The following is a 72,089-nucleotide window of genomic DNA, read 5'->3' on the forward strand; positions in this document are numbered from 1 at the left end:
CTGTTGATGCAAGTGGATTGTTGGGAATTGTGGAAAATATCAAGGAGATTGTCATGTTTTGCTGTGTAATTTCAGCACTTTTCACCTCTTGGACTAACCTGTAGCCGTGTGGAGGATTTATGTGGTTTTAAAGGGAATTTTGGGAAAACTTGACAATGCTTGAATTTGTCATTTCCAACCACACTCTGTTATTAACTATAAAAGGATTAAGAGAATGCAGCAATATTAGTAGAACACATCAGTGAAAGTTTGAGGAAAATTGGACAATCGATACAAAAGTTATGAATTTTTAAAACTTTTGTGTTGGAATCGCTGGATGAGGAGACTACTAAGGCTCGTGATGTCATATGAGTACAACAGTATAAAGAAAATGTGAAGAAAATTCAACATATTTTCACTTTTTTCGCATAATAAAAGAGCACTTGACTTGCATCTTTCTAAAGGCAATGGAAATAATATTACCCATAACATATGTCAGTATCGAGTCAAGGGAATGTGTACTTTTTTCAAAAGATGAAATTTTGTGAAATTCTCTTTATATTTTCCTTATATTGTTGTACGCATGTGACATCATACACTGCAGTAGTCTTCTCATCCATTGGTGACTGCACAAAAACTTCAAAAATTCATAACTTTTGAACGGATTGTCCGATTTTCCTCAAACTTTCAATGATGTGTTCTACTAATATTGCTATATTCTCTCAATCCTTAAATGTTAATGAAGGTGAACTTGTCCTTTAATATGATTTACACCTCCACGTACAATGTACTAGGAAATTCAGAGGGAGGATATTTTTTTTTTCTTCTTTTTCTTCTTCTGACTATCAGTTTCCTTTTACTGGCTACGCCCCTTTTTGATTACTTGTACATGGGCAATTCCACGGTAAATGGGTAGTTTTATGCACTCAAGACATGGAGCAATTTCATTTGAAAATATTTGTTTGAATCATCTTTTTTTCTTTATTTCTTGAATACATGTGGTAAGGTGAAATAAAATATTCAACCTCGTTGAGTCCTGTTGTTATTTTTTTGAGATGTGCTGGTTTGTTTGTTTTTATTTAATATTATTGATAATGTGCAAATTTGAAATAAAAATTGACATAAATTGCAACTTGTATAAAATAAATTTTCTTAGAAGACACGCATCCTGGGTGGATTATAATTCAAAATTTATCACCAACGCACCGAGAAATCATTTTCTTGTTCGCCCTGAACGATTACAAGAGTTTTGAGAGAGTGGAAAGCAAGCTGGACCGAAAAGATTGGCGTTCTGTCCTACTTCAGTTACGTACGTTCGGCCTCAATTTCGTTTGGTTTCCAGGCGTCAGAGTGCAGTTATTTTGTGTTAAATACACTTTGCTGACGACAGTTTCAAGTTAGGTTTCACTAATTCAACAGAAAATTAAATCAAATATTTAATATCCGTATTCAAAGTTACCAAATTCAATTTTCTGTCCACGCCGCGAACGTACGTAACTGCTAGTTGAGACACTCCAGTGTCGTTCGATTTAACACAGAAACGCGGACACTACCCTGAAGTTAGACATCTGCATTCGGTTTCGCGCCACAAGCATAGCTGTCTTTTCAGAACATTTAGTTATCTAGCTTCAGCTTCCTTTTCTAATTCTGTCCAGTATGTTACGTGCGTTCAGTGGGTACGCTCCGCTTGGTGGGACGCACGAACGGTGGACAGAATCGCCAATCGGTCTTCGTTACGTGTGTTCTGAACGCGCGTAACTCAGACAGATTGTTCCCATGTCTTGTTTACCTCGTTGTTTCGCGCCGTTCTGTCCGAGGTTGCGTATCGTTCGCATGAAATTTCCCGTGTTATGTCTGCATTGCGTATGTGCAACCCATCGACTGCTCAGATCTGAATATGACGGATGTGATTACGACTCTCGCTGACAAAAGGTAAATTTTGCATTCTAGAGTAGAATCTTCCGTAGTTTTAGGATTAATGGCCCTGCTGGCATTATTAGAAATTCTTTTGAGATTCTGTGTATGCTAGCTTTCACTACTCGTTTTCGAGTTTACACGGACGATAACTGAGCCTAGTCCCACATGTGTTATTTTTTGTCAGTAAATTCTTCGTTGCTTCCAGCTTCAAATAATCTTTCTTTTCATCTTTTCGTAATATTTTTTCCTCAAAATAAAACCAAACTGACAGTGACAGAATAGCAATGAACGAAAACTAAGCCAAGATTGGTACTTTAAATGACTGAATACAAGTTTAACTCCCACTGTCCATCGTGAGCATGGTGAGCTGACGCACTGTAAGAGTGTAGAACTGTAGTCTGTAGCATCTAACTGTAACGTTTTACTTTTGATATAGAATTTAGAAAGCCAGGCTAGCGCTACGCTAGTGACACGAGTCCCAAGTGTAACCACACGATATCGTTAGTGTATGTAGACACCCATGATCAAACAAGTTAGAAAAGAAAATTTACTAGGTTTACATCGGGATTTGACTTGATTTATTTCTGCCTAACAATGTACATTGATGTAAGCAACCAAAGTGCAAACTCGACTTCCAACGTTGTTGATGTTGTCCTTCAGCCACATGAGCTCAGTCTACTCATTGCAGTTCTCTCATGATTTCCATGATGTGATTTATTTATTTAGATTCTATTTCTATGTTTTGATGTAGACTAGACAACTAGCAACTTATGTGAGAAGCTGTGCTGGCCTGTTCTGAACCTTTTAGTGCAATAGTGGTGATTCAATCTGTGTCGTGAGTGACCAGAGCGTCCCTTCGATCATCATGCCGGTGCCCAGCCTGTCTGCTTTCCAGTGTTACGGTGAGGTGTGTATACATATTTTTATGATTTTGCGGGAGGGCTCATTGGAGCTAAGCGACCCTGACTCAATGTACAATCTGTTCATAACACCCTGTCTTGTGTGGCCTGGACATTTGTCTGTGCAGAGCCTCATTCCAACTGTTGCACCATCCACCATGTTTGCTCTTTGCTGGCCTGTGTTGTGTCCTAAAAACGATCCCTGTGATGAAATCAGCCCCAAATCTTTCTGCTCTAATAAATATATGACATGACCGAAGTTCCGCAACTTCACTTCGCAGAAATTCTGCGATGCCGATGTTATGTTTATGTACAGAGCTATTTTGTATTTATTTAATGAAGATTGTAAATTTGTATTGCATACATGATTTAATGACCACTAAGCAAATTGTGTAGGAGAAATGAAATCTCTTTCTACAGTGGAAAACAGACATTACAAGTAACAGTAATACCTTTCAAAGAAGCCATGGCCTCCATATTTTTAATGCCATGCTATTATGTATTGTAAATATTTTATTTGTAGATGTCATAGAACTGGTACATAACTAGTCTTCATTTTGTTGTCTTCCATGATATTTTGGTCCATTGTCATGTAGCCACATCTGTGCTTATTTGGGGTTTTCTTCTGATACGATTATCATTTTATTTATATAGAAGCTGCATGGCCCTGTTCTACAGCTTGTGGTGGAGATTTTCTGAGTGCCCAGAGCATCCCTTCATCATGCCTAGCCTGTCTGCTTTGTAGTGATAAGGTGTGAATGCATATTTTCGGTTTATTATGTAATTTTTTTTTCTTTTGGCCAAAAAGGCTGCTACATTGGCACTCTCGAATATGTTAAGGTTGCATATATATATATATATGTGTTCATATATATATATATTTTTTTTTAGACCATGACGAAAAAGGTTCCTTTTATTTACAGGACTATTTCTTGTTCATTTTTAAAGCACATAAATTTATAGTGCATACATGAATAAATGATTGCAGAGCAATTTGTGTAGGATGTTTGTTGGAGATATTGAATTGCTTTCTACAGTGTAAAACAAACATTAATTGTTACCCCTCAAAGATAGAAGCCATGGCCTCCATTTTTATTTTATGTTTTTACACTATGGCATATTCTTTTTTATTATGAAGATTTTATCATAGATATCTTTTGTAATTTTTTTAATATTTTCACGACGTTGCAATCCTCTGTATCGCCAGTGTGCAAAAAAACTTCTGTGCATGCTGAAGAGCTCTGTCACAGATACACTGTGGGATTCTTTTGTGCCCTTGTTCACTTCTGGTTGTCTCACGCCAAGTAGAGGTCGCAGTTTCCAAATGAATCAAGGGAGTTAATCGTCTGCTTTTCCATTGCCATCCCTTTTTTTCTTGGTTAAAATTCAGCTGAAAAGAGTTGAAAGTTTCTAAGTTTTACTGATTTGCGGTCACTAGAGTCGTGGTTCACTACTGCAAGGCTTCAATGTGCTGGTCACATGATGGAAAGCGAAGAAATCTTCAACAAAAAATATCTCTGGATAAAGATAAAGCATGATCTGAGTGCATGTGCAGCCAAAACCAGGTCAAGTTTGTCCCGTAAGCTATCTCATAATGCATCTAAAACACTGCTCTCCGCACGGCACCTAGGTATTGGCGATACCAAGAATTACACCTATCCTTTTTTTTAAACTTTGGCCAGGAAAGGTTGCTAGGTGGGTTGATAGATTTTTTTTTTTTTTTAGAGTCTACTGTATTTGTAGTTTGTGTATTTTATTGCTTGGTTTACGGAATAACTATGCAGCAAAATGTTCAACTATATTTCAATTGCAGGTGACATGTACATGCCTTTTGAACAATCTTTTTATCTGCGCTCAGTATATAGGAATATTCCAAACTTTCAAAAATTTTGATAAAATGAACTCAATATGTGTATTTGTTGATTATGTATATAATTTTTTTTTTTTTTTTTTTTTTTTTGACAGGCAAAAGACATCCTGGATGATGACTTAATGGGGAAAAAAGAGGCATGGACTTTTCATGTGGTCGATCAAAGACGACATCTCCGGAGAACCTACAAACAACATCCTGTGCAGAATGCCTGATCCCATTCTCGTGGAGGAGCAAAGCACCACAAGACAGCAGTTGTTTTTTTTTTTTCCTTCAAGTTGTAAAGTATATCAGATGGTATGACTTTAGCTTTTAACTTTTTGCAAGATCTAATACAATGTACTAAGAAACCACTTATGACATTTTTATGAGCATACAATTCTTCAAGGATTTCAAAGTTTCGCTTATGAAACATGGTCTTCAAATGGCTGAGGTATGAAGCCACAAAGTAAACCAATGTTATTGAAATAGAAGATCTGGGTTTCAACTTTTATTAGGATCACTTTGTTTAACTTTCTTTTTGGATATCTCAGCCTTTCCAAAACCGATTTTCACTTAAGTAAACTTTCAATGCCTTTAAGAGAACCTGTATGCTATTTCAAAAAGTTAAAAGCTGAGTCATCACCTATAACCAATACTTACCATCCCTTTTGTTTTAAAGCAAGATATAAACAGGGATACAACTGAATAAAAAAAGTTGTTACATTAGCTGCTTTGTTTCTTACTGTGGCTGATGAACATTAAGGCGATAAAAGAACGAACAATGTCAATTGTTATTGTGTTCAGAGCCTGTATGTTGATCGAGTTTTGGAATATGATGACTGAAATTCCAGAATGGGCCCTATACACCATTTGAATACATTGTACGTATGTATCGAATGGGCAGGCACATAAAAGGGTGGGGTTTTTTTGTGTGTGGGTTTTTTTTTTTTTTGTGTGTGTGTGTGTGTCTAATTTACAAATCAACTCATAGGTTGTACAGTTAAGAGTTCTCTGACAGTACCTGAACATTTTGGAAAGTGTTATTCTTTGAAAACAGTTGATGGCACATTAACTTCTTTATGTTTCTTACTGTGGCTGATTTACATTAAAGGTCCAGTTTACCTTTGGGAGCAGTGATTTAAAATATGTTCAAGATATCACATTCGATGCATATGTGTCAGTCTGTTGTATCACAATATCCTTCCATTTAAAATGTTCGCAATAAAGCCGAAAGTATAAGGAGATATCAGTATTATTCTTGATAAAGCATATGTTTCTAACTATGGCTGATGGACATTAAGGCGATAGAAGAGTGAACAATGCAAGTTTTAATTCTTGTTTATGGAGCCTGTATGTTGATGTAGTTTCAGATGTGATAACTGAAATTCAAGTTTAGGCCCTATACACCATATAAAAATGTACACTGTATTGAATTGGCAGGCAAAGAAAAGGGTGCTTTCAAATTCATGGAATTTTTCTGTCAAGATGTTTTCACTGCTGTCAGGCAGAAGCTCGGTGGTCTAGTGGAGATGACGCCTGTCCGGAGATCAGGGGGTCGTAGGTTCAAATCCTGCTCGAGCATGTACGTACATGATTTATTAACATTTTTTTTTTCTGCTGTCAGGCAGAAGCTCGATGGTCTAGTGGAGATGACGCCTGTCCGGAGATCAGGGGGTCGTAGGTTCAAATCCTGCTCGAGTATGTACGCCCATGATTTTTTATATCATGGCTACTATAGAAACACTGATCAATTCTGTGCTTATTTACGTTGATGTAGGGCAAATTGTCAATCAGTTGCAAAGGATGCTGTGTTCTCTAATTTACAAATCACCTCATGGGTTGTAAAGTTAAGAGTTGTCGTACAGTACCTGAACAATTCTGAAAGTGTCATTCTTTGTGTATTGATTCCCTATAAGGATTATTTCCCTAATGAATGTTACAACTATTCATTTTCGAATGAATGTAAATTGAAATGAACAGATTTACCTGTTGCACTATCAAATAACAGTTTCTTTTCACATTGAAATCAGTTATTGGTACATTAACTGCTTTATGTTTCTAACTGTGGCTGATGGACATTAAATGCAATAGAAAAATGAACAATGCAAGTTTTAATTCTTGTTTCCAGAGCCTGTGTGTTGATTGAGTTTGGGATGTGATGACTGAAATTCTAGTTTAGTCCCTATAAACTGTATCAATACACATGTATTTTTGTATCAGTAAAAAAAAAGTTTTAAATTTGGACAGGCAAATACAATCCACTTGATTTACATACGTGTATCTAGGAATATCAAGGTGTAATGGACACGAAATGATAACTGCTGACCCAATGACAACAGCAAAATGCTCCTTTGTATACAGTATTTTGATATTTCAGCCTTTGTATATACTGCACATTGTGGTTTAAAATGAACTACACAATATACTGGAGAACGGGAGTGTATTGTTAACCTTGGAAATTAAAAAACTCTGTAAAGTTCAAGTTTCTGTCCTACTCTTGTGTTACATGCGTTCACCACTAATGCAGTGATACATGTCATATCATGTACTTTGGAATTTCAAGAAACTCTATTGCAATGAAGCTTTGGCTTTTCCTCACACACACACATGCACCCACACAGATATGAATATGACAACACTTCGCCCGATTATGGAGGAACTTGGTACAAACACGATCTCGCCTTTCGGATATGATGCACAAATTTTCTGGCATTAATCATGAATGCACACTTCAAAATGACACAAATAATGAATGTTTTCAAAAATATGGACAACCTAAATTGTTCTTATCATAATGTATCAGTACAATAAATAGTGTCAGATGATTTCAAATCAGTATTTGTATTCTTTGTATGAGGAATCCATCATTCCAATATTTCTGTCCTACTCTATGTGTTACACGCGTTCGCCCCATACCTATTACACATGTCTTACTTACATACCCACTCAAGCTCTATTTGAATACAAAGTTATCTTTTCCTACTTAAAAATATTTAATATAGGTATTAGGCAACCAAACTCTGAAATATGGATACTCTGAAGACAATTTTAATTTTTCATGTTTTTCCAACCTAAAACTACCCATTTACTGTGGAAATGCCCACATGTACACACATTATGTATTTCAGGAAAATCAGACAAAACCATACAAAACAAAATAATGTCAACAACAATAACAAAAAGAAAGCAACCTAATCACTTTAGTTTAAAGGTGGGGAAAGATGGATGATCAAGATAATCATCCATAGAATGAGAAGAAGAATGATGGAGAAAAATGATAACATTTGGTGCAGGGGAAAAAAACATGTTTTCTTCTCTTTGTAGCGTTACTATGGTGACGTGACATAGTGATCGGATCGCACATATAATACTCATACAGCAAGTGTAAGTACATGTACTTTGATACATTTACTCATGGTGGATAGCACAGCTAGGAAGTGTGCCTTGTAACATATATATGGAGGAAATGTAAAACTTTTCATTTCCGCCAAATTTTCTCCAGATGGTACAACTGTTGGCATACTTGTGTTAAACATACACACACACACCAAAAAAAAAAAAAAATCCACTAAAACACTGTACACACACACACACACACACCAAAAAAAAAAAAAATGCAATCTCTGTTTTTATGAGGACGATATCTGGGTGAAGATATGAAAGTTTTCCTACCCTGGAAATGAAATTAGACAGAGTACAGTTACAATACAGTGTATGTAGAATACATCAAAACACGGCTTTATGCACAGTTTATTGTAATTCAGTGGTGATGGTCCCTGAAAGTTCCTATATTTCGGTATTGTGAAGTCAGATCATTTCTTTGCACCCTTATACCGTATTACAAACAACTTGTCACTTGTGCTCTGTGTGTTTACACATTAAGGTCTGCTCGATGTGCGCTGGGACTGATGTCTGTGCTTTCTAGGTCTATGCATCCTTTTTTCCTTCTTTTTCTATGAATGATATCGAGATTTCAATGTCGATCATTTACAGTGTTCAGTACCTGATCGCGCGCACGCATTGCATGTCATTATCGTTCAAGATGTAGTATGTATTTGGAAAATATGTTGATAGCATGAACGTTCGATTGAAAGGATCAGGTGATCAACTGGTTTCTTTCAAGTCATTTTTGTGTTTACTACATTATACTCTTTAAAATTTACATACTAATCCCCAATGAATAAAAATCAGAGTGACAAAAAAATAATAATACTTTGCAGAGGGCATTGTCTCAAGTAAGTCTAGTTTACAAAAAGCAAACATACAATAAGACTCACGGTACTGGTACACTGTAAAGCATTCGATATCGAAGCTTTTTCAAGTTTTAGATCTTTCCTTTTGCATATTATGCTGTGAATGGGACTATTGTGCAATACAATGTATGTTCACATAATGGCCCGAATTCACGAAGGTGGTACAAATGAAACCATGGTTTAAACCATGGACAAAAACCATGGAGCACCAAGTGTCGCACGGAATATTTCATTACGAAATTGGTCATTTCGTCGACAAAATGACCGTTTCGTTAACGAAATTATCATTTCGTGGACGAAATGCTCATTTAGCTACAAAATGTTATCATTTCGTTACAAAATAATCATTTCATCGACGAAATGACTGATTTTATAACGGAATATTCCATGCGACACTTGGCGCTCCATGGTTTTTATGCCTCCGCCACGAAGTGGTGCCGGAGGCATTATGTTTTCGGGTTGTCCGTCCGTCCGTCCTTCCGTCCGTCCGTAATGAATTTTGTGGACAAGGTAACTATTGAAACCTGTTGAGGTATCCTAATGAAACTTGGCATGTATGTGTATTAGGGGGTGAAGTTGTGCCTATTAACTTTTGGGTGCACATGCTCTAGGTCAAAGGTCAAAAGGTCAAGGTCAAATACATAAAATTTCACTATTTCCACCATATCTATTGAATGCCTGAAGATATTTTCTTGAAACCTAGTGTATACATGTTTTACCCAATTAAGATTCTCTGGTGAAAGTTTGGGTCATGAGGTCAAAGGTCAAAGGTCAAAAGGTCAGGGTCAAATACATAAAATTTCACTATTTCTACCATATCTATTGAATGCCTGAAGAGATTTTCTTGAAACTTAGTGTATACATGTATTACCCAATTAAGATTCTCTGGTGTGAAAGTTTGGGTCATGAGGTCAAAGGTCAAAGGTCAAAAGGTCAAGTAAAAATATTAAAACTTCTTTTTTTTCTCCGTACCTTGGAAAATTGTTCAAGGTATCTTCATAGAACATAGTATATACATGTACTGACTGGAAGTGATTATCTAGAGAATGTAGGGTTCATGGGGTCAAAGGTCAAGTGCAAGACTTCAAAATTTTACTATTACCCTCATATTTATGCAATGCCAGCAGGGTTATTTTTTTACACTTGGTGTATGCGTGTGTAACCTAATAGAAATTCTCTGGAAAGTTTTTTTTTTTCTCTTTTTGCCTCAAAGGTCAAAAGGTCAAAGATCAAGTGAAAGTGCTGAACTAACTTTTTCCTCCATATCTCGGAAGTGGCTCAAGTTACCTTGAAACTTAGTACATATTATGCATGTTCTACCTGAAAGTAATTATCTTATGAATTTTAGGGTCAAGGGCCAGTATGAAAATGGTAACAATTTACTATTCAATTCAGAAATTGCACTTTTTCTCCACACCTGTACCTTGAAAATTACTCAATGCCTAAATGTATGAATGGGTCAAAGTCAAGTTAAAGTCCTTAAATCCCTAGATACATGCTCTCCTATTCATCCAATTAAACCTACGTCAAGGAAGGTGAACATTCAACACATTTGTGACAAACTTGTCATTCCAATATTTTGCCAATTTTGTGAAAATGTAATCACACAGTGTCCACATGTACTATCTAGACCTATTGGGAAAATCATGCATTATGGCGGAGGCATACCAGTCGCCAAAGCGACATTTCTAGTTGTCCATGGTTTAAACCATGGTTTCATTTGTACCACCTTCGTGAATTCGGGCCAATGTGAGTAATGTGCTGAGAGATACTGTACATCTGTGCTCAGTTACACTGTGTAGTGTTCTCCCAAACAGTTGGCAAAGGTTACAGACAGCATTACTCACGGGCCTTGCAAGTCCAACAGAGCAGCAGAGCACAAAATGAGTCACGCTGCACTGTAATTTGCCGTGCACACAAATGACAACCCCTCTCATTGGAAATATCGGTTCATACAGTGTAGACCTGTGAGTGCATGTTGGGGTTGAGAGGAGGGTGGTTAAATCAATCTGTCCTTTTAAAGCACCAGATTCCATCAGGCTAGTGTACAGTGTAGTTAAAAAACACACACAGCACACAAGTTTACAATACCAATCATACAGTATGAAACATCACTTTCACATCTTTGCAAGATGGTATTAAAAATGGTCTTGTGTAATGATATGCATGCAGCTGTACGTGTATAATTTCCAATTTCCATTCCAGACTATGAGTTATAACAATGTACAGTGTGTATAGTAATAGTAGGCTACCTTTGAGTTCTGTATTTTGCCAAAAAGCTGTGAAAGTGGGATAACATACAGTGTACAATGTCTGATGGGATGCTGCTGCCCCTCTAAAAACAAAGAAACAAACATAAATCGGGTGTCAGAAGTGGCGATGGACGTGTGTATTTTGTGATACAATATCTTGAATCATAGATCTGTTAAATCACTTGCTATGCAAAGTTTGCAGGCCCTAATGCTTGATGTACAATAATACACTACATGTAGGCCCTAGGGCAGTGCACATTGTACAGTCTACAATACATGACAGAAAACCAAAGCTGTGTATAGTGTGTCTGAAGGGTATCCCAATTGATCACTTTATACAAACTTTGAAGTTATTTGCTTTCTTTTCCCCCTCTTTTTACAACTAGACTAATTTTCCAATTAAACAAAGAAAAATCCTGTGAAAGACTTGCCTGCCATAGCAACAACTATGTATGGAGTTAATTCTAAAAGCATAGAAATTACATTGTGTACATTGTGTACACACTGAGTAGTACAGGTAGCCTTAGTTTGTACACAATTGCCCGAATTCACGAAGGTGGTACAGATGAAACCATGGTTTAAACAATGGACAAAAACCATGGAGCGCCAAGTGTCGCATGGAATATTTTGTTACGAAATCAGTCATTTCGTCAATGAAATGATTATTTTGTAACTACATTGTAAATGAACATTTGGTCTACGAAATGATAATTTCTAAACCCAATGGTCAGTTTGTCGACGAATTGACCAATTTCGTAACGAAGAATTCCGTGCGACACTTGGCGCTCCATGGTTTTTGTCCATGGTTTAAGCCATGGTTTCATTTGTACCACCTTCGTGAATTCGGGCCATAGAGAATGTACATTGAATATCTGTAGAATTATTAGGGCCTAATGTGTGAGCATGGACCTACACGTTGTACAATGAAATCAGGTTGTGTACCAATGTACATTAATTATTATTATTATTATTATAGTTATTACATCTATTTAATGAACAAGTGTATAATGTGAATTAGCTGGCCAAATGCTGGGTTGCATTGTGCATTCACACAAACCATAACATGTGTGTGTTTGTGTGTGTTATTTAAAATGAATAGACAGCTTGCTGAATCAAATTATATTTATATACATGTATAATTGCTAATAATAGATCTGTTTTTAAATAAAAGAGTTAAACTGCACTTGCACAATATGAATAGCCACCCATGTGTATCGTGTCTTGATTTCAGTTTCTGTGGCATTGTCCTGACTATTGATTCCTGGTAAAGCATTGATATAATTATACTTTACAGTCGTACTCCATACCTTCCATTGTATCCTCATCAATATGAGCCTTTCCCAAGGACAGTGTACAGTCTGCTTCAGTGGTACTGAGGTTGCATGTAGTACACGTATGTAATTACTGGCAGGGCTCGACACTTAACGGTGGCCAGGGGCCACCAAAAATGAAAGTCGGGCCACCAAATTTCAAAAAGGGAAAATTTGGTAACCCGCCTTGGGCCACAAATTTTTTTTTTTTTAAAGTATGTCAATAAATTCGTAACTTTTTGTGCCTGAAATGCATAAATGCATGCAGTGAGATAATGTTTTTTATTGTTTTGTTTTTGTTTTTGTTTTTTTTTTTGGGGGGGGGGCACCAACAATTTGAAATTGATGATTTTGGTGGCCCCATCGGGCCACCAAAAAAAAAGTCAGTGTGGAGCCCTGTTACTGGTATTCCATATGTGCACACTGGCACAGTGTAGTGGTCATTTGGAACATTCAACTGGTGTGTGATGTGCAATTTATATTGATTGTATATTTGTCTTGTAGTCATTGGTGGGTTTATCTGGGTACACCTACAACATCTATACTGGCAGACCTTTGACCCATTGGTCATCATGTTGTTATCACCAAGCTCTGTGAGGACAGACTGCAACATTTTTGAAAGGATGTAGGAAAATAGAAAATAGATTTGAAATAATAATGAGGAAGTAATAAGAATTTAATTACTTTTGGTATAGAAAAGGTTAAAAATATAGAATGCTGAAACTCCAATTACTGTTGGGGGAAAAGAGGAAATAGTAGTGAGAACTAGAAAAGCAGACTGAGAGCGCAGACCTCTGCCAAGCAGCTACTTTCCACCGATGATCTTGCTCTTCCACAGAGATCAGTGATTTCCAACCATACGTATGCATGCTGAAAAATCGCCCGATTTTCCAATATAGAAGCCTTTGTTACGTCATAAACGCTCAGCTGCGCCCTAGCAGAAACTAGAGGACGCACTTCAATAGTTCACGCATGAAAACCTCAGAAATGCGCAGCTTGAACTCCCAAGTTCATTGACCCTACTTGCCAAAATATCAAAAATCCTTCATGAAATCCATAAAAATTTCCAGATCACTACCAAAACTTTATAATCATCTGTTCCTTGTATCATTCTCAACCTTCCCCGCAAGTTTCACCCACATCCGTGCACAACTTTTTGAGTTATTTTGCACACAGACAAACTAACAAACAAACCAACGGTAATGAAAACATAACCTCCTCCTTTGGCGAAGGTAATAAATGTTTGAATTAGGTCTGCCAGTCTCGAGCTTGCGTTTGACACGAGACACTGTTACTAGTACTACACTTTGTACATACGTGTACACTGTCTATACATTTTACAGTATGTGAAGGTAGGTCAAGAAATGGAACCTTGTTGTATCCGATCAGATTGCATTTGTTTTTCTTTATCATGATGCGCCGAAAATGTCCTTGTTATAACCGGAATCTCGTTGGAAATCGATCCGTTCTGCCAAAGGTTTACACGCAACGGAAAACGGGACCGATGCGATCACCTCGTTAAAAGCGGTTCCTCGTTGTAACCGAACTCGTTATAATGGGTTTCACTGTACTTTCTCTTTGTTGGATTTAAGTGTGATACTTTTTTTAAAGCATATATGTCATATATTCTTCTTCTTTTTTTCAAAGTTTCTGCAAGCATTACTTTATATGATGTGTGTTTCCTCTTCAGATGGACCTGAATAGTGATGGGAGGCTCTCAAAAGAAGAACTGGGCTCACTTTTTGAGCAAGTAGGGGAAAAAGTGCCCGGCTACAGGCTGAGAGAGATCATGAGCGAGGTCGACAAGGACAAAAACGGCTTCATCGCCTTCGAGGAGTTTCTGGCTGTGAGTTTAAAGACTAATATTCCTTGCTTCCATGAAATTGGAGAGTGCGCTTTTCACAAGATTTGACCATTTTACATCAGGTACAAGTAGTACATAATATCCATAGTGCGTGGTACATCTAAATTTGTGGAATTACAGTTGTGGTTGTGGTCATTGAGCAGAACAACTGATAAACTGAAAAATGCAAAATGTGATATGCTGAACTAGGGTGAAGTTATCCATTGGAGTCTGTTTTTTTTTTCCATTATTTCACTTGCAGGGAAGATTAATTGGTTCTACGGTTCTTTTAATTTGTTTTTAATTCCCCCTTTTCTTTTCTCAACAATTTTGATGCCCCGTTGGACCCGTGTTTGTCATCACCAGGTCTACAATGATATGCAGAAAGGGAAAGTGTCGTCCATGTTCAAGACTCTCGTGACGAAGCGGGAAGGCATCAAGAGTGTGACCGGATCATCGGAGGTCAGCTCAACGGGAACGACACACTCCTACTCAGAGGAGGAGAAGGTTGCCTTCACAGGTGAAAAAAGAATAAAGAGAGAGAGAGAAAAAAAAAGAACAGTCTTCAAGATATGAAGAGTTTCATCGCAAAGCACGCTAAATCCGTTCTTATTTATTTAAAGTTGAGATATTTGTGATTAGAGTTGTTTAATACAAAAAGAAAGAAAAACAAAAGAATGAGAAAAAAACATTTTTTAAGCATAACATTTAGAATATTATATATTCCTTGTTATGTTGCAAGTTACGTATTACTAGAAAGGTTTAATTTTGCTCTATCTTATGATGGATTAACTCTGAAATGTTTAAAAATGGCACTTTAAAAGCTCATTTTGCAATAAAACTCTTCTATATACTAGAAGAGCACTCTGAAAGTGCAGACCTCCGCCAAACAGCCAATATCCACCCATACACACACATGCTGAAAAATTGTCCAATTTCCCAGTATAGAAGCCTTTTCATATGTCATCAGCTTCCAGCTGAGCGATGCCTTGCCCGAGCAGAGCATGTGCTTTAGAGCGCATGTGCAAACCTCAGATATGCGCAGCATGAACTGCCAACTTCATTGACTCTATCTGCAAAAAGATTGTTAAAATCCTTCAAAAGTTGATAAAAATTCCTGGCTCACTGCCAAAATTTAATTGCAGATTCAGTTCCTTGTGCCATTATGAAGGTTTCATCCAAGTCTGTTCCCAATTAGATAAGTTATTTTGCACCCAAACAAACAAACAAACAAATCATTGCCAATGCCAATGAAAACATAACCTCCTTCCTTGGCGGAGGTAACAAACATACAAATGAGAAGCCAGTTTGGAATTCAGTGTAAAGCTAAAAGAGCAAAGCAGAATTTTGAACACATGTTTTCATTTTTCACTTCAATCCTTCTCAAAATGAAATATAGTGTGAGAGTCTTTTGAGGCTATGATTGTCATCACCCCCACTGATTTGCATGCTCACAATCAAAATTTGTATCCCTGCTTGATTAAATGCCTCAAAACTAAAACTCAATTTCCCTTTATACATTCTCACTTCATAATTCCTTTGTCTCGCCCGCATACCACAAGGGAGACATAGGCATTACTTTGATTCCTGCCAGTAGCAGCCATGGTTCCAGTATCATCATTGCAGTCAATAATTCGGTGTACTCTCTCTAAAGCTTCCCATAGCTTTGAGCTATGACCACCATTATTATACACCCAAAAATGCCAGTCAAGTTTGACTGCGAGGTTTAGTTTGACATCATGGTCGAAGGCGAGTTTATAGCTTGGTTGGTAGCGCGTCTGCCTCAGGATCCTAAGGACCCGGGTTCAATTCCTGAGTACCACTGAGCAATGTTGTGTGTAATCATACTGTCCCCTCTAGTATGAGGCAAAACACTCTGTCCCTCAGATAGGACATCAAATGGAGGTCCCATACTATGAGAGTGTCACAACTCGGGCATGTAAAAGATCCCACTTCATTTATTCAGTGCAAAGAGCAGGGTGTTTTAACAACTTAGTTAAGTGGTCCCGCCTAATACCCAACTTCACAACTCGTGCACGTAAAAGACCCCGTTTCATTTCTTCATCGCAAAAAGCAGGGTGTTAAACCTGGTGAAGCAGTCGCACCTACAAACATCCAACTGGACCCCATGAACGACCAGCTATTGCAGCTCCTGAAGAATTTGACTGAAAGTCTTGTATAGCTGGTACACGTTTTCTTCCATTCATCCTTCAGACTACATCAATAGTCAGCTGAGAGAGGATAAGGATCTTGCCAGCAAGATGGACATTCAACCCGACGACCTTTTCAAGGCTGTGGGTGATGGCATTCTCTTGTGGTAAGTATTGACATGAAAGGGTTGAAACCAGATGCATGGGGAATGATTATGAGTTCTGATCCATCAATAAGCCAGTATTTGGTAATATTCAAAGCTACTTGAAGACATGATTTACCATTTGCAGATAAAACAAAACCCCAGCATTAGTGCTTTAAAATAGTTCTAAAAAAATGTCAGTTAGGGATAGAAACGACCACTGTAAAAGCTTGAATCGGTAAAATCGATGTGAAGTATTGTCCATTACCCAAAATGTAAACAATAGTTATTAAAAAAATGTTTCCGGACTAAACCGTCTACAGTTATGGTTTATTGACAAAAATACAGATATCTACTTATATTTTAGGCTTTATCGCGAAATATATGATAAGATGTTTTATGGTACAACAGACCTACACATAAATGCATTTATTATTTTAAATGTCATATCTTGACATTTTTTTGAATCACTCTTCCCAAAGGTAAAGGGGACCTTTAATGCCTAAACTTGTCCAATTTAGCAATTTTGGGGATTCAGTAGTCAAACAAGGAATACACATTGTATGTGTGCAGAACAGGTGACCAGAATGGCCTGTGGATTTACACATTATACTATTTTACACTTGAGGAAAGCTTTCGTTTCATCGTTCTGCACTGAATTCACCACTCTGTCTGCAGTAAAATGATCAACCTCTCATCCCCCGGCACAATCGACGAGCGGGCGATCACGAAGACCAAGCTCAACGTTTACACCCGATCGGAGAACCTGACGCTGGCGCTCAACTCGGCCAAGGCCATCGGCTGCAGCATCATCAACATCGACCCACAGGACCTGCAGCAGGGAGTCCCGCATCTTGTGCTTGGTGTGCTATGGCAGATTATCAGGGTGAGTTCCAACTGCAGTTAGTTGCACAAGGGCACTTTCTTCCTTGTGCTACTATGCAAGAAAGTTAATTTCTTTTCTATATCTACCAATAGGCAAAATAAATAAAGAAACAAAATGAAACGGTATATTCTGGAGGCACATTTTTGGTTGTGCTCGAGTATCAAGTAAGCGAGAAGCCAAGAAGTACTAGATACTTGAGCGAGAATGACGAAAGCATGCCGAGAGTGAAACCAAGGCAAGTCGCCTGAGTGCATTTGCACAAAGAAAACGTTTAGCGACGCCTATTGTCTGATAACGAAAAGAAATTCCACATACAGGCCCCGAGAATTCACAAAAAAGGTGTAAATCCAAACCATGGTTTTATGCAGATTTCTTCTGCATGAATAATGATTGACAGATTGCGTATTCCAACGGATGTTGCGTAAAGAATGTCCACTGATACGTGCATGTCGAAGGTATGCCTATTTTATTAAATAAAGCTTATTTTTCTGGCCATGTACGGTGTAGGGTTTCAGGACAAAAAAGAAAAAAAGAATGTCGCAAAGCAGTTTGAAGGTGAAATGGAAAGCATGCATTTTGTTTATACTGTTATCATTATGCTATATGAGATTTTCATCCCTTTGAGCTATTGTTACATGTAGCCTTTACATTGAAATATTTGCCCTAAAATAAGAGTTTATATGTGACCTGCCACGATGAAAGGATCCAAAAGTTGGCTGATGGCTGAGCCGAGAAAATCTTGAAGCTCGATGTCCCAATACTGTATTTATCCATAAAGTGTCCCCGACATTTGCAAATAGAGTATCAAAATGTGTGCAAGATGTGAAAAAAAAAAAGAAGTCATAAGAGCTCTGTGCTTTTTTTTTTCTTGTTTAAAATTATCATGAAAAATTTCGAAGGGGATGTTAATCTAGCCCCCCCCCCCCCCCAGTTACAAATAGGGTTTAGCTTTGTTAGTTTCGTTAATTCAGCAACCTCTTTGTACATCATGCCATTGACAATTTTTAGGCAGCGTAGTGCAGTCTTTATAGTGGTATGGGGGTGTGGGTGTGGGTAGGGGTGTGGGTAGGGGGTGAATAGAATTTGTCCGAATACAAAGGTCAATTCAAACTTCACTGTAACTTGATAGTTTGTCAATGGTTGCCAATCCTCCCAGAAGTATTGATAAAGTATATACGAAGAGTATTGAGTGTCGTACTATGACTGTATTACCGTAGAGTTTTGCAGGATGCCAGACTTCCGAACCTGTTATGTAATCAAACCTAGAAATTGATAGCATGATACAGCTGGAATCATGAACTAATCTATGGGGAAAACCTCAGCTTCCTTCCGTCAACTATAGCAACATCTTGCCTCTTTTAGCTGTATCATCATTTAACCTCATTCTGACAATAGAAAACAAAAGGTCAAAAAAACAATAAAATAATAAATTAACAAAACAATAAAAAACAAAAGAAACTAATTTCGATAGTGCTATTTTTTGACAAGAAAATTGTTGGATATGTCTTGAGGAACTCTGACACAAAAATTTGGCAATCCTTCCGTCTTTTCAATGGAGTTATAGGTGAAAATATGATTTCATGCATAAATATGCATAATTAATTTACTAAAAATAGGAAGCCAATATTTTTCTAATGTATGAACATGTAATCTTGTAGTTGACATCCAACTCTATCTGCAGGGTAAATTTTGCTGCGATTGCGCGATCGGCGGCCGAGATCTGAAGGGAGGGGTCAAATTGACCCCCCCCCCCCCCAGTAAAAGCTTGGTCTCAAATAGCCCAGTTAAAATACATGTGTAGGGTTAAACTTTAGATGTAAACCTTGCAAGTGTATCACAGTGTGCATATGAATGCAATATGTGACAATGCTCCTCAAAACAAACAAAAAGTCGCCAGACATGATTTTTTAGTTAAGACTATATTCTGAAAGAGCAGACTTTAAGCTTTAAAATGATGTATAACTCAAATCAAATGGACTCTCCTAACCTATCTAAATATTGGAAAGAAAGCACAAACTCAGGAAAAGCGTGAACTGAGAAAAGAGGCTCTGAAGTACAGTGTCTATTCAAGCGCTTAATCTTTACCAAACCGTGCTGGCTGTGTGATGAATGGGACCAAAAAAACAGGAAGTAAACCACCAGAGTAACAACAATGAAGGGTTTACCAGATTAAACTGAAATTAAGCATGCCTCATTAACTTATTCTGTCCATAATCAATGCCAACTTTCAAAGCAGTAGCACTATCCTTTCAAAAGTTATTAGAGTTGAAAGTGAAGAGTGTGGACAAGGTTTTTTTCAGAAATGAAAAAGGGATTCTAAAGACACACCTGATCACACTATTCTACCAAAAATGTTCGAGATAAAACTGCTAAAAAACACACTTTCCTGCCCGTTTTATGGTACCAAAATTTAGCATAATGTAAAAGAAGACCTGCTCTTTCAGAAAATATGAAAAAGTCAAGTTCAGCTAGGTTGACCCATTTCACTTATTTTCAGTCCTCACGCAAAATCAGTGTGTGCGACTTTATGTTCGTTTTGAGGTGCACTGTCACATATATTAGTGACATTTGTCTTGGACATTCTTTTGTTTTCTTTCTTCTATTTCAACACCAAAATGAATAATAAGGTTTAGGTTTAAATACTTCATATTGCTTGTTGAAAAAAGAAGTCTTTCTCAAATGTTCACTTCTTGTATTAAAGTTATTGTATCATTAGGGAACTACATGTACAGTAGTTTTTGAACACTATCCAAAAATGCAAAAAATTCAAATTTTCCTCAAAACTGATATGATTGCTTGCAAAATAAGACATCCAGCTCCATATCTAAGTAAATGTTTTCTGTTTCAGGACCCTTCATCTTTAATAAACTACTGTAATTAGGCTAGAAATATTTGCAGCATGAAATTTTAGCAAATTGGAGCCCAAGGACTTTCTTTCTGCATGAAATTTGTGTGAAGTGCCACTGGGCATCTAATGCATTGTATTATACACATTTGACTTGTGTAGTAGACCAGATCTTTTGCATCCAAGTGTTTTAGTTTTGAGAATCATAGCTCTTTGCTTCATTCACAATATTAAAGTGAATGTGAAGATTTATAGTAGCCGACATTTAGGAGCTTCGTGTCATTAGACTGAAATACTAAAAAACATATTTCAAATTTTTCCTGTTTCGTTCCTCCTGACAAAGTGGCAAGTTATTCTATTAACCCATATCTCAAGAACACTTCTCAATACTCACATGCACCATAGAATCCAGTGTGTTTACATTGGTAGTTGTTACTCATGTTTGGCAAACCTCGCACAAACTTTCAGGCGTTCAAGAAAAGTCATTGTCAGAAAGGCAACATGCTTAAATTTTGAATTGTAAATTGCATCTCTTCCGCTTTTGTCATGGAGAGTATTTACTCGGAACTTTACATGTGTGTCATTGGCATTCCTCAAATTCCATCATTTACGTACTGTAATCATGACCTGGAATCATGCAGGTTCCTGCACAGCTATCCTTTAACCCATTGAAGACAGACTGATTTTGCTAAAACGGGCATTTCCGATAGACACCTGCCCAGGTATTCTCGGGGCTCGTCCTGGACAGGTTAATACATACTGATAAATTACTGAATCTCTAAGGGGAAAATCCCAGTCATGCTTCCTGTGGAAGCGGTCATCAAGAGGAAGGCACCCGATAATCCACACAGTTTTTTCCATGCACACGTTATCTAATTGGCATTTATAGTCCAGAGAGTATGGGCCACACGACGGTCATCCTCTTATCTTTCGACAGAATTCCGATTTGAATGTTTACTGTGTCACAGATATCAACAGAAGTCAACAGAAGTCAGTGAATTTCCAATAAGGAAATGTTCTATCCAGATTAGAGTGATAAAAAAAGAAAATGCCTGTTTATCACCTTTCGATGTTATTTTTTTGTTTGTTTTTTGTTTTTATTGAAGAGGTCATTTGAATAATGAGACACACACTAGACACACACACACACACACACTAGACACACACACACACAACACACAAATTATTGTTGGACTGTCCGTAAGTGATGTAATTGTGTAGTATACCTGTAATAAACCATGTCCAGTAGTTGTGAGTTTTTTTTTTCTCTTTTTTTTTTTTTTGCTACAGTACTTTAGGAAAAAAAAGATGAAATATAAATAGCTTCCTTTGTCATTTTCTTCTTTTTTTTTGGAGGGGGATGCATGTAATACTGCAGAGCACTTAAAAAAGAAAGCTCCTCTCTTTGCATGTGCAAACTTTCTGAAGAATCTTTGGAACATATATTCATGACACTCGAGGCTTGCCTGGCATATCAACCCCTAATGCTTGCTCAGTGCATTGAAAATAGCATTGATGTACAGTGCACACTTGGAGTGAATGGCGTTACACTATGTCCTTGTAGCAAAAATATCTATAATACAATTTTCAGTGCACCAGCATTCTGGCCTATGATGTTACAGGTACAACTGTAATTGTATGAACGCAAACAGGGAAAGGGACATTATTTTTTAAGGGAACAACTTCCTTCATCGCAAAAGATGCTTCCTCTATGATTGGACTTTGCGTCAGTAGCTTGGTTGTAGCACAGGTCTTTTTTAAGGGGGAGGAATCCACTAGTTGTGCCTATTACTGGCCTGCGGTATCATCCGTTGCGGTCTTGTAAGGGGAGAAATCTGTACAACAGGAAATGGTTGGGCGATTGGCATTAGCGTTAAGCCTGTGGTTACAAACAGTAGGTGCTACAGTTTGCTTTAATCACCTGCCGCTGTTACGGTAAGCCTGAAAAGGGGAGCGCTGGTGTGCAGAGCTCCGCAAACGCGGGGTGTACAACATGTAAGATGTAACCGAGGACGCCACAAAATCCCAGACAAGGTTAGCGACGAGGAAGAAAGTCTTTTCCCCGTACCGCATCCGAAGGCGCAATGGAATGCATTGGACATAATTGATTAGGCCTGATTGAATGGGCAAGTAATTGTTAAGACAGAAACTAAAAGGACTGACGTGTCTAGATAGCACTTTCCATGGAGTCTCTGCAGAATCTATAGCACACCATTAACATGCTAGGGTATGGTCAGTACATGGTAAATGTTCCCTTCTAATGAACCATAAATACTTTCAAAGAAACCCTACATTGATTGTAACTCTCATGTCCACACTGTCAAATATACCTACTGATGTATTGGGGGGGGGGGGGTTAGTTGCAATTATAACAATATTGAATTGAATCTCCTTTCACTTGCTTCAGTCTTCTTACATGTATCTTTCAATAATGAGCTTTATCAAGTATTCATGTCAGCTCAACATCCAAATTTGGCTTTTACTTGTAGTTTCTCCAAGCAACCCTATTTTAAAGGGATGGTACAGTATTGGTGGAGATGAGAATTGGGCTTTTAACTTTTTCCGAGATACCAAGAAAACACTTATGAAATAGTACAGAGCATACCATTTTATGAGGAATTCAAAGTTTACTTAATGAAAATCAAGTTTGGAATGACTGAAACATCCAAAAACAGAGAAAAACAAGGAAAAGTAGAAATTACGTGGTGCGTAATATATGTCCCCGCCGGAAGTAGCATTTAGTAGCAAAATGTACAATATAGGTAAAAAGATCAAGGTCAAAGGTCAAAGAAGTCAAAGGTCAAAATTCTATGTAGAAGTTTTGAAGCCCTCACCTAGTGCCATCACATAAAGCAAACGGAATCGAAATCGGGTTAGAAATGGCGAAGGAGTAGCATTTTGTAGCCAATGTACAATATAGGTAAAAAATCAAGGTCAAAGGTCAAAGAAGTCAAAGGACAAAATTCTGTGTAGAAGTTTTGAAGCCCTCACCTAGTGCCATCACATAAAGCAAACGGAATCAAAATTGGGTTAGAAATGGCGAAGGAGTAGCATTTAATAGCAAAATGTACAATACAGGTCAAAAATCAAGGTCAGAGGTCAAAGAAGTCAAAGGTCAAAATTCTGTGTAGAAGTTTTGAAGCCCTCACCAAGTGCCATCACTTAAAGCAAACGGAATTGAAATCGGGTTACAAATGGCGAAGGAGTAGCATTTTGTAGCAAAATGTACAATTTAGGTCAAAAATCAAGGTCAAAGGTCAAAGAAGTCAAAGGTCAAAATTCTGTGTAGAAGTTTTGAAGCCCTCACCTAGTGCCATCATATAAAGCAAACGGAATCGAAATCGGGTTAGAAATGGCGAAGGAGTAGCATTTTGTAGCCAATGTACAATATAGGCAAAAAATCAAGGTCAAAGGTCAAAGAAGTCAAAGGTCAAAATTCTGTGTAGAAGTTTTGAAGCCCTCACCTAGTGCCATCATATAAAGCAAACGGAATCAAAATCGGGTTAGAAATGGCGAAGGAGTAGCATTTTGAAGCAAAATGTACAATATAGGTCAAAGGTCAAGGTCAAAGGTCACAACTGAAATTCTTTATAGAAGTTTCAAAGCTCCCATGTAGTGCTATCATATAAAGCAAACAGAATCAAAATCGGGTTAGAAATGGCGAAGGAGTAGCATTTTGAACATTTTGATCACACACGGACGCACGGACGGACACACGGACGCACGGACGGACACACGGACACACGGACACACACACGTACGGAGCCCGTTTCATAGTCCCCTGCTCGAACTCGTTCGGCGGGGACAACAAAGCGATCTAATAAAAGGTGGGTCCCACACTTATTCGAATCGCTCTGTTTTGGATATCTCAGCCATTTCAAAACCAATTTTCATCAAATAAAACGTTAAATTCCTCATGGAATTGCATGCTCTTTCATATTTCATGAGAAGTTTCTCATCTCACCAAAAAATGTTAGAAACCTGAAATTAGGTCTCAACCAAAACTATACGATCCCTTTACATGGGATGTTTGATTTATTGTAATAGTCGTATCTTTTATCGTGTGTTGGGCGTGTGCATCGCACATTAAAAAAGGTCCGTTGAGGTGGATTTAAAACAACAAGAACAAGGAAGTGTAAACCACATTTGAGATTTGAATGACAGATTCTGTAATGCACACTGCATTGTTTAAGAGACACATGATCCAATGTACATTGCATACTCGACGGAAAGCACTGCATATAGTGGTGTATACCATGATTGTACTGAGGTAGAATTCACATTTTGTTGTTGTCTTTTTTTGTGTCAGTAAACAAATCATTTTACCCCTCCTCTTTATGCTGCACCACACCCTCCAGTGCAGTCCTGCAATATTGTCTCCATAATGGCTATCTCACTCAAGGTTCATTCTCCAGGGTATACTTTGTGTGACATAAATTATGAATATTTTTTTAATGGACTTACATTATTAGTCCCCTCTTAAAGATCATAATTGGTATGAGTGTGCATGTGTGTGTGTGGAGGAGGGGGTGGGGTGGGGGATGTGGATTAGGTAAACATTACTCAGAATATTCTCACACAGTCATTCTGAAATTAATGGGAGCTTTTCTTGATTGGCTTTTATTAATTTGAGTATTACAATGGTCCTGCATGATTGGTTCTGCATTAAGTGCAAATACTGCATATACGTACTGCAAACAGAGTTATCTTTTGTGAGGACTTGAGGCACATTCTGTCTTGAGAGAGCACACTTAGAAACTCATTTGAAAAAGATTGAACCTGAGGATGTGTTTGCTGGTGTAGTTCTGAGTCTTATGTAGCAAAGTTCCCACACTACGCTGTACACAAAACTCCTGCCATCAGGTTCGCATTAACAGAAAACTATTTTAGCCTGAATGCAAACACATACTTTCCCAGTGGTGGCGTTACTATGTACGACTAAAGTGGGGGGGGGGGGGGGGGAGATCTGGGAAAAATAGAACGTGTCTGAACAGAAAGAGTCAAATCTTACAAGCACAACCGTAAAAGTTTGATTGAAGTCTGGTGAAAATTGAGGAAGTTTTAAAATTGAGAAGTCTTGCTGATTTTCAGGTAACAGTTCTTTAACCGTCAATACAAATATGCAAATAGTGAATTGATGATGTCATTCCCTCACAATTTGCCACACACTATGTACAAAAAATCATGAAATTGTCCAGTTTTTTTGATTAAATGAAATTATTGCCCAGTCTCAAATCCTGATATATCTTTCTGACCATTTTAAGCTTTTGTAGTTTTAAGATAAATCTTACCACAAATAACTATTATTATAAAAAAAAAAGAAAAAAAGAAATTGCTGTGACTTTGTGATCAATGTAAAATTGTGAGGTGAGGACTCGGCAGTTCACACACATTCCATATTCGTATCAACTGTTTTCAGTGCAAAAGGTAGCAAATATTTGAAATTTCACAACTTCCTGTCTGTTAATTGGATTGTGATAAAAAATTTCTGTGTTGTGCTTGTCATATTTTACTCTTTCTTTTCAAACAAAATTTTGTCTAGTTTGAAATTCCCCTTAACATCTATTCATTCTGTAGCATAGCAGATACAGCATGCTATTTGCTGGACAATATGAAATGTATTTAACCTGTGTGTATTATGTGCATTTTATTTTTACTTGTTCTGCCTTCCTTGTTGGATCCAATGTGTGTGTGTGTGTGCCACATTTTCCTTCTGGCTGGCTTGGTGTTGAGGAACCCAAAATAAATGGCAGGAAAAGGCTAGGAAACGGTTAATGGAAACTGCAATGCCCCAATAGGCAGAATAGTCTTCCCCCAATCCTGACCTTCGTTATTATTTATTTCCTCTTCCCTGTCGAGCAGCAAAGAATACCACATGTTATAGTCTTGACATCCTTGTTTCAAGACTAATCAGCGGTCACATGACATGTGGATTCCTGATAGTGAAGAAACGAAAATAAACAACAAAAACAGGAAATTTAAGTAAATCAAGTGGGGTTAAAAGGAAAGAGGAAGAGTTGAAGATTATAGAATAATGAGTGAAGATAAAATAAATAAAACACACAATGTAAAGAAGGAAGGAAACACAACACTGAAACAATGCAGAAAAGAATATGAACATTGTTGTAGTGGTTTAACCCATATCGGGCCAACACACCTGTGTACACAAACACCCAAGTGGCCCAGCACCGTTTGCGCACACACGCCGACAAACAGACTACTCTCCAAACAATCGCTCTTCATTAGCAAGCAATGAAAAAAAACATAGACAAGTTTAATATATATCTTTTGAAAGAGGAAAACAATCTTGTTAATATGGCATATAACATGCTGCCATTCAATGCATAGTACAGTCATAGTACTCGGCGGAAGTGAATGATGTCATTCATATGTCATTTTATTCACTACGGGATATTCCGTATGTGGCCCCTGCGGCGTTCGGACGAACTACGGAATATCCCGTAGATAGCCCGATATGGGTTAAAGAAAGAAGAGAAGACACTATGAACATTGTATTTTCATTACTTTTGGGTCAAGCTATAATACGGTATTGTAGGGGAAGGGGAAGTACCTTTGAATTTTCTGGATTTGTTTACCAGGCACTGCAACCTGTGCAAGAAAATTATTGTGATATTCTGAGGAAAAAAAGAAACAATGACATATATGTATACAAATACATAGTTAATACATGAGAGAGAGAGAGAGAGAGAGAGAGAGACATAGATTAATACATTATTTTTTGATGTGGTTTTATTTCATATATTTTTTTTTCTTCTGACGTGTTCAATCATGAATGTGTTTAAAGGGTGTGTACAGTTCTGGTTGAGGTGAGGATTTAGCTTTTAATGTTTTGCGATGTATTCGGAATCCGCTCTAGGTATCAAAAGTTTATTTGATGAAAATCGGTTTTGAAATGGTTGAGATATCCAAAAACAAGGTGAAACAAAAGAGATCCTGATAAAGGTGTGGCCTGTCGCCTTTTATTATCACTTTTTGGGATATCTCAGCCATTTGAAAACCAATTTTCATCAAAGAAACATTGAATCCTTCTTAAAATTACATCCTCTTTCATATTTCATTTAAGAGGTTTCTCATTATCTCGCTAATGTTCAAATCATGAATTCCCACCTCAACCAGTACTGTACAGTCCCTTTAAAGTCTGTCTTGTCTTTTTTCTTCCTTTTTTTTATGCTTCAGAGCTGTAAAAAGATCAAAAGTCATTATTATTTCATATTGCACTGTAGCTCATTTTAAAAAGGAGGAAATGATTATTCTACAGTAATAACGTAGAAGGTTACAAAACGTGTAGGAGGAATGGAATAGAGAGTGTACATAGGACATACTTTCTGCGCAGTGAAATACAGTAGATAATATATGATAGGGATGATTTGTACTTGTACATCATAGATCAGTCATATGTCATATTCCATACTTTTGCTACGAAATACTTTCTGTGCAGTGAAATACAATACATTGTAGATATGATAGGGATGATACATCCTAGAGCAGTCATACATCATACTCCATACACTATGTGTACTTTTGCTATTCACTTTACAGAATATTGAATGTGCATTTAAAGGTAGGGGATACCTTTTACAGACCTCCCAAAATGCAGCAAAACACTAAATATGAACCTCAGGGGACTTGTTTATACCACTGCTGAGAAATTTGGAAGTCAACAGTTATCTACAATTTGAATAATGCACAAAACTCAACTACTCAGTAGTTCTGTGTGTCAGCCACACTTAAGCCTTTTTGTTGCAGTCTTCTGTATTTTTTATCTATAAACACAAATCTAAAAGTATAAGAGCTGATGTAATAACATCTATATAGAGTGTGTGGCAAGAATGTATATAGAAATGTTTGTAAGTTTTGATGAACTTTCTTCACAAAATATACATGATGGACACACATGCAGTGCATGGGTCTGCAAAGGTAGCCTAGTAATGTACTGGAATTTACGGTGAGCCCCGAAATCAATTCAATTCAAAATCTAACGCTCAATAAAAATGTACTAAATGTTACCTTCCACTTTCAATACTTTATGGGAGTTTCTAAAATGATACTCTCTTCAACATACCACTGTATTTATACAACTCTTCATTTGAGGCATGCAAATGGGATTCCCTACCTTTAAAGTTACATGGTTGAGGCCCACTGCTTTTCTACATGCAATTGCAGATTCTGTTTCCCCCTTATTTTTCAAGGATATTTATCATGTGTCATATTGTTTAGTAGTAAAGATGCATTATTAGTGGAAAAGTGAGCAAAGAAAATGGGATTCCATCGGGAGTCGAACCCGAGACCTCCGGATTGCTAGACCGGTGCTCTACCGACTGAGCTATAGAAAGCCCTAGTACAGTGTTCGTCCCAGAAACCCCTAATTCTCATTATGATAAAGCCGTACCTACCGTAGATAGAGACAATGCACTGATAAACCTGCATGAATTGGCCTCAACACTTATTTGAGTTTAATGCCAATCTGTCAATCATTATAGAAGGGGGCGTGGTCTCTGGGAAGGAAAAGGAAAAGAGGAAAAAAAAAGGAACAAAAGTAGCTCTAGTCACATGACTCGTTACTGCAGGGAGATGTTCATTTCCATTTAAGGCTTATTCATGTCAGAATGTGCTGGTCAGTCTGCTTCTGTCAATAAGGAAGTAGCAAAGAAGAATAAGAGAATGAAAGAGTACTTTAAAGAGAGAGATGTAGAGGTATAGTTTTGTATTATTTGAAAGAGATGTGCTGAGAGAGAAAACTATACAAGTATAGTTCATGGATAAGACGCGAGTATATCATGTTTAGAGAGAGAGAGAGAGAGAGAAGTACATTCAAGAGGAAGAAATACACTGAAAATAGAGTATTAGAGAAGAGAGAGATAGGAGGATTGATAGAGATCTGTACATACAAGAAAAGGAGAGAGAAAGAGATAAAGAAACAGATGTTTTATAGGGAATGGGAAAGAAAATATTGATATTTGATGCTGTGTAGTAGGTGGTTATCTCTACCCCGATGCATGCATGTTCGGCACGATAGTGGATGCATTCAAACAAACTGGAAAGTACATATTATGAGATATATATTTGGAAATCAAGTTGTCATTTTAATCTGATAGTTTAAATGTAACATATTCCATCATTCCTCATAACAGAAACATGAAAGAACAGTTTGTACAGTTTGTATAAATGTAGGTATTGATACCTTAAAGGGACTGTACAGTACTGGTTGAGGTGAGGATTCATGTTTTGAACATTCCTATTAAAAGTAAGATAATGAAAAGCCTCATGAAATGTGAAAGAGCATGTAATTTTAAGAAGGATTCAATGTTTATTTGATGAAAATTGGTTTTCAAAATGGCTGAGATAGCCAAAAAAAGTGCTAATAATAAAAGGCGACATGCCACAACTTTATTAGGATCTGACTCTTTGTTTCACCTTTTTTTTTTTTTTTGATATCTCGGCCATTTCAAAACCGATTTCCATCGAATAAACTTTTGATACCCCTTAGAACTGCATGCTCTTTGACATCTCATAGAGTGGTTTCTGAATATCTCGCAAAACGTTCAAAGCTAAATCCTCACCTCGACCAGAACTGTACACACCCTTTAAATGTGTATGTGTACGTAGATCTGTATTCTTCATATTTCTCTGTCTCTGTTTTTTTTCTTCTTTTTTTTTTCTTTTGGCTGAGGATGTTTATAAAAGCTGTGCACGTCTGATAATACCTTTTTCTGTGTAAGCCATCTATACAACTGTGTGGTGAGTATTGATGGTTGTGCACATTTCTGACTTCTGTAGATTATGAAGTCATAAAAATGTGTGAAATATCACCAAATTAGAATCATTTGTCTGAACTGTCGGAACCAATTGATATGAATTACTCAGAAATAGCCATGAATGATTTGACACCGAAAATATATGCCCTTTTGATAGGTATAGCTCTACCAGTGGACAAAGAGATTAGTAAAAGTGTATTAATGTTATGTCAATAAATTGAAGGACAAAAGATATTGAGAAAAAAAAATAAGAGTAACTTAAAATATATGAATGAGTGTCTGACAATCACAGAATGCATAAGGGCAAGTCCAAGATATCGCGCACCTTACGTATGGGACATTCAGAGATTTCAAACCTCTGAAAAGTAATGAAGGAGCACTTGGATTTTATTGTTTATCATCAGGAGGACTGGTATCCCTGAGAAGAATATTGTGTTTAAGTTTGATGTCATTTGACCTTGGGTTAATGGTTTTATTAAGAAAAATATGCCAACTTACGTATGGGACCAGAGAAAAACTGGATTTTTCAAAATAAAGTTTGAACTGAAAATTCTCTGAAAGTACCTTACTGATCAAGTTCTGTTTGGAAGTGAAGAAAGGTACAATACTGAAGTATCTTTCAGCAAAGTTTCACTGCAAAAGAATAAAGCATATTTTCATGAAGTTGGTTTAATCAACGAAAGTACACCTTACGTATGGGACATGGCTCAACTTACGTATGGGACATTTGTCTTTAGTGCACAAATGCATTCATGGGATTGACTTTAAATTTCCCCATAGTGTCATATTCAGTTCCACAAATCATGCTACAACATGTAACAAATGAAATAGACTTCTAGGTGGGTACTTTCCCGGTTCAGGTACCTAGCAAAAGCTAAAATAAAACAAATAAAAGTATTTACCAATTTATAATTAAATGTCTTAGTTTGGATTCCGTCATGCATCAACACTGTCCTCATGATGTCTACACATACAGATACAGTATACTGACACTCTATTTCTAGCCCATTTGTAATTACTCTAGTCAATATTTTTTCATCAAATGAAAAAAAAATAAGCGAATTCTAGCTTGTGACCTTGATATAGCATACATGTACATGTACAATAACTAATTTGTAGTCTTGATAATTTCAACTTTAGAATCAAATGTCATGTACAATGTAATTTGCAAATACAGTTTGAAGTGGGTACTTTCAGAAGCTCTAGGCTTACCTTGCAAGTTGTCTAAGTTTTTATAAAGCTTTATAATTGTTTGAAATGCAGCACAAAACACAACAACAACAAGAGTACTTCATTTTGCTCTGTAATCATCATGTTTTGCCATGTGAATTTTAGCTGAACTGCAAAATCAATCAAATTTTAATGAAAGTTTTAGATTTTAAGGAGATAGAAGAATGTATGTACCAATGCTGTTTGTTTTTTTTTTTTTTGTTTTTTTTTTTCAAATTGCTTGGCTTCGTGTCTATGAAACCAAAGACGACAAAATTTGTGTTACTTTGTGCATACATACATGCTTGTGTAGTGATACAGGAAAGATTATCATTTGCACATTCAAATCTAGATTTGAAACACTTAAGTAACTCACTGATCTGCAAATTACAATTTTGAATAAATTCTAATAACCTCATTTGATCATACACTACCAGATTGCAATGTATGTTGATAATTGTGTAGATGTGGGGTACAAAGTAAGTATGAGTTGATGAAGGTGTCTCAGAGCACATCTGTCTCTTCAAACACAAAATAGAAAAGAAAATTGAATTCCCTATTTGTTTGTGTAATTTGTGTTTTTAGCACTCCAACCACAGAATCAGTATTGATATTGTGGTTTATAGCAAATGTAAACTATAGTCTTCATTTTACAGGATTTTCAGAAATCATGTTCATGACCTTGATAAGTCATGACATATTCTGAGGGTGAGCAGTTGAAATATTAACAATCATATCAAAATAAAAAGTATTCTCATAAGGTTTTTCCTTTGCTATCAACTCTAGTACTGACAAAGTTACCTGCTCACACCTTAAGTGATTTTTCTTTTCAGTAAGACCTATAATGTTGTCATTGATGCGCGCCATAAGCACAATTGTTTTGATTTCGCTTTTGAGGCTGTACAACCTGTGGTACATGCTGAACAGTGTACTGCACCTAAAATGACACTCAGAGAATCCCATTCTTGGACAAAGTCATTTTGTAGAGAGGTAAAGTTGAAAATGATAACTGAATTAAGAAAATGTCCAATATCAAAATGTTAACGGGGAATGTTAATTTAAGACCAGCTGCACAGCCTGTAATGAAAATAAGAAAATACAAGTATAAATGAATATTCTTTATTTTCCTTTCTTAATCATAGAATGACTCAATAATGCTGTTCTTACACTCTCCCTGAGGTCAACTGAGTAGGAGAGGCAGATATATAGACATATCCTTCAGAGTAGGTGCAAAGATAACCATTAACCAAACAAATGTAAGGACATATAGCATCCATGTCAAAAGGCGGTTTTCCCATTCACTTTGCATGTAATGTCCCATACGTAAGGCATTTGTCCCATACGTAAGCAGACTTTAATTAGTTATAAGATGAAGGACTAATTAAATTTCCTCATTTAGTTTTGCTAATCTGGAGTTGAAATGAATAAATTAGAACTTCCTAAAGTATGATTGGTCAATGTTACAAATCTTCAGAAAAAACTTAAAAAAACATACTCAAATCCTTACGTATGGGACACTATGTTCTGGGAAAGTGCATAATTTGCATAATTAATGTGCTGACCTTGTCTTACCAATTGCAGATTATACTAACTCATACAGGGGTCATGTCCATAAAGGAACTAGGTCAAGGACAAATTCAACTGATTTTAGATGAATATTTATAATTTGTCCCATACGTAAGGTTTGTTTTTGATTTATGCAAATCAAGGCCATATTTCTTGCATAAATTTGCATAATTCAATATTTTCTTTGCTGGAAATATATGATTTAACTCTTTGGCTACAACATGATATCAAGAACTTTTTGATAAAATCAAGATGAATTTTGAGCATCTGAGGGGACATTATCTTGGACTTGCCCATAATATATGAAGCAATAGGTAAATCATGATATTAACCATATCTGTAGGTATAGATCTGTGTATTAAAAGAGATGAATACAAGGCAGCTACGGAGTATGTGCAACATGCAATAGCACAACTCTTCATTGGCTATGTGCCATAAAGCATATTTGGTATTCATATACAGCCTACATGCTGCAAAACTCCCCTGGGGCTACTGATCTATGATGGCCTTGAATGACAAAAAATAATAAAACGACATTTCACAGGTAATGAGACATGTAGGCATAATTTGCAAACACAAGTACCAGTAATAATCTATGTTGATATCTGCAGTCACTCTCGTCACTGATGTGACAAATATAGAGTTAGCCTCTGTAGCCGTCACGGGCAGTGGAGTCGTATTACATGCTGTAGTTCCACTGTCCCCGCGTTCACATTGGTCCCCGCGACGCGGGGACAGCCACAAGAGATCTTATCTATTTTACGACTGACCGTTCACACTGGTATCTCATCTGTCCCCGAGCTGCGGGGGCATTTTGGGGCTTGGAGCGAGCTCTGCCACTTGAAACCAGGCAGAGCGCATGCGCACATTTGATGACCACAGCTGGACGCTATCAATTTCGCCCCAAGGTCACTCTCCCCTCCAAATCTTGTCCCCGTACCCGACTTGCTTCGCGGGGACGAGGGGACAAGTCCCAGCGAGCGTTCACATTATGGTTTTTGAGGAGAAAGTCCCACAGCTCGGGACTTTCCCCGCGTCGCGGGGACCAATGTGAACGCGGGGTGTCATGCCGTAGCGTGTTGACTTCTCTTGAGGCGAGTATCGACCTTCATGACATTTTTACAAGACTATAAATTGCATTTTATGGTGTGTGTTCTGAACCACGTTTCGCTTTTGCTACAACTAAAATTGCATCTTGATCTAAACTCTCCTAGAATAAGCCTTAAAAACGAAGGCAAACCTGAAAACAATACCTGGCATTACTGATTTAACCATCAATGAATACCATACTGCTTCTTGTGACAGAAAACAAACACACAAACAAAAATTGTTGGTTTACGCACTGTACATAACGTTTACAAAGCTATGTCAGATAGTATACATTGCATTGTAGTATTAACCCGTTGAGGACGAGTCCCGAGTATACTCGGGGGGATGTCTATGGGAAATGTGTAATGTAGCAAATGGGTTAAAGGCCTTGTTTCCTATCAATCAACAGGGTTGATCAAATTTAATCATGTTTTCTGGAAAAAGACATTTTTGAAAGTTTGTTAAAATGCTTCAGTGTTAAAGAAGAGCTATGTTGGAAAGAAAAGGATGAAAAGAGAATGTGCAATTTTGTCCTGATCAGCGTTTCATACTATTAAAGGAAAAAGATGACACCACGTCATGTGTATACTTGATTCAGTCGGTTGATCATGCCAATGTGATGACAAATTGCCTGAAATTTAATCAGAGAACTAGCATTTGATATCATGGTCTAAAGAAGATCAAGAGGGACAAAAAAAAAACAGTGTTTGAAAAAAAAAAAAACCACCCATAAACATTCACATATCTGAATAATGAGTTGTTTGTGAAACAGCAGCGGAATTTAATTAAGTTGACATGGTCTGCAGAAAATGGATGTGTTGTGACTGTGCTTAATCTGTGGGTAATCATTTTCTCAGTCCTGAGCAACTGGTTAATTATGATTGTAATAACAGTGACAGAATATATTGCATGTATTCTACCCCAGTGTAATTCTTGTGCGTGGTGCTGAATGCCACATTATTACACATTGTGGGCCTTTGAGGGTAGTAGCTTCCTCTGCAAAAAGGTCATTGATTTTGAGTTTTGGCGGGGGGGGGGGGGGGGGGTGGGGGGGGAGGGGGCTTTTATAAGCGAAAGCAAAGTAACTAGAAATTAAAGATTGGCTGAGTGACTCATTGGATACAAGCCCATATCACAACAAGCCATTTAAGGTAAGAACGTCTTGCCTGGAAATGCTACTCTCTTGGCATGCGGCCAGTGGCTGATCAAGTTGTACATGTATGTATACACATCATAACTGGTGTGGGAGGGCAATATACAGACCCATTACCTCCACCCACAGGGTTTGAAAAGTTTATTGAGGGTGGATAGAAGTCCCAAAATGACATCTGTCGAGATACTGAAATGGATATTGCATAATTATTGAGTGTCGGTGTTAAAAACATTTTGTATATTCCCTGTAGGAGGAATGAAGCTGTCTGTTATATCATGTGAGTTTAACCCATTGAGGATGAGTGCCGAGTACTCTCGGGCAGGTGTCTATGGGAAATACATACAACGTATTAAAGCAAAATCAGTCCGTCCTCCAACGAGTTAAGAATCAGGGTATCTTTCCAGTGTTAAGACAATTCATCAATTAAGTGACTAAACTAGAAATATCTGTTCATATGAAGCATCGGTGTTAAAATGCTAGTGGTATGATCAAAAGCATGTGTCAATTTTCTCCTGTTGCTGACATTTTTATAATCAGTTTGAATGCATAAATGTATCAAGTGCATTTGCGACATGCTACACCATGTACTGTGGGACTACACATTGTCAGCAATGATATGGGGCTCAATAGAGCCTTTCAGATTGTGTATAGCTACGGGTGTAACCATTAAAATGAAAGTGTCACCACACTGATACCAAAACAGATATCGTGATGGTTGTCTCCTCTTACTCCAAGCTACATGATGGAGTGGGAGCTAACCACCGAAATTAATTTTCAATTGAGACGAGTTTGCCACAGAGGCCTAGCTCACGATGACACTTGTAAACTGAAATTGATGATTCCCTGACGTACAATTGAAAGTGAAATGCAAAAAAAATTGATCTGTACTTGAGAAATCAACCACGATTAGGTTGCAGATCAAGTGCTTAAATATTACTCTCATCATGGTTCACAGGAGGAGTATACAGTATTGTAAATTGCATATCAAAGCTACAGTAATTGTACTATTGTGTTGTCATTGACAATGATATACGTTGTAATATACTAACATTTTGATAAAATCTGTACAAATTGAGTATGCACTTTTAAGCAACCACCAGGTTCCATTTACTGTAAAAAGGGGAAATTTTCACTGTGTTGAAATTTTCAATCATTTCGCGCAACCAGAAACTATCGCAAAAATAAAAGCATGCAAATATTTTTGCTTGCCATACAATGTATGTTCCAGTAGTTGATGTCATGATTCCTCGGAAGTAAAAACGCACGAAACTCTTCTTAATATGGGCGAGCGCGAAAAGTTAGTCGGGCGAAAATATCCGCTTTTACATTAACTCTTTGTGTCCCATGGAAATTGGACAGTGAGTACAATCCTGTCTTGCTTTCTATGCCAGTGGACACTGTACACGAAGGGTTAATTCTCGGTGCTCATGATGCAATAATGGTCGGTTATTTGATACTCTCAGGGATTTTTTTTTTTTCTATCTGTTTGTCCATTCATTTCCTGTGAGGTATTACAATTCTGAACATGAGGAAGTTACTGTATAGTGCCCTTGCAGCAAATTTAAAATGGTAGTGAATCTGTGGGTAGGTAATAATTGCTATCACAGTTTTGTTTCATAATGTGACCACGCCTGGACTGAAAGTGAAATGCAGAAAATTCACATTTGCTGACAAATAAGGAAGCGTGTTGAGTAGAGTTCTTGGTTTCCTAGTGGTTGTGATGCTGTGAATGTTGAGATAACTGTACTCCCTTAAAAGGGTATGAGATAGAACTCCCTAAAAAGGGTATGAGATAGCTCTTGTAGTGTTGATGGTGAGATGGTTCCCCAAAATGGTATATAAGTTAGCTGTTAGTGCTGATGTTTAAAATGTCTCCATAACAAGGGCATTATAACCACATGTTGATGTTGAAATGATTCCTACAAAAGGGCATGATTAAAAGATGTCACATTTTGATGTTGCAATGATCCCTAAAAAGAGCATATAACCACATGTGTTTAGGATCATCCCTAAAGAAGGGGCAAAAGATTGCTGTAGAGTTAACCCATTCAATACTGAATTCTGTAATCCCTATAGACTTAGTACACAGGTCACCAGGTTCCCGTATGGAACGGGTTAACCTTTGAGATGATTTCCCAAAAGGCAGAAGGTAGCCATATGTTGCTGTTGAGATCATCCCTAAAAAAGGGTATATATTGAAAGATAGGTATAGAGTTAATGTTAACATTATTCCCTAAAATGGGCATGAGATACAATGTGTAGCTGTAGTGTCAATGTTGAGATGGCCAAAAAAAGTGGTAATGGTATGAGAAAGCTGTGGTGATATCTTGATTTTTTTTTTAAATCACGGCTCCCAAAGGTAACATGTACCTTTAAGTTCATGCTATGTTACAGGCCCCGTGCAAATAATACACTGAAGATTTTGGAAGTTTTACCAAAATTGAGATGTTCCTCCCAAAACGGGGTAAGAGACTGGCACAGTCATGTGTTGATGAGATGCCTCCCCCCCCCCCCCCCCACCCCCTCCCCAAAAAAAGAATTATATATTATATAATTATAATAAATAAAGCTATAAGTTTTAATGTCGTTGTCTGTGTTAAGATGGTTTGCAAAATAACCAAAAAAAAAAAAAAAAAAGAAAAAGAAAAAAGAAGAGAAAAAAAAGAAAAAAAGAAAACAATTATAATATGAAGGTGTGGTAGTCTTGCTATTTAAACAGTATTGCAGTAGCATAAAATATTGAGAACAGATGACTAATTTCACCTCACCTTTGTACAAAGCCATTTCTGTTGCAGGCAGGGTGTAGTTGTGATAGCATATTAAAAGAAGGAAATTGTGCATTTGCTCCTGGAGATTTTTTTTTTTTTTTTTTGGGGGGGGGGGAGGGATCTTATTTCTTTTTCTCTCATGTTGACAGCTACAAGAAGTGACATGAAGAAAGAATTCCTCGGGTACAATTCATCACACCCCTTAAATACTTATGACATTTTTGTTTCCAGTTTTGAAAATAACATTCTTCCCACTAATGATTTTGTCCCATGGTATACGTTGTAGCTACATGTTGTACGTGCACATACCGGTACTGTATGCGTGCACAGACTTATAAAGATTTATTGACCACATGTAAAATATGTGTCGGCTACTTTCACAGCTGTGATAAAGCATTGTGTTTCTATAGTTATATACCTGTTTATTATATTCAAATTTATAGTCTGTCTTAGCTTTTTCACCGTCCGTGTGCTTTGAGTGCTGATTGGTGCAATAAATCCATGTAGCGTATACCCGTTGCACACACTGTCCAATGTCCCTGGCACAAAAAGGGTTAAACAGGCAGAATGACAGCAGTAATATATTCCTTAGAAGTCAATCTCGGGCTACTGGACCTTCATAAACGTGAGAAGATTATCTTTTTTTTTTTTTTCTGTATAAAAGATGACATTCATAAATCATCAGGTACAACTGTACATTTGTAGTCTATAGGAAAAGAAACACACCTGTTGCAGTTTGCTTTTGTAACCAAGACTATTATTATTACACAGTTCCTTAATTACCAAGAGTGTATAATTTCAAACATGATTGTAATGACGCATCTGTAGAATTACGATTGAAATTAAGCTTTTTTGTCCTGTGTATGAAAACTAGATTTGCAGTTCACAGGCGATTTTAACAGTAATTCCAGCCCTGATTCAAATGACGGTCCAGAGGTATCTTTTAATTACAGTTCTCGAGAATTTCGAAACTAAACTGTTGTTTGTACTGATTGAACTCCAAATCATTTGGGGGTTGGGGAGTTTACAGGGACATTTCAAGCACTCCTGCAGGAAAAAAACCACCATCCTCAAATGCTCACACTGCAGTCAAAGCATGCACTACAATTTGTATGTACCACTCGAGTGATTGATAGGAACTCAAAAGGAAGCAACGCCTCCCCTCCTCATTCTGAAATTCGAAACCGCATAGTTGCTATTCTTACATCTTTTTTGAAATGGGACCCTGGTGCCTCAGACTGGACTCTTCCTAAACTGTTGTTTTTGTTCTTCCTCCTCTTTGCTGTTCTCAGACTGGACTCGAATCAGTCTTCTTGTATTTATTACCTCCGCCAAGGGAGGAGGTTATGTTTTCGTTACCGTTGGTTTGTTCGTTAGTTCGTTTGTCTGTGCGCAAAATAACTCAAAAAGTAGATAACGGATTGGGATGAAACTTGCAGGAAAGGATGAGAATGACACAAGTAACAAACGATTAACTTTTGGTAGTGATACAAGAATTTTAGGGGAATTTATGGAGGATTTTTGATATTTTGACATGTAGGGTCAAGGAACTTGGGAGTTCAGGCTGCGCGTATTTGAGGTTTGCATGCGCGCTCTAAAGTGTGTACTCTAGTTTCTGCTGGGGAGAGGCGCGCCGCGCATCTGAGGGTTTATGACGTAACAAAGGTCTATATTGGGAAATTGGGCAATTTTTCAGTGGGTGAAAATCACTAATCTCTATGGAAGAGCAAGATCATCAGTGGAAAGTAACTGCTCGGCGGAGGTCTGTGCTTTCGGAGTGCTTTTCTAGTTTTTTCTTCTCTGCTGTGTCCTCAGACCAAACTTCTTTGACCATTCTTGTTTGTTTCTTTGTTTGTTTTTCTTCTTTGCTGTTCTCAGTCTAGACACCTTGGCCTGAATTCACGAAGGTGGTACAATCTTTGTCCGTGGTTTAATCCATGGACAAAGACCGTAGTTTTGTTGACATTACATCAACGAAATGACTAATTTTGTAACGAAATAGGCCATGCGACAGTTGGTGCCCCATACAAAACTATGGTCTTCCATACAAAACTATGGTCTTTGTCCATGGTTTAAACCGTCGACAAAGATTGTACCACCTTCGCGAATTCAGGCCCTTGAATCATTCTTGTTTTTATTTGTTGTCTTCTTGTTGTCCTAAGAATGATTCACTAAATGATTGATTCACTAAATACTGGTGTTTGTTTTGATTTTTTCTTTTCCTCTTTGCTGACCTCAGACCGGTGTCTAAAATCATTATTTTTGTTGTTGTTTTTTTCCTTTAATTGCTGACCTCAGATTGGACTCTTTGCCAAGATTGATCTCCACAATGTGCCTGGCCTCATCCATCTCCTCCACGAGGGAGAAGAGCTGGAGGACCTCCAGAAGCTCTCCCCTGAGGAGCTCCTCATCCGATGGGTCAACTACCACTTGGAGCAGTCCGGTCAGTGTCCTCACATTAACCTTCAGACCTACCGATTCCCCTCCTCCCCCTCCCCACCCCCCCCCCCCCCCCCCATTTCTAAGGTTAACCTGTTGAGGACGGTTTGATTTTGCTACAACATGCATTTCCCATAGACGCTTGCCCCAGTATACTCGGGACTCGTCCACAGCGGGTTAATAAGATCTCGGTGTTCAGAGTAAATTTTCACAAGTATTTGTGGAAATAGCTGCCATTCCTTATATGATTCGGCACGCCATACACCGGGGTACCGTTGTAACCCGGGGTACCGCATTGTATAGCGCCATCTCATGCCCATTATTTATAATGCGTATCCGAATTCAGACACGCCGATTCTGAATTCGGATACGGCAAAGTCGTCGCAATGATCTAGCACCATATAGGTGTTTTTCGAAGTACAGTTGTACACTTGCATGCATTAATTGATGCATAATCACAAAAAGAAAACATTTTTGTGCATAATAATACTAAAAAGTATTTTGACACATTTTTTGGTAAGCCAGGGTACAGCGCTGAAAAAAAAAAATAATTAATTCAACAAAATGGCGAATTTTCATTTGGTACCCCAGGGTACCAAATACTGCATCATATGTGGGACCTCTGGGTTATTAAAGCTTAGCATCTACTGAATTCAGATTTGCCAAAACCCAATAAATCATTCTCTCAGCACTATATGGTTTTTGTGATGATGCGTCACATTTTACCTTTAAGCTGTCCTACAACGATGCCATCTATTACGTATTGCAGTCTTCCTATCGAGTTATCGTAACACTAAAACATTACATTGATATATATAATTCGCCATACACTTTGTACCTAATTACATGACAATTATCTACGAAAAAAAACAAACAAACAAACAAACAAAAAAAAACAACAACCCCAAAACGAATAAAATGTAGAACTGTAAAAGGTAATGTTGCCAAATACAAATGGCTGTAAGTAAATTGTTCTTCCTTTTTACAATGATCTACAGCTTTATACACTTTATAGTGTCATGAAGCACCTCACAGAAAAACAAAAATATCAACATGTTTTAACTTTTCTGGAAAACGGAAGAGCACTTGCCTTACTACTTCCAAAAGCTAGGGGAATGATATATCCTCATCGTATGTCGGGGAGAAGTGGAAGGAATGTGTAAATTCTTTTTTTTTCCTTTTTTTAATGTAACTATGCTGGAGGGATGGGTATTGAAGTAGGAAAAGTGGCGTGTTGTGCAAGTGTACATCATATGTGACCGTGCACCTCAAAACGAACATAAAGTCGCACACACTGATTTTGCGTGAGTACTGAAAATAAGTGAAATTGGTCAACCTAGCCGAACTTGACTTTTGCATATTTTCTGAAAGAGCGGGTCTTCTTTTACGTTATGCTATAATTTGGTATCATAAAACGGGCAGAAAAGTGTGTTTTTTTAGCAGTTTATCTCGAACATTTTTGATAGAATAGTGTGATTAGGTGTGTCTTAGAATCCCTTTTTCATTTCTGAAAAACCTTGTCCACACTCTTCACTTTCAATTCTAACAACTTTTGAAAGGATAGTGCTACTGCTTTGAAAGTTGGCATTAATTATGTACAGAATGTGTTAATGAGGCATGCTTAATTTAGGTTTAATCTCATGATCCCTTCATTGTTGTTACTCTGAGGGTTTACTTCCTGTTTTTTGTCCCATTCATCGCACAGCCAGCACGGTTTGATAAAGATTAAGCGCTTGAATAGACACTGTACTTCAGAGCCTCTTTTCTCAGTTCACACTTTTCCGGAGTTTGTGCTTTCTTTCCAATATATAGATAGGTTACGAGAGTCCATTTGATTTGAGTTATACATCATTTTAAAGCTTAAAGTATGCTTTTTCAGAATATGGTCTTACCTAAAAATTCATGTCTGGCGACTTTTTGTTTGTTTTGAGGTGCAGGGTCACATATGAAAGAGTCTGAAACACCACAATCCTGTGTTCTCTGTTCCACTGAATAATTCATAAGCATTTAATAGGATATTGGATTGTTGATGAAGTACGGATTATCTGTTTTAATATATATTAACCTTTGACATTCATGTGGTCTTTTGATATCAGGGTCCCCACGCCGCATCAAGGACTTCTCCGGCGACATCAAGGACTCTGAAGTGTATGACATACTCCTCAGGCAGATATGTCCCAGTGAGATTACTCTCCAACGTTTCGATATCAAGCAGGTATTGGTCACCCCTAAAATATCGGTTGTTGTAATTATGTTTGTTTGTCCATTTGAGTGTTTATTTGTATGTTTTCTGTTTATTACAGTTGAACCTCTCGTATCCGGACAAGTCGGGACCGGGGCTCATCCGGATAAGGGATTTGGCCGGATACGGGAGACTCGATGCTTTATACGCGTACATATACATACACATGTACTGATGTAGCGAATTGTAGTACCACATGTAGTAATGTGTATACTGCAACCTTTCGTTGTTACATTTGGGGATGTTTGGGGATGTTAATGTCTGAAGGTAAGCAATTTGGAAGGAAATTTGATGTAATGTATGTTAATCATGTTCGAAGTAATATGTAATTCATGTGTGTTTGTGTAGGAGTTCTCAAGGAGTTAGGAATCCCCCTTTCCTCCCGTAATTATCAAAACAAAAATCACGGCGAGATTGCGTCCGTATAATAGAGAGATCCGGATAAAGGGAGGCCGGATAAGAGAGGTTCAACTGTATATTCATTTTAATTTCAAAAAGCCTGTATGTGCTGGGTACTAATAGCTGGAACTTGTTCATCAACATTGATTGTTTTGAATTGATTTCTGAATTTCTTTTCCATACATAAATGAAATACAAAGTCAAAAGTCAGATGATTCCTCCAAACCTGACCTTAAAAGTTGGGCAGCCTAGTCAGGAGTTACAATGTGTATTAGTCCAACAGGAAGACCATGGTGATTGTGTTGATTAAAGGGATACGGTATTCCAAATGTTGTACGGGTAGCTGGCATGTCATTACAAAAAGCACTATTACATTTGTAAGTTGTACATGTGAAATGTTTTCTTCCAAATGATCAGGAACGGTTACCTATTGGGAAAGCTGATCACTTCATTAGAAGATTGGCTCGCCCTTGTTACATCAGGAGGATATTCATAGGGTCTGCTTTGATATTATTTCATAGTGCATAAACTGTAGCTTCATACCGGTGCGTAGCACACTCTGTCAATGTGTGTGCGCACACTTGTACAGCATTCATTGCCAGCTGGAATGCCATGTAGAAAATAGACAAGACGTTTCTGGAGTTGCTTTGAGCTGTAAAATCTTCAAACATGATAATGCAGGTTAAAGCAAATCTTTACCTGGCAATACAGGACATTCAGTTTATAACTGTGGTTTTCTTTATTTAGAAGTCGCAAGATTTTGATATCTGGTTTTACAGTATTTGATGTGATTCGATGGCATTTTTTCACCAAATGCATTTTACTGTACATGCATTTGATAAACACAAATAATTATGCATACACGTATGGATTGTACATACATTTTGTGTGGATCGTCATATGCTATCAAAAGCTTGACGGGAATGTTTGTATTTTTTTCTCTCTCTCTCCCTCTTTCTATCTATCTCTCTGTCTCTCTGTCTTTTTCTGTTCCTCCTTGTAACTCTGTCTTTTTGTCTTACTATTTCTGTTTTTATTTCTGTTTTTCTCTCATTTTCTTTCTCCAGCAATCAAATATGGAGAGGCGGGCAGAGCTGGTGTTGGGAAATGCTGACCTTCTCGGCTGCAAGGCGTTTGTCACACCCAAGGTATGTTAGTCACAGCCAAGGTACGTTAGTCACATCCAAGATACGTTAGTCACAGCCAAGGTATATTACATGTAGTCATATCCAAAGGTATGATAGTCACAGCCAAGGTACGTTAGTCACAACCAATATGTGTTAGTCACAGCCAAGGCTCGTTAGTCACAGCCAAGGTACGCTGGTCACATCCAAGGTACGTTAGTCACAGCCAAAGTATATTAGACTCAAAGTATATTAGTTTCTTCTTAGATGAGGCCGAGATTCACTTCACGCCGGGGTATGTTAGTCACATCCAAGATACGTTAGTCAGAGCCAAAGTGTATTAGACATATCCAAGGTACGATAGTCACAGCCAAGGTATGTTAGTCACAGCCAAGGTACGTTAGTCACAACCAATATGTGTTAGTCACAGCCAAGGAACGTTAGCCACAGCCAAGGTACGTTAGTCACAGCCAAGGTTCGTTAGTCACAGCCAAGGTATGTTAGGCACAGCCAAGGTACGATAGTCACAGCCAAGGTACATTAGTCACAGCCAAGGTATGTTAGTCACAGCTAAGATACGTTAGTCACAGCCAAGGTACATTGGTCACCATACATTGTACAGTCAACCTACTACAGTGACCACCTGTCTGTACCAACCATCTACCGTTTTCGACCACTTTATTTCCTCTGAACACGGGTGCTGCTAGTAACAGTAATAGTTTTCATTTCCTTTTATTCCTTAATTTAAGCAGAACACATACAGTTATACTTAAGTCCAGAGACTGTTCTTCCGCAGGTCCGTGCGGATATAAAATACAACATAAATGTATCAGAAATTAAAAAAAAAAATAATAATGAAAATAAATGAAATAATAATTAAACATTTTTCATTGTAGGATATCGTGGCAGGAAATTCCAAGCTGAACATGGCCTTCGTGGCAAACCTCTTCAACCACCACCCTGGTTTGGAGCCTCCAGGAGAGATTGAGTATGAGGAGATCGAGGAGACGAGGGAAGAGAAGAGTAAGGACTGCATCCCAACTTGTTACCATGGAGACCAGGCCCCATGGAACACTAGTGATCTCTATGTTGTCAGTTCTAATAATGGGCTATCCACTGCATTTTTTTTTCTCATTATCTTATTACAGTTGAACCTCTCGTATCCGGACAAGTCGGGACCGGGGCTCGTCCGGATAAGGGATTTGGCCGGATACGGGAGACTCAATGCTTTATACATGTAGAGTCTACATATACATACACATGTACTGATGTAGCCCATTGTAGTACCACATGTAGTAATGTGTATACTGCAACCTTTTCATTGTTACACACAGTAACAGACCCCAAAATAGAGGTTCGTGTTTGCAAGAATGAAATCATTTTCTTTTATAAATTCTTGGGATGATTTACCTAAATAATTATTAAGAAATGTATCCGTTGGGAATCCCCCTTTCCTCCCGTAATTATTAAAAAAAGATTTAAAAAAAATCACGGCGAGATTGCGTCCGGATAATAGAGAGATCCGGATAAAGGGAGGCCGGATAATAGAGGTTCAACTGTATGTTGAATTTGATTGACTGATGGGCTATCCACTGCATTTGTTTTTCATATTCTCATTATTTTATTGTATTGAATTTGATTTTTACTACCATAATAAAAACAACACTAAAGAACCCTGATGGGATGTTTCAAAATTTTCAACTATCCACTACCTTATTGAACCGTTTTCATGTGCCCAGGCACATAGTTATTAACGTGACATGTGTTTTTTCATCAGCATCCTGTTATTCCTCCAATAATTGACCTGTTTGTAGATTACCAAGCCCACTCTATAGATTTATTGTCTGGCAGTGTGCCTCCGTACAACAGAAAGGTCATCATGGTGCGACACAATAAGCCAGGTCATAGTTAGCACTAGTCTGCAATGACCTCTCCAACCACAGACTTTGCAAAACATGATAAAAATAGTCTTCAAGAAGAGCAGTTGAAAACAGCCATGCAGAAAGTGGTCCTATTCGACAGAGATTTTTTCTCATTAGTCAGTTGAATCGGAAGCAAAATTTGTTGCTTCTGGACACCTACGGAAGTGTATCGGATCACAGTCTGGTGAATCTGACTTGGTCGACTATCGGTCTTTTTCCTTTTCTTCTTATATGTCTTTCTTCTACTTCTTCGTCTTCATTTTTCTTCTCTTCCTTTTTTTCTTTTGTTGGGCTAGTAATGTACTCCGCATTAGCTTTTATATGGAATGAATATTCAGAAAAGAACAGGATGATAATGTTGTAAAATGTCTGTATGTTTGATTGCAGCATTCCGCAACTGGATGAATAGTTTGAACGTCAAACCTCACGTCAACTATCTGTACTCGGACCTGTGCAATGGGCTGGTCTTGCTACAGGTGGGGCTCGCTCAACTATACTTTCTTTTCTTCGTGCTAAGAAGCAGAGCAGGTTCATTTTGTAGTTCATTTATCTATCTATTGTCATGAAAAAGGAAAAGAAATCCAGAAAATATATAATCATACAATGTATCTTCGTATGTGTACAGTTGGATGTTTGATCTTTCTATGTGATAATTTGACCTTTTGACCTGTTGACTTTAAATGTTTGACATCTGCTAGCCTGGGATGGTGAATTCTTTGACCTTTGACCATATGATATATTTGATTGAGGTCTGTTTGCCTTGGATAATGAACTGTGACTGTATGATTCTTTAGCCTTTTGACTTTTGACCTTTTGACCTTTGTTAATCTTTTATAGTTGATTGATATCTGCTAGCCTGGGATGGTGCATTGGGATTGTATGATTGCATCATTGACCTTTGATTGTATAGTACCATTTCATTTGATTGAGGTCTGCTCTCCTTGGATGATGAACTGGGACTGTACTATACTATACTATACCTTTAGCCTTTTTGACCTTTTGACTTTTGACCCTTGTATAGTTGATTGACATCTTCTCGCCCGAGGTGGTACATTGAGATTGTATGATTGCATCGTTGGCCTTTAATCGTGTATTGATACATTTGATTGAGGTCTGCATTCCATGGACGGTGATCTGGGGTCTGTATGATTGTTTTGACCTTTTGACCTTTTGACCCTTTTCTAGTTGATTGACATCTGCTCGCCGGGGATGGTGAACTGGGACAAGGTGAATCAGGGCGAGAAGCTGAAGAAGATGGGCGGCAACATGAAGAAGGTGGAGAACTGCAACTACTGCATCGAGCTCGGCCGCCAGATGAAGTTCTCCCTGGTCGGCATCGGGGGCAAGGACATCAACGATGGCAATGACAAGCTGACCCTCGGTATGTTAGAGAAAGAGGGAGAGAGAGTTGGCTTATACTTAATTTATACACAAAGTTGGGCCCAGGAGCACTCCTTAAGATTTTCAACTTATGCTCCACTGAGCCTGTTCATGCAGAAAATCATTGCTGATTGCCAATTAAAAGCAAAATAAAAACAAAACAAATATTTTATTGTACACGTACAATATTGTACTTGTTGCGGACATGCGTTGTGTTAAAGGGGTAATGTTATTTCCCCTGCTTTCTGAAAGAGCTATTTAATAGTCAAAAGTGCTCTTTCCTTGTGTGAAAAAAAGTGCAAGCATGCTTTATCAAAATGTGAAAAGGATGGTGATGACAGTGGTTGATATTTCCTTCCGTCCAGCCCTGGTCTGGCAGCTGATGAGGGCCTACACACTCCGCATGTTGCAGAACATCAGCGGCTCTGAGAAGGCTGTCACCGACGCAGAGATTGTGGACTGGGCCAACCAGAAGGTACATTTATTTGCTTCTCCACATGAATCTGGGCCCAGTTTCATAAAAAAAGATGATATGATAGCAACTCTTTGTTGGAATGGCAATTGTCATGTTAACGAGAAGAATGCAGCTTCCCGATTGGCTGTTTCTATGGGAAGTTGCTATTCCAGCAAGAGTTGCTATCCTAACATTTTTTTTATGAAATGGGGCCCAGGTGGGGTTTCGAACAATCATGTAGAGCTCTGTGTCAATTAAGAGGTTCTTGTTTTAGAATACAGTCTGTGTCGTCATATATGTCTAATGACTTGCTTTTATAGAAAAATAAGACAAAATGACAGCATCAAAATATTAGAAAGAAGAAGAAGAAGAAGAAGATAAAAAGGTACCCTGTACAAATGGATGTGGCGTATTGGCACAGACAGAGTATTGTTAAAGTGAAAATTTCGGCATTAGTGATTTTTCATGCACATGTATTAGTAAAGAAGATGAATTTGGCATGTTTTAATTTGTGGAATAAAAATTTAAAATGTGACTGGCCAGCTTGGAACGAACAAAAAAAGGAAGTCAAAATGAATGTTTGACTTTTTTTTTACATAGATTCGTTTAAAACCGTGAGCTCTAAGCTTGATAGATACTTGTTTAAATAGGATCATCTCAACCCATTCAAAAAGTGTTTAAAAGATGTAAAGTTATCGTAACTTAGGTTCCATCATATTTCTTTAGCATTCTCAGATTCCAGCCTTCATGGGTCGACCTCTATGTTGTACATGTATGTGTTTGCAATATTCTGTTACACGTGTATGTTTCCTGGCGAGATATCATGTATTAATTCATATTGCTATATTAGATGTATTTTTTGCACCAAGAAACATGAAAATGAATTCAATCATAAAATAGAATTTCCCTTTCCATCATTCTGTTTGATTTCTGCCCTGATGAGAACAGCTTGAGCAAGCAGGCAAGGACTCGCGCATCAAGTCCTTCCAAGATCCGGTGATCGGCGACGGCCGCGTCATCATGGACCTCGTGGACGCCATCTCTCCTGGCAGCATCAACTACGACCTCTACATCGACCCCAACGAGGGAGCTGAGGATGAAGACGTATGTGTAAATGAATCCTCCCTCCTCCCCCCTCCCCTTCGCTCCACTCTTACAACTCCACCCTTAGAACTCCACTCTTTTTATTCTACCTATGTCATCCCGTCCTTGCAACCCCACCCCCACAACCCCATCCTTGAACTGCCATCATTGGAAACCCCCTGCTTATGTAAATTTCCTCCCTTACAAGCCTGCTGTTTAATACAGCCCCACTCCTTTAAAGGGATGATATATTTTTTGGTTGAGATGGTGATTCAGGTGTACACGGTAACTTTTTGCAAGGTAGTTAGAAACCACTTTAAAAATTGAAATATTAAAGAGCATAGCTTGCAATACTGCAATACAATAGTGCTAGACCGAGATCTAATGTTAGATTAGGCCCCACTGACATTTTGTCTAACACTAAACAGTTAACTCTGACTCTGTAACGTTAGATCTGGTACGCGGTAGACCTAGATCTAGACTAGTGTATTAATACTAGTGCTCATCTCATTTCATTATTTCTACTCATATTTTCAGCTCACCTAGATTTTCTGGTTCTGGCCAAAGCCATGGCCACCATGACTTTTCCTCTGCAAATCATGATAAATTTGCAGGCATGCCTGGACCGCAGAAAATTTTCAGTCACTGTGTGACTGCATGGTTAGCACTGTCACTCAGACTGTACCAGACCTGTACTGTGCAAGTGGTGACTACTGTGATGTGATAAATTCTGCAGTGCAGTGTCGTAAGCGTGCTGCAAAATTTATGCGCATGCAGCATGCGTATTCTGCACTCTGAGCGCGCTCAGTTTGCCAGCTTTGCTAGTCTCCAGAAAGAAACTTTTTCTACAACTTGTCATATGTGACCCGCTACAACAAAAAGGTCCTAAAGTCGCGCACGGTCGAAGCCGTGAAAATCAAGTTTGAAGTCAGAGCATGATAATTGGTCAAAACTTGTGATTTTCTGATTTTGACATATTATTGGAGTCTGACATGTCTTCTATCATCTGTCGAAATTTTGAAGCAAAATGATGAAAGGAAAGACCAAAAAATAGCGTTTTTCTGGGCCATGTTTTTTGGGTTTCAACCAAGCAGAAACCGGTTCGAAAATTTGGATTGAGCGCCACAGATAAGCTCCGCCCCTAACAACGACCGGAGTGATCTCATTGGTCAGTTTGCTGCTTGCCGCTAACCGAAGCGTGAAGCTCGCACACTGCCAAGTCGACTGGTGCGCTATGCCCAGCCGCTTCTCCTGGCATCCTGGTCACTGATTGGTCGGTGAGGAGACCGCCGACGCTGTGCTTGAATGAGCATTTCGGGGGTTGCCAGGGTTTACCTTCTATTGTCCGGAGGTGAAAACTGACTCGCGTGTCCCTTGATCGCGATTGCGTTGCAAGGAAAACTTTTAGGGCGCTTTTCTCGAAACAGAGATTTCCCATACGTCTCGACATGCTCTCTTTTAAACATCGATATCTCCGCAGCCGATTATTGTCATAAGATGTGTTATAATTATATCAATTTAAAGCAGAAAGATTAGGGAATTTTGTCATGCAATTTTCAAATAATCGACCTCACCCGACTGTAGGATTATTTTGTTGTAGCGGGTCACATATGATTCCCTGCGGGCAGAGTCAAGTTACTGGTGAAACAATCTTTTAATATCTACTCCCCTACATTATAGAAGAAACTGCTGTTTAAATTGTTTTAAAAATTGATAGAATTTTTTTTTAAGATATTAGAAAAAAAAAATATACAGGAAGGACTACAGAGTCTGAATGATTAGACTAAATTGTTAATTACTGCTTTCTTCCGCAGGTTTTGTTAGTTACTGCTTTCTTCCGTGGGGAAACTTGCAAAGTTGAATCAACTGGATACAGTTACTGCTTTTTGCATAAGTGAAAAATTGTATTTTTGGTCACTTTCTATTTATTTTTTTTTTTTTGCATAACTGACTTATTCACATTCAAGAGCATTGGGTAAACTATTCATTTTTGCAAAAAAGTAAAGATTCATAAAAATGTCGGTTACTGCTTTTTTCCGTAGGGGGGGGGGGGGCAGAATATTCTATGAGGAATTCAAAGTTTGTTTGATGAAAATTGGATTGAAGTGGCTGAGATATCAAAAAAAAAAAAAAAAAAAAAGAAGAAGAAGAAGAGGAACTAAGAGGAACTAATGAAAAGGTTGGGCTAGAACCAATTTGCTTTGCTTTGTTTTTGGATAATGTACAAGGCATTGTATCACAGCCATTTCAAATATGTTTCTAGTTGGTTCCTCATTGGTTGTACCTGATTTTGATATGTGATTGATGGTGTTTTCTAATCTTCTCCTATTTCACCCCTCCCCCCCCCCCCCTCCACCCCCATGCAGCAAGTGTACCAGAATCGGCTGCAGAATGCCCAGTACACCATCTCCATCGCTCGCAAGCGAGGCGCCATGGTCTACGCCCTTCCCGAGGACATCGTAGAAGTCAAACCCAAGATGGTCATGACGATCTTCGCCTGCCTCATGGCACTCGCCCTTGGCACGGAGAGAGAAAACTCAAAATAGATGGCGACCGTAAGATGGATCCTCCAGTGCTGGTGGGGAAAAAAAAAATGTAAGCCTTTCGCAAGAAAACAACCAAAAAGACTTGTACCACAATATGATGTTTGTACAATGCTATTGTAATCATGCACTAAATTTACACCTTTATTCCCTTTATTTTCTTTTGTAAGGGTTATAGAATGTGTACAGCTGTAGTTGCACAATTTTTTGTTGCTATTAAATCACAACATAATATGGGATTTGGATATGGTTTCCATTCTTTTCTTGGACATGGAGAATTTTTGCGTATGTACAAAATGTATTTTGAGATACCATGTAGTTGTCCGTTGTATCCTCTGGTTTTCCCTTACCCTAGTAGAGTACAGTGGGTATGGGTGAAGTCAGTTTTATGTGGCTACATGCTTGCATCCAAATGCAACTATGCTGAATATCTGTCAACATGTAAAAGGTATTGAGTGGCATTAATGCCAAAGGGTCAGATAATTCAGTCAGGAAGTCTATTTTTTGAAGTGATCAGTATCAATGCATATAAAAATATGTACAATAGAATAACTTTAGGTGTTTTGTTTACAGTTACTGTAATTTCGAATCTCATCCACAGAGAGATATAGAGGTAATGTGAATAAGAGAAAGTCGTTTATGTTACTCTTTATAAAAAGATACAAAAGTCACATTGTATAGTTCTATTTTCGTGCAGGATGATGCGTATGTTGCAAGGCATGCATATAGTGTAGTATATTTGTCAAATGGAAGAACCAGGGTTTGTGTTGCGAAAACAAAAGCGAGCTGACATTTTGATTTAATATTTCATGTTATTTCCTTTCCATTGTAGGTTGGACATCTCTGTATGAATACTGTTTTACAACATGTCTGGAAAAAAAAAAAATGATTGCTTGTTTTCTGATGTGGATGCCATTCCTGCAAAAATGTATCATTCTTCTCAATTTTGCAGTGAAATGCATGTTATCTGGGTCCATATTCTAGATTCATAAGTGCCGCATTCTTATCAGCGTCCATAATATTGGTGTGTGTGTGGGTGTGTGTGCATGGGTGTTCCTCTTTACACAGCACAATATGCCTATATGATATATCTTTTTTGATGTACGTAAATAACCCTCAAATGCCAAGCGTGATATTATCCCATTTAGTACAGATTGATTTTAGCTACAACACGCATTTTCCATAGACACCTGCCTGAGTATACTCGGGACTTGTCTTCAACGGGTTAAGAAGCAAAGCCCATTACATCTGGACATGTCATACTGTATCTGCAAGTCCTATCGATTTCTGAGTGTGTCAGTTGAATTGTTTCTGAATGTTCTAATGTTTATGTGATAGAAGGGAATACACTGTTAAGTCTGCAGACTGATGAAAGTGTCTTTGCTACTTTCAACGATGTATTAGGCAGGGCTCGACACTAACGGTGGCCCAGTGGCCCAGGGCCACCAAAAACGCACGTCGGGCCACCAAAATTTCAAAAATGAAGAATTTGGCGGCCTGATCGGGCCACCAAAAAAGGTCGGATGTTTGCCTTTGGGCCACCAAAAATAAAAGTTAGTGTGGAGCCCTGTATTAGGAAACAGCTCTTTTCTTTTTTTTTCTTCTTTTTTTTTTTTCATCCAACATTGGAATCCTTTTCATGATTTCAATTGTACGTTAATACAGGATGTCTACCATTCTCTCTTAACAAGGCCTTTTGATATAGAGACAATTTTTTTAGTCATGAATTGTCCACTAACATGATGGACAACTACAGTATCTAAGACTGGTAGAGTTTCTAACTCCCTTTTCCTTGCACCTCGTAAATATGAATTAGAGATTTTTTTTTTTCTTTTTGTTCTGTCTACATTTTGGACATTCTATGGAAATGTAAAATAGATTGTTGAAATACAGGTGTGTGGGGGGGGGGGGGGGTACATTTCTGTCCTAATTCATCTCTATGATTTCCCATTGTGTATCACTTGTTGCAGCATGGTACAATTTACTGCTTTTTGATTTGATGATAAATGTTCATCGTTAATCATTCCAAGCAATGCTAACACTGTAAACGCACTACTCATTAGTGCTACAACATGTAGCTGTAAAATGGAGATATGTTGCCTGATGAAATTATGCTCTGAGCATTTAAATAGCAAAACAAAGAATCTCTTCTTTTTTTCTCCCCCATTAGAATAGTAAAGCCTTTATACTGGTATTAACTGTTCTTTTATTTTTTTTTGTGTTTGTTTGGTTGTTTTTTTTTTTTTGTGGAACAGCGCAGGCTTGATTTTGTCCACAGCTGCATCGCTATATAACCCTAGTAATATCGCAGCATGGTGTGTACAGATGGAGTCGATATGAATGTTGTGTAACCTTGAACAGTATTTAGACACGGCTGGAGGTATAGACTACTAGTCTTTCATGTTTCATGATAATGTAATTATCAGTCTCAACTAGGTTCACATCCAAGCTCTGTATGGTATAAAACACAAAAGCATACACAGGTTTGACTGTGTCTAGCGGAATAGCTGTGATACATCTCCTCGCCACAGTTTAAAACTGATGGTATAAAACTTTACTGCATTTTAATAGCCCTTACACTTATGTAGATTGTATGAATCAATTTATCCAGATGGACCAGTTCTATAAAGAGCAAATTAAAATATTTCTATTTCATTTTTCCTCTCCTATGAGTGATTTAGGTAAATTGCTCAAAGCATTGATTGAAGTTGGTAATACATGTTGCCTACTAGTCTGCCATGATTATGAGAAAAACGTGATGTAAATCGAGGTAGATTAGAGCGAAATCATGATTCATGATTTTGTTTTCTACGCAAGGGTACGCATGAAAACCATTCCCACCATACACACACATTCCTCAATCAATCTCTATTTTAGCTCAACATTTTTTCACTTTGTATCTTTCATCACAAGAAGTGCCACATCATAGCCTGCTATTACAAATGTTCTTTCATTTTTTTAATCTTTACTGAAACGTTTGTAAACTACCAACATTGCTACCATTTCTGTTTGATTTTTTAAAATCAGGATCCAGCTTCTCATATCAAACTGGATCTCTTATTGACATGTATTTTATTTAAGACATTCCTGCTTATACCAGAGTTTATGTTTGATGTTTACTTCACTACATTAAATCAGCTGGGCATAGAAAGGTTGTGTTCAGATATGACCCCTTCGTTCCAATCCCAGAGTCATGTCTGAGATGGGTTGTATAAGATACTACCATGTACAGGTGTATGTCCTGTTTATTATTGAGAGATTGAGTCAACAATAATGATGTCACATGGATTACAAAAATAATACAAGCATACTACAACAGTTGATTTAGGAAGACTGGATTGACCGTTAAGATGGAGGGCAATATGCTACAAGCTTGTGACGATTTGATTGTACAATGACAATAAATATTAAATGGTGATACAAGAAACAAAGTTTCAAGTTGTCAGGTCCAAGCAATACAACAGGGTATTGGGAAAAAAAAAAGTTCCATGGAAAGTGTTAGAAAGTTTTCGTATCATGTTTCAAGCAGCTTTGTCAGATGAGTAGTTGATACTTTTCTTATACCAACAATGTATGCTGTGTTTGTATGCTATCTACATGCATGTGGCCTTGTTATTGTCTCTACACATTTGTGTGTTCTAGGATTTTTTTTTTTTTTTTTTCATGGAAATGATTAACAATTTCTTTGCCTTTCTGACATTTGCTAATTGTAACCAATGGTACTGCTTTCACATTTCCTGAATTACAATTACTCTTGTGGGGGATTCCTGCCATGCATGCATTGTGGGACACGGTAGGCATTAAGAGAACAATTGCCCAATCATAGACCCAATGTGCACATTGTGCGTAACGGGTTTCAGTGGATATGTCAGACACAAATTATTTAACAGCTTGTGTTTCTAAAGGCTGTTCATGTTCTACAACACCTCTCTTATCACTTAATACTGAACATGTCACAGTAAACCAACCCATACAAATGAGTCGATGATATGGAGGGTGTATAAAGGAGGCTTTGCTTGTATATATTTTGTTTTTACTTTCTGGTACAGGAATTCACAAGATTTTCCTCTCTGCAAAATTATGAAGAAAAATATGTCAGCGTTACTTCATATATCTCGTTTCTTGGTATCATGTTTCTGTTGAATCTGTCACTCTCTCTTTTGAGCCATAATGTCAGACTGTACAACAGACAATCAGATAGTGAATCTCTGTCTAATGCTGCAAACTTTGGAAAAGGATTGATTCAGATTTGTTAAACCAGGATATTTGACATCAACCAGAAGTGATGCCATGGTAATTGACCAATTATTAATCTTTGCTTTGACATAGAGGATCTTCATATTTTATTCTCTTTTCGACAGTATCTTTCAAATTCCTTCATACAGTAAACCTTACTTGCAAAAGACTTCACCCGACTTTCAAAACTGAGCTACAAACACCCATTATAAGAGATAACTTTTTTATATTAAAATGCAGTAGCATGGATGGGTCTGCGGTTTGTAGTTTTGTTGTAGAGTTTACGTCCAATATGTGTATATTGTTCTGTTCTGGTTTCTTTTTTATTTTGTGCGGTATTTAAGGCCTAGAAAATGAATCTAAATTGTTTGATACAGAGTGGTCTGTACTCTTTGCTCTTTCAGATTATATAACAACACTGTGTCTTGTTGAGCTTGCATGTCAGCATTTTAGCTCTGTCTCGTTATAATTTGCAGCACTTCAAGTCAGGCATGGCTTGTGTCAATAAATGATCTGCAAGATGTGTACACATGACAACATTATCTGGACTAAAATGACTTTGTTCTTCTTTTTTTCGTGTGTCTTTTTTATGTTCATTGTGGCTTGTGTTTCAAGCATGGTGTACGTTAAGAGTGGCAGATGCGTAGGCCTACTGTTGAACGTGTGTTGAAGGGAATTCCCCATTTTGTGTTGTCTCCTCCTGAAAAGCTACCAAGTTTTTTTGTGCATTGTCTGTTTTGTTTGTTTGCTTGTTTGTTGTGTTTGAGTATTAAACATTTTAGAAGTCTATGTTTACGTGTATATCTGTGCCCCTTAGACCACTACAGATGAGAAGCATGGCAATGAGAGTCGTTTTGAAGAGTCCTATGACACATAAAGTGCTGAATAATGTTTGACTAATGTTGGAAGAAAAATACATGTATGCTAATTTCTTCTGTTGTTTGTCCATGCATATATATATTTTTCCTCTCTCTAGTCTGCCCAAGCCAATAAAATCTTTGAATCTGAACTTATCCAAAAGGATATGCAGTGGTCAGAAATAAAATCAAGCATAATTTATTTTAAATCTCACTTGCCCGATCTGGCCGTCAAAAACCTTCTTTGCTTTAAGTTGGTGGACCAACACCAATTGTTATTTGCCTCCGGCTACTTCTAATGTCAAGCTTTACATAATGCCCCCCCCCCAAAAAAAAAAAACAAAAACAAAAAACAAAAAAACAAAAAAAACAAAAAAACAACAACAATAAATAAATAAATAAATATATAAAAAATAAAAAAATAACAATTTCATAGCATCCTCCAGTGTTGATTGGTTGTTGTATTCTGCCAGTCAAAGAACTTTTGCACTTTATTTATTCATTTCTCTAGTATGATCATGGATAGGTGTAATTCATAGTAGAGGTGTGCAAATCTGTCTAGTTTGTTTATCATGACAGGTGATTTTCTTGTCATGCCTACTGTGAAAGAGAGAATCTATTTGGTTTATGGATAGCAACGTCAAAATGAAGCATAGTTGGAGTACTCTTTCTTGATTTTTGATCGATCTTGAAACTTATGAATTAAGTTTTAGTTTGTTAGTTGGAGCATGGATACATTGTAGCTCTCCTCAATTTACACACAGTATATACGTGTATATTAAAACCAGGTCTTGATTTGATAATCCTGCTAACTGTCCGTACAAAGAAAGGCATGATTCTGTAATGATGCATTGTGTGACTGGTGTGTTTGAACTGTTGTTGTCATCGTAATGTTTTTTTCTTGCCATGAATTTTCAAGCTTTTTGTCAGTCCTCATCAAGGATTTAAGCTTTGAATTTCATACTGCATGACTTTACTTGCAACTAATTTACATGTATCTCTACAGAGTAGCAATGGGTAGATGCTCAATGAATTGGTGCCACCCCCTTGAGTGCAAAATTAACCCATTCATTTTGGAACCTGTTGGCCTGTTGTATTCTGTCCATGGGGATTTCAGAAATTAGTATGGCACAGGTTAATCTCGGTCTGCAGCTGTTTTAATAAACAGTTGTCATTTTTGCTGAAGATTAGGTGCATCAGTCAAGATTAGATATTGGTGCTTTAATCTTAAAACTAAATCACACTGGAAAAATAATCCCACAAAAAGTGATGGAGTACTTTTCTTATTAAAAAACAAAAAACAAAAACAAAAACAAAACAAACACACAAAAAACTTCTGTAGAGTGCATCAATCTGCTCGCATACAGTTGAGCAGAGAAAATGCCATTTACACCCCTTGACTTTATACTGTTTGTCTCGGATAAGATGCACAGTGTAAAATATAACTCACATGGCCTTCACTTAAAGGGCTATTTCTTTGCATGAGTGTGATTCTTTTCAAGTGCCGCAACTTGCTGATTTTATGCACAAAGTGTATGAATGTCTTTCACATGAACGTCTCCCATTCCAACGCATTTCACTTTCATCCTCTTGTCCAAATTTTTTGCACATTCCACTTTAAACTCATCACTTTTCCTTATTAGTGCCTAATGAAAACCTTGCAGTGTTCAGACAATATTACCTTATTCAGACTTGTAATGTAACACTCGACATCCCCCATTAGATTTATTGTTTCTCCTAGAGATCTTTTTTTTTTTTTTCATAAGTGTGCAGCACGTTGGGAAAATATTGCTGTGAGAGGAAAATAATGTTGATGTATGTAACCCCCATGGGACTGTCAAGTGCAATATACAATTATGTAGATCACAACAGCAGACAAGTCAATATTTGTTATGAGAAAAAGTATACTACGCACAGATATTTGTTCTAGTGTACTCTAAAAGATGTTGTTTTCTTGACAAGAGTGTTAACAAATCTTCATCATTATCAATATTATTTTTTTGCATACCCTGAAGAAAACCTACATGTACATATTAAGGGAAAGTGATTTCACTATATCACATCCACACACACACACACACACAAAAAAAAAAAACAAACAAACACACAATATAAATTGTATAAATCATATAATATATGATTACATAGTACATTATCTCATTATATGTATATGAACAGGCGTCTTAAATCAATAAGACCACCAAGCAACAATATCACTAATCACATGTACATAGTACCCATGCAATACATGCTATAGGCTTTGGCCTACGGATTAGATCTGGCACTTGCTCTTGGGCGGAAGCTCAGTAGTCTATAGTGGATAAGACCCCTGTCCAGTGATCAGGAGGTTGTAGGTTCAAATCCTGGTTAAGTATGTATGCCCCTAATTTCTTCTGTCACGGCTACCACTAAAAACACTGATCAAATCAGTGTTTATTTACATCCATGTCAGGGCAATTTGTCAATCAGTTTCAATCAAAACATCTCAACACAAGATTTTTTAAATTTGATTAGTTATATAACCCAGTAGGTCACTTGTACATGAAAAAAATATATGTTCATACGTAGTATTTAAAAAAAAAAAAAAATAATGTATGTGCAACGTCAGGTGTTGTGAGTGCCTTAATGTAATGTGTAATTGAAATCAATAAAGATCCCCTGACAAAATTTTCCAACAAATCCATAAATTGCAATTTACCTGTTTGAAGCTTAAACATATCCTCAAGTTGACTGTAAACAAAATGATACACTAGCAGATAACTGAAAAGTCCTGGAAACTACCAGCTAAGTCCATGTACACTTGTACTGTGGTTTCATGCTGTACATTGATATACATGTACTTCTACCATAATTGTTATGGTTGAACATCGGACATCAGCATTCTGTGAAGTTCAGCTGTATTTGCAATTTATTTGTACAGTAAGTTGTTTCCTTTGTTGAATTTACAGGCACCTCTTATTATCTATAAAATACATAGCTGATTTCTTTATTCGTAGGCAAAACAGTTTGAAAAGTTAACATTCCCCCCTCTCTGACAGTGACAAGAATTGAAGGGTTTGTTTGCAAAAACCGATAAGTCCATTTTTGAAGATTTTGAAGTGCGATCTCTGTCATAAAGTTCAAAATAATACCTTTTAAATGATATATTGGTCACTACACAATAATGGTATATTTTTTAAGTTATGGTTAAAAGAAGCAAAAATTTTCTTATTATTCTCTTTATTTTTCTTGACCTTTAATCGCAAATATCTCCATTTGACAAATATGGACTTATCGGTTTTTGCAAACAAACTCTTCAATTCTTCATTTCTTCCTCACTTTGTGTCCATTAATTCAACTAATTCCTCCTTACCTTTCCCCAGTATTTGGTCATGGAGAGAGATTTGTGTGTGTCAATTTCATGACAGCAATGTAACAAGTTCTACATACAGCAAACTTCCTCATGGCCAGATGAGCTGATTGACATGAAAATGAGCTAAACTACAAAATTTGTATGATGTATGCCTGTATAAAGTGTGATGGAATAATATAATGCCAGAGGCCTGATCACCAATATGCAATGAAATACTGTCTTGAGATCATTGGATCAAGAGATTGCTGTTAAGTCCTTTCTTTGTGAAATTAAGTGTGATTTCTTTGCAGCATTGGTTTTCAATTATCGTATGTGTGTGTGTGTGTTTGTGTCAGTCTGCATATAATATGTTGATATGTGTGTGTGTGTGTGTGTGTCAGTCTGCATATAATATGTTGATATGTGTGTGTGTGTGTGTGTCAGTCTGCATATAATATGTTGATATGTGTGTGTGTGTGTGTGTGTGTGTCAGTCTGCATATAATATGTTGATATGTGTGTGTGTGTGTGTGTGTGTGTGTGTGTCAGTCTGCATTTAATATGTTGATATGTGTCTGTGTGTGTGTGTGTGTGTGTCAGTCTGCATATAATATGTTGATATGTGTGTGTGTGTGTGTGTGTGTGTCAGTCTGCATATAATATGTTGATGTGTGTGTGTGTGTGTGTGTCAGTCTGCATATAATATGTTGATATGTGTGTGTGTGTGTGTGTGTCAGTCTGCATACATTGATACATGTGTGTGAAAAAAAAAAACAGTTCGTCAGCACACTACAATGTACATCAAGCACGTAATACATTACTAGTATTCTATTCAAGCCATCAAACACACAATATTGCGTGAAGTTTAATCAATCAGTTAACGATGGCCAATACACTGTATGTATCAAAGCATTCATAGTGGGCTTTCTCACACACATTATGGTGTATTGCACGATACACTAATTAATGAGCATTGAGGAAAAACTAGACACCATATAATTCAAATCCTTCTCGATCTAACATGTCGATAATATCCAGCCCTTATTCATTAAAGTCATTGGATGTCATATAATTCTCTACAATCACTAGGTCTCATTAGGTTCTGGTATTCCTTAACTCTAGATATCCCCCTGGTTTAATACACGGTAGATTATGGACAAAGGTTTTTTTTTTTTTTTTTTTTTTTTTTCACAAGTGTGAGACTTTTGAAAGCCATAAATGACTATTCACTCAAAAGGGAATACACTACACATGTACTTTTAGAAAGGAACAAAGTAGGCATATATTCAAGGAAAACAAGCTTTTCGGCATGATATGTAGGCCAACTATAATACACGTAAGTATGTTGCAAGACCGAAAGCTACTGTATACCTGTAAACGGCAAAGACACCTTTACTGTGCTGGATAATGTGTTGCGTCAAAATTAGATTCAATGCAAGCTTTCCATTACCTTTATATTATACAGGGGACATGAAAACTCCCTTACTCATACATTACGTACAATATGCTTCCTATTAAAATCAGCCATGGTTTTCTTTCATATTACATAGCCTTTTGTTGTCCCAGCACATGAATCTCAAGACGACTTTACATCCCAAACAAGCAAGGTTTTGTGTTCACTCCAATAAAACGCTTCAAGCACGTTTTGCTTTGGTGGAATTTTCCAAAGCACCCATGCGGCATGTATACACTATATTCAACACATTATTCACATTCTACTGCGATGTATACATACACTGTATACATACATGTGAATCAAATACACAAGTATCCTTAATATTACTTGGCATCAGTTTTAATTACAGCTGTGTGTGAAAACAGTTTAATATTCTCTGATTTCTACTGTTAATATTCCTGCCACTTTATTCAAACAATTCTTTGTTTTCCTCTCAACCAATTCAATGTGAAATTTAGCTTCAATTTTGCAGATCAAGGTATAAATGAGAAATGAAGATATTTTACATAATTATACAAACTGTTTAAAAAAAAAAGTCCATCAATTGCAATAAACCTGGATGTACATACATACTTTGTTCACAAATTTCAAATGGGATAGAGTCTCACTTTTGTTTTCTTGGAATTTGAACAGTACACCTTCAGAGATTATTACTGGGAAACCACCAAACCAGGATCAGATCATAGGTTTCACTTTGGCTTCCATGTAAATGTTAAGGGAGGCATCACACATTATCTTGTGAAAATAAGTCAAACACCCTTTTTTTTAATTCTTTATTCGAATTTGATGCGTATAATATTTCATACAACAAAATTCACTTTCACACACACACACACACACACACACACAGGCAGAATGATTGTAGTTTTATGTGCAAACCAAGGTGATATCAGAAAAGCAATGAATATCCATGTCAACTGAAAGTTTGTTGATACATTCACTTTCATTTCAAACATACTCATGGAATATTTTAAATCAAAACACATTTAGCTTTGATTTAAACCTTACATCATCGACATACTGTTGTAGGCACAATAGACTTTAATGTTTTGCATGTAATGCAGCATCAACCACATGCAGTGTGACAAAGAATCAAAAACAAATACAAAATAGAATATTTGCTAAATATGCAGTATAGCCATTTTTTTTCTGGTAGAATAAATAATGCCTCTGGCACCTTGATGTAATCAACCAATGATACTTGACAACCATCAGTGACTGACATGTAACGTTAACCAATTAGCGTATGAGTTGTAGAGAGAGGGTTTTAATATTAATGTAGATTGTTTAGGGTGGAGGTGAATAAGATATGGAGGTGAGAGAAAATTATAACTCAATGCAATTTCTCCTTTGGACTCTGAGGGGAGCAGCCATGCCTCCCAAATCATTATACTCCAGAGCAACTTTTTCTTTAGACTCTGAAGGGAGCAATTATGTTTCCCAAATCCTTCTAACTTCAAATGATGCCTTTCTGAGACTTCTTCTCGCGACTCCAGAGGAGCAGAAATGTTCCAAAACGTCTTAAATGTTTCATAACTTCTCTACAAAACTTCAAAGGGATCAGTCTTGCAACGTAAAACTTTAATATGGTACTTTCTGAGACTTTTTACCAACTTTCTAATACTGCAGCTCCTATATTTATCATATGTACACTTGAGATGCTTTTCTGATTTCCTGATCCCGGGAGCGGATTATGTTGCATCAGCAGTTATATTGACGCTTTTGGACTTCAACAAAAGACGTTGATTTACATCGTATCCCGATAATGTTCCTGTTGCCTATTCAAAGCCGAGACCCGAACAATTACATGGAGTTTGGACGCCCGACGGACACTCTGGATCTTTTGGGGCCAAGCCTGGAGCGCCGCCGCCGTTTAAAGATAATATAGAGTTTTGGTAGCTTGACATCATCTCACGAGTTTGCTTTGTCTTACGACAGTTTGTGTTTCAGGTAAAAGTACATTTCATTTAAGGAACACAATGAGATTTACTCGCCCCGAAATGCTCTCATATCTTAGTAATCATGCAATAACGATTTGGGATTTTTTGACGCTGTACAGCGTCATTTAATAACCGACAAATTTGAAAAAGAGCTGTCCTCGGGTATATCTAGCTCCCTCTGCGACCATTTTGTGTGCAGCTTGTGCAGCTTGTGATCGTGACGAGGATGTTCACTGCAGCTGGATTGCACTGTGCAGAGAGTTAGCAGTGGTTCACCAATGTGTCCTGCGTGCAGGAATCCGGCCGGACAGTACATTTACAGGTGCACAAATCCCTGTATGAAAACCGACACGAAGGTCTGTGTGTGTGCTCTTCATTTACGGTATTACGTATGCACGTATGCATTTGGCGCACAGCAGCATCCCGCCCTTCAGTGTTTACATGCAGTTCAGCGCTGTATTCATTTACATAACAATACGCTAGAACAATATGCGATGTTCGTGATTTGCGTAAATGAGGCTTACCGAAGGGCTTATCGCCACTGCTGCACTGCTGCTGCAGCAGCATGCTTTGAAGCTAATCAGCCCATAGCATGCACCACCAGCATGAATATGCTAGCAGACGCCGTGTGCAAAAGTGTGGAGCTGTTGTGTGTAGAAAGCGAAAGGTACTACTACTACTACTGGTATCAACGTTTACTGATGAGAACAGGCCACGAAAAGAAATGGAAAAAAAGAAAACCGGGCGCGGAAGACCTCGAAGTGTTCTGGATATCAGCGCAAGAAAAAGAGAGAGGGACAAAGAATATCGAGAGCGTAATCGGGACCTTCTACGCATTCGAAATAGAAGTACAAGTCGCTTATCTGTCGACGAAAACAATGTGAAACGCATTCGGGAACTTCAAAACCGATTGACCTTGCGTTCTACCAACGAAGTCGTGGGACTGCTTCTGTCAAGGTTAGTCCATCTTGGCTAGCTGACCGACGTTAGTACCGAGTAAATTTTACTAGATCTAACTAGTATGCTACTTCTACTAACTTCGATGCTACGTTTGTATAGTGCTATTACGTTAGGGGGAGGTCTAGTTACTGGGCCAGTTCACCGATCGATTGGTGGTCAATTATTAATTGAGGATCTGAACCATTGAGACGCCCCCCCCCCCCCCATTTCGTGTTTCACTGGAATTGTTTTATTTTGATGACTTGCGCATTCTTTGCATTGTAAATACAGACAATGGACTCCGCGCACGGTACCATGAGTAACACAAAATGAAGTTTAGTATTAATTCACCTCCATATTAGGTATCTATAACTTGTATGAGTAACTAAGAGAATAATTCCCTTTAACAGCCACAGTTGTTAAAATGGGTTTACAGATGGCAGCTAACCTTTTACTTCATTGGGGCCGCCGACAGGCGGCCAGCCTTGGCAAGGCGTAAATAGTTAGCGCGCGCATACAATGTATTACAATTTTGTTGACTTCAAACGGACCGCTTTCCGGTTATGTCCAAAATTAGATTCAGGTTTGCGCGCTCTCGAGTTACGGTTCCCACGTAGCAGTCGGGCGTGGGAACGGAATGCATACTCCCTTCATTCTGCACTTGGTTTTCATGGAGATCGGGTCATTGGTGTAGCTCGTGGTTCTGCATAGCTATTTCATTCATTCAAGTGCGTGGTTCTGTATAGAGATTTCATTCATTTTAAAGTTTGTGGTTCTGCACAGCTATTTCATTCATAGCCATTTCATTCAAGTTCGGAATGCCCAAGCAGAAGGGGAAACGTGCGAGGTCGGAGTCTGGGGCGGGGCGAGCCCTGGAGCTGGACCCAGCCATCAGAGCCCGGCCGCCGACAGCTCAGGGTAGGCCTAGAAATAGAAGGTCGGCATCGGCGACGGGGCGGGCAAGATAAGGGGCCCTGCAGTGGCCGGGCCTTCCGGGGAAGCTACTGGTGACGGTCTGATGGGGACAAGCTCAGCTAGATTAACTTCCACTTCAGGGGCAGCAAGTTCACCTGCTGCACTGCCGAGGGGCGCTGCATCAGAGACAGCTATTTGCGGTGAGTTAGAAAGTGTGCAAGCCTCTTGGCCCATAGTTTGTAGTGGAGTGAATGAAGCGAATGACATGGCTGTGGATGAAGTTGTGCGGGAGCATGATACCCCCTCATTATTGGCAATGGCAAGGGATGAGTTGGGCTCTACTGTCCCTTTATCGCTTAAGGAAAAAATTTGGAGGGGTGAATAACTAGAGTTAGGGTGTCTGTTAAAAAATGCACCAGCCCAAGGGGATGATCCGGTCATGGTATTAGCGGTGTCTGGCTCGGATACCGTGCAGCTGCAGCCACAGCGCAGGGCCCCGCGCATCACTTCCATTGAGCAATGGACGAGCACCTTTTTGGTTTTTGCATCCATTTCACAATTGGCTATTTAATGTACTGCTTTTTAACCCTATAAAGCCCAAGCTATTTTGACCCTTCCCAGGCCCAAGGGGGGCACATTGTGCCCCCCCCCCCATATAACTTTGTTATTGTTTGATGTTTCATCGTCATATTTGGCACATGGGTAAAGCAACTCATACTCTACATGACCACATACTTGAATTTTTCAAGGTCACCCATAGAGAGCGCCATTCACCAAAATATAAAGAAATACATAGGAAATATGCTAAAAACATGATTTTTCTGTATAATTTCTATATCCCCAGTATATATGTCTTATCATGGACCAATATTTTTCATATTTGCCACAAATGATGTGTAAGTCAAAGCTTATTTTTTGTTATGGTTGAAATTTCTCAAGGTCACCACATGGGGGCGCTATTCATAACAAAATAAAGAAATACATTATGAGACCTTTGATGTATTGTTTGGGATATGTACATGCATAGTTATTATATTTCATATTCCAATAATATTGGAATTTTAAGTTTGCAGATTGATAATGTGATAAACAAATGATATTAGAGGTATAACGTGGGTGCAGGAATCAAAATGACACAAAATAGAACGGCAATCTTTGGAAAATACTGTTATTTTCAAGTATCTCTATTATGTGTATTGTTTTATGCCGTTGTCACAGAAAAACAAAGGAAATAATAGGAAAAACATTTCAGGGTCATAATTACTTCACAGTTTGCTTCTTCAGCAAATTTAAGTCCAGAAATGCCTATTTCATACATTATAATATTGTTAATTGGAATTGGAACAGAAAAATACGCAAAATCTGACTGACATGGTTGTCACTTTACGGTTGCCATGGCAACCAGCAATATCAAATATATCTAAATTATATATCAAAATGTTGGGAATAAGATTTTAGGAAAAGTCACCAAATTTGGTTAAGATTGGATTAAGGGCGAAGGAGGGCGAATGAAAATCTGGTAAGGGGGGCACAATGTGCCCCCCCCCCCCGGGCTTCATAGGGTTAATAGCGGAACTCACGGGAAGGTTTCATGTTGTGGAACTTGTTTGAATAAACTTGAAGTGAAATATTGGCCAGATTTTGCATCTTGCACTATTGTGAATCATTATGTATAGCGGGAAGGGTCACGTACGCGTCCCGCCTGTGAATGGCGCCACGCGCCATTAGATGCAGGGGGGCTTATTGGGATCCCTTGGACCTTAGCTTGGGGGGTGTCGTTGGCGACTCGCCTGTTCTATGCAGTGGGGTCTTCGTATACACCCCTAGCAGGCAAGGGGGGATTCGGAGGGTGCTTGTCTGTAGGTGGCCCTTATGCAGAAAGCATCGGTGAGTTAGCATGGATGGCCATGCATGTATACGATGAGAAAGAAAGAAAGTTAAAGAAAAATCCCGGGTCCTTCCAGGAGAGAGGCTAAGGCAGTACGTGTACAGTACCGTTATGACAGGAGTTGAAATCGAAACACATATTTTATTGTGAAATCATTTTACCAATGACAAGAGTATGGCCATGGTTTATGTATTCTGATGTGTTTATTGATATGTCTATTATCATGGTATTATTCAACCTGATAAGGTGTTGTGTTATGTCTATGACGATGGCATATGTAACCTTATCATAGGGGGTACTGATTTGTTTATTGCCATGGTATATGTTACCTGATAATTTGTTGCAAAAACTGATATGGCTACCGATATGGAAACGGATGATGTGTTGTATTGAAATGTCAAAAATGGCATGTACAAATGGTATCCATTAAAACCTTGTCCTGCAAGCTACAATCCAAATTTAAGGTCTGGAGGTGTCATAGTGGTGTCTGTAATCAAGATATACATCAAAATGATGGTTTCAACCTGTCAGATTTGTAAGATCATAATATAATGTGGCATCCACTTAACTCTTTATGTGCCATGGTGGAAACCCCCTGTGCGCCACGTTATTTTGAGACACGAAGGTAGTCATGCTTTGAGAAAGAATTCAGTTTTTCCAATTGCAATAACTTCTACAAATTTCTGTTAAGGTGGACACAACAGTGAGCAAAGTTAGAGGAATGCCAAACTTTGCTTCGATATAAATTGTATGACAAATCTACTTTCAATTCTTCTTTTGAATGATCAGTTGCTACATTACTGTAAAGGCATGACTTCTGCACATAAAACCCTAAGAGAAACTTTGAATGTACACCCAAATCTAGTTGTGAACACTGCTTGATAGTCAATCACAACCAACATAGAATGCAAGCTGTATGTGAGAGGAACAAAAGCGCGAGAAACACTTTCATTGTACCGCGGGATTAGCGATTTATCGATCGGCTTATTAAAGTGGCTTTGTGTGTTGAGCAGAATATGCGAAGTTGGCACGCCGTCGACTGAGTCGGACGTGCGAACGTGGCACATAAAGAGTTAAATCCAATGTCAGTCGTCTTCATTCAGTGTAAAGAGTTATAACGCATGCTGGAGTGATTGTGAAGGATGTGGTGGTGGTCTATGTGTGAGAAATAAATAATGACTAGTCAACAAGTGTAAACATATAACTTCACACATTTTTATAATTAGGACAATACCAGACCAACCATAATCCAAACCAAATCTATAGCCTAAGCCTATAATGGAGGTAAGGGTTGCACGCATATTAATGGACATTACATTAGCATATGTATAGCGCTTATTAAAATTAATACTCTCCTAATCTCTGATCTCGCACATCATATCCTCTGACATGGCCGGTAAAACACAGGACAAGGTTTGTTTGATGATAGATGAGGATTTGAATGAGCTAATTGATCGTTCCTGATTCTTCCAACATCAAAAGAAGGATCCAGGATGCCATAGGATGCATTAAGCTGTCTGGAAGCACTAGTGGAGTTCTCTGGGACATCTCTAGCTGAACACACTTTCTTTCTTGTTTATAACAGCAAATGACATGGATCTTTGTTAGTAGTTGTTATCAAAAAAAAAAAAAAGAAGAAGAAATGAGTTGGGGCTTTTTTAAGTTTGTTTGTTTCTTTTTTTCATTCATGCAATGGACACAATGTTATTTTGCTCTCACCAAGGCACACCAAATTCTGTGTGAGTTATCAAAGAAAGATACACGATGCAATAGATCATCTCGGAAAGCATGATTGCCATTTCAGAGTGGTGTCTGATGAGATAGACAACGATTCTACAGTACATGATGTAACTGACAAACTCGACACTGCCAGATTAACTGAAAGTGACTATTTTGATGTGATCCCATCCCCTTCTAAAACGTGCTTTCAGAACCTTGTTGCAAAATTAGAGAAGGAAATATCCGTCTATGCAGCAACAGACGATGACGCGACCAATGCAAATGTGCACTATAACAAAGATTTCTTGATGAAAATCGTCCACAGTATGTTACAATCATGTGTCCTGTGGTCGGGGGTGTTTATGGGAGATCTTCAAAAGTACAAGAAAGGTGGTTCTGCCAAGAATTACGTTGATCACAAAATAGAGATTTCTCGGATGCTCCGAACACTTGGGAATGCGGAACAGAGGATGGGAGTGCTTAAGAACATCCACTAAGGAACCAAGACGATCAATCGAATCGATGAATCTCTGTCAGAGTTGGAAAAAGATATGAAAGGGACTCAAAGATGCTAAGATGATGTACGTAACAAGTAGAACATCTTGGCGAAGAAAATCAAGAAACCTAAAGAGGTCAAAACAAATCGCACACAGCGTAGATTGTCGAAAAAAATCTAACATAACAGAAGAGGAATCTATAACTATAGAAGACTACATCAACAAGCAAGCCGACAGCCCAGGACACCACACACTTTCTACAGTGTCGGTGTGGTCGTTGTGTTAATGGGGGATCTTCAAAGGTACAAGAAAGGTGGCTCTGCCAAGAATTACGTTGATCACACAAAAGAGAGATTTCTGGGTTGCCCCGAACAATGGGTAATGCGGAACAGAGGATGGGCGTGCTTAAGAACATCCACTAAGGAACCAAGACGATCAATCGAGCCGATGAATCTCTGTCAGAGATGGAAAAAGATATGAAAGGGACTCAAAGATGCTAAGACGATGTACAATAAGTATGTTACAATCATGTGTCCTGTGGTCGGGGGTGTTTATGGGCGATCTTCAAAGGTACAACAAAGGTGGTTCTGCCAAGAATTACGTTGATCACAAAATAGAGATTTCTGGGATGCCCCGAACAATGGGTAATGCGGAACAGAGGATGGGAGTGCTTAAGAACATCCACTATTTTAAAGGAACCAAGACGATCAATGAATCTCTGTCAGAGTTTGAAAAAGATATGAAAGGGACTCAAAGATGCTAAGATGATGTACGTAACATGTAGAACATCTTGGCAAAGAAAATCAAGAAACCTAATGAGGTCAAAACAAATCGCACACAGTGTATATTGTCGAAAAAAATCTAACACAACTATAGAAGAGGAATCTATAACTATAGAAGACTACATCAACAAGCAAGCTGACAGCCAAGGACACCATACACTTTTTGCAGTGTCGGTGTGCTCGGTGTGTTAATGGGGGATCTTCAAAGGTACAAGAAAGGTGGTTCTGCCAAGAATTACATTGATCATAAAAGAGAGATTTCTGGGATGCCCCGAACAAATGGGAATGCGGAACAGAGGATGGGCGTGCTTACAAATTGTAAGAACATCCACTAAGGAACCAAGACGATCAATCAAGTCGATGAATCTCTGTCAGAGTTTGAAAAAGATATGAAAGGGACTCAAAGATGCTAGGACGATGTACACAACATGTATAATGTCTGGGCGAAGAAAATCAAGAAACCTAAAGAGGTCAAAACAAATCGCACACAGTGTAGATTGTCGAAAAAAATCTAACATAACTATAGAAGAGGAATTTATAACTAAAGAAGACTATATCAACATGCAAGCCGACAGCCCAGGACACCACACACTTTTTGCAGTGTCGGTGAGGTCGGTGTGTTAATGGCAAATTTTCAAAGGTACAAGAAAGGTGGTTCTGCCAAGAATTACGTTGATCACAAAAGAGAGATTTCTGGGGTGCCCCGAACAATTGGGAATGCGGAACAGAGGATGGGCGTGCTTAAGAACATCCACTATTAGGAACCACGACGATCAATCGAGTCAAAGAATCTCTGTCAGAGATGGAAAAAGATATGAAAGGGACTCAAAGATGCTAAGACGATGTAAAATACGTAACATGTAGAACGTCTGGGGCGAAGAAAATCAAGAAACCTAAAGAGGTCAAAACAAATCGAACACAGCGTAGATTGTCGAAAAAAATCGAACATAACTAAAGAAGAGGAATGGAATGAAAAAATCAGGACACTCAAAAATTGGGGTTTTTCAAAAGCCCGCAAAGAAAAATCCTTTTGGACGCAACAGTTCTCTCAAGGATTGTCATGGTATCCGGGGAATGGAGAACAGAGCAAATAACTTTTGGTTTAATGCCGTACTGCAGTGTATTTGCAATGTTCCTATTTTCAGAGAATACTTCCAACAAGATAAATGGCCTCTAAAAGAAACTGGGAATGTAATGAAAGATGATCTCTTTAATGAACTCTTTGCCCTCATAAAGCTACTCAGAAATACAAATGATAATAAGTAGTCTCCAATTTGAGACATTTCAGAGAGCGTATGAATTATGTAGCATGCAGGTATGATAATTGTACATTGTATGTGCTTTGCATCAACAGCATGACACAGACAAATTTCTGTCGTGAGTAGTGAATGAGTGGGGACTTTTAAAAGTTTGTTTCTTTTTTTCATTCATGCAATGGACACAATGTTATTTTGCTCTCACCAAGGAAAACCAAATTCTGCGTGAGTCATCAAAGATCATCTCGGCAAGCATGATTGCCATTTCAGAGCGGTGTCTGGTGAGATAGATGACGATTCTACAGTACATGACGTAACTGACAAACTCGACACTGCCAGATTAACTGAAAGTGACTATTTTGATGCCATCGCATCCCCTTCTAAAACGTGCTTTCAGAACCTTGTTGCAAAATTAGAGAAGGAAATATCCATCCATGCAGCAACAGACGATGACGTGAACAATGCAAATGTGCACAATAACAAAGACTTCTTGATGAAAATCGTCCACAGTATGTTACAATCTGACCTGTCCTGTGGTCGGGGGTGTTTATGGGAGATCTTCAAAGGTACAAGAAAGGTGGTTCTGCCAAGAATTACATGATCACAAAAGAGAGATTTCTGGGATGCCCCGAATAATTGGTAATGCAGAACAGAGGATGGGCGTGCTTACAAATTGTAAGAACATCCACTAAGGAACCAGGACGATCAATCAAGTCGATGAATCTCTGTCAGAGTTGGAAAAAGATATGAAAGGGACTCAAAGATGCTAAGACGATGTACGCAACATGTATAATGTCT

General features: G+C 38.0%; 1 protein-coding gene and 1 non-coding gene across 2 annotated transcripts; both read left to right on the forward strand.

Annotated features, from left to right (window-relative positions):
• Positions 1-6,276: 6,276 nt before the first annotated feature.
• Positions 6,277-6,349, forward strand: Trnas-gga (transfer RNA serine (anticodon GGA)). Its single transcript has one exon. It is a non-coding gene; the product is annotated as a tRNA-Ser (tRNA).
• Positions 6,350-14,152: 7,803 nt separating this feature from the next.
• LOC140226358 (plastin-3-like) lies at positions 14,153-52,544 on the forward strand. Its single transcript, XM_072306843.1, has 13 exons — positions 14,153-14,308; positions 14,672-14,825; positions 16,520-16,622; positions 17,277-17,484; positions 40,189-40,333; positions 42,426-42,544; positions 44,038-44,118; positions 44,991-45,117; positions 46,404-46,492; positions 47,202-47,397; positions 47,762-47,871; positions 48,799-48,954; positions 51,300-52,544. Exons 1-13 carry the CDS (start codon positions 14,153-14,155, stop codon positions 51,477-51,479), a joined length of 1,824 nt encoding a protein of 607 aa, XP_072162944.1. The 3' UTR covers positions 51,480-52,544.
• Positions 52,545-72,089: the final 19,545 nt, after the last annotated feature.

The sequence above is a fragment of the Diadema setosum genome, chromosome 3, assembly GCF_964275005.1.
Source record: "Diadema setosum chromosome 3, eeDiaSeto1, whole genome shotgun sequence".
In the NCBI taxonomy this organism is placed as follows: domain Eukaryota; kingdom Metazoa; phylum Echinodermata; class Echinoidea; order Diadematoida; family Diadematidae; genus Diadema; species Diadema setosum.

Bases quoted from the DNA above. Each gene is read 5' to 3' on its own strand.
- LOC140226358 (XM_072306843.1), top strand. From the start codon at position 14,153: ATGGACCTGAATAGTGATGGGAGGCTCTCAAAAGAAGAACTGGGCTCA. The intron at 14,309-14,671 runs GTGAGTTTAAAG...TGTCATCACCAG, and splicing joins CCTTCGAGGAGTTTCTGGCT to GTCTACAATGATATGCAGAA. The intron at 45,118-46,403 runs GTAAGGACTGCA...GTTTGATTGCAG, and splicing joins GGAGACGAGGGAAGAGAAGA to CATTCCGCAACTGGATGAAT.